We start from the raw sequence: 72,089 nt of genomic DNA, 5'->3' as shown, positions 1-72,089 counted from the left end.
AGAGATGGAACACTGGATGGGGAGGGCTCTGAGTTACTACAGAGAATTTTTTCCCTGGTGTCTGGCTGCTGGGTCTTATCCACATTCTCAGGGTTGAACTGATCCCTATACTTGGATCAGGAAGGAATTTCCCCTTGGGTCAGATTGGCAGAGACCCTGGGGGTTTTTTCGCCTTCCTCTACAGCATGGGGCACAGGTCACCGACAGGTTTAAACTATTGTAAATGGTAGATTCTCTGTAATTGATGCCTTTAAATCATGATTTGATGACTTCAGTAATTCAGCCAGAGGTTATGGGTCTATTACAGGAGTGGCTGGATGAGGTTCTGTGTCCTGCAATGTGCAGGAGGTCATCATGATAGTCCATCATGATCATGATAGTCCATTCTGGCTTTAAAGTCTATGAGTCTAAAGGTTACAGAACAGGTGAGTAACCGGTTTTTTTTATTTACATCACCCTGGCAGTTGATCCCTAAAGTACTTGTTTGGAAAAGGAAGTTTTATATTGTCCGATACAGTTGCAGACATCAGCAAATGACACGATATTCACAACAAAATTCAGTAGAAGCATCTGATCTAGAACACATATGGTATGAAGCTCCTGTGCTCCCCCCCCCCCCATCACATTTGTTTGAGACAAAAAGTAACAGAAAAAGAGATGTGAACCTAGATACAAGAGACTATAGTGAAACACAGGTATATGTGGGAAAGAGTGTGTGGGAAAGAGCTCAAAATGGACTTTGTTGCTTGTGTGCTCTCGGTGGTAATGATAACACCACATACTGAACAGAGAAAGAGAAGCTAATCTCACAGTCACATACCTGCTGCCTACTGAGCTCTGCTGTAGTGCCAACAGATTTATTTTCACTTTGTGCTATTTCTCTCACTATACAGTCTTGCCTCTTTACGCAGTAGGTTATCATAGAATATCAGGGTTGGAAAGGACCTCAGGAGGTCATCTAGTCCAACCCTCTGCTCAAAGCAGGACCAATCCCCATTTTTTGGCCCAGATCCCTAATGGCCACTCAAGGATTTAACTCATAACCCTGGGTTTAACTGGCCAATGCTCAAACCACTGAGCTATCCCTCCACCCCTGTCCTTTTTGGCAGCAGTCTCCATTTATCTCCCTCTTCTTTCTGTCTTGCTCCATCTAGCCACTTAAAGAAAGAGAATATTCTTAACATTTTTGTCATGGGAGTGAGGGTGACACAACCTTGGTCAGCAAGGAGTGGCACTGAGGCAATATCAGCTGCACGGGATGTGCTTTTCGGGATGTTTGTTCCAACTAGGTCAGATTACCAGTAATTTGTTACAGTATGTGGATCCTGGCAGATTTCTTCTCCTGGACTACAAAGAATCACTCTTTTGTCAATATAAATACATCTTAATGCATTCACTTTCCCTGCAGGCTGTATTACACACTTGAGAGTTATTTCACAAAAATCTGCTACTCAGCACTTGAAGCCTCTACCTCTAGCTTTATCCTGTGTACACAAAAAACAGCAGAAAAAAATCTGGCATTGAATTTTCCTTTATTTTTCATATTTTATTTCAGCAACATTCCACCGAGTTTAAGATGTGGATTATGCAGCCTAAATGAATGCAAAAAGCCAATTCAATATCATCTTTATTAACTTTTTTACTTTGCTGGCAGAAATTGTTTCTGTCAATATTTTAATTTCAATGGGACTGAAAAGAGGAAAAAATGATGGTTGTTGACAAACTGATAGCTGCATCTGAGTTAGTCTATAAATATATGCAACTTATTATGCTATGCAATGTAGTTTCTTCTGCATAAAGTCCAAATATGACAGGAAGTGCTATGGCAAATATCTTAGATATAATTAATATTATTTTTCTCTCTCTAAACTAACAGTATGAAGGAACTTTAATGCAATGCACGAAAAACACATATCCATCCCCAGACTGGTTTAGGTATTGCTCCAGGGTTGAACACACTGAGATAGGATACTCTTTCTAGTTGCGGGAAGCCACAAGTTTGTTTCTCTGTTACTTTATTAAATAGTTATTTATTTCAATTTTGAAGATAAGGTTTCTAGCCTTCAAATACTTACATGCATGCTTAATTTTGTACATGTAAGTAGTCCTCTTGACCTCAGTTGTCTACTCATCTACAGAAAGCTAAGCACATGTGTAAGTGTTTGCAAGTTTGGCTCAGTCTCACCTGTGCCTAGTTATCCACCTACCAGATATGGTTGGGGTCAGGTGATCAGGCAAAGTGTTACAGGGGGAAGTGCTTCTTGTAAGAAGGAATCTGTTTACTCCAAGCAGTGAGATATTTGCAGTGGACTCAAAAGTAGAAAGAACAAGAGGAGTAAGTAACCAGAGGAGATACCTACAAGGAAGGTTGGAAGATAATTTCTCCCTGATGAGGGAACTAGGCCTGAGGAAGACAGTTTCTAGAAGGAAGCAGCCTGAGCAGGGTAGAGTGAATGATTGTTGAAGGAAGCTGATGGTTGTACTAGCTTAGGGGTCTAGACTGGTATTTAAGGTGAGAGTGGGAGGAAGTCCTCTTTCTATTGCCTTGTAGTAACATAGCAAACAAACTGCTGTAATGGACTGCTGAGTGCAGGTGAGGGCTAAAGAGGAGCTAAGGCCCGCTAAGGGCACACCCTGAACAGGTGAAGACTAAGCATGAGATTGCTGGACACTTGTTTTGCTTTTATTAGACTTTTTGATGGCTACTAATTGGTCAGAGTTTGGTGCATCCAAGAGTAGAGGAATTGAGGCAGTGGCAGAATCTGTCACCAGATGAGGTGAGAGCCTGTTACAGAGCTTTTATGACTAATCTTTGCTATAACTTAAATATACAAAATATGCTTTGATACTGCAAATGCTTATGAGTTTATCTTTCTTCAGTGGAGTACTCCCACTGGCTTTGTACGTAAACGTCAGTGGCTTCACTGGGACTACTCGCAGGAATAAAGCTAAGCGTATGTGTAAGTATTTGCATACTCATAGCTTAAATTATTAAAATATGGAGTGGGTAGTAGCTGCTCCACAGTTAGAGGCTGAAGCAATCCTCTTGCTGCAAATTCAACCTCACTCATAGCCTCGAAAATGAACAAATCCCCTGAAACTTCATCCTAGCTCTGAATTTTTTCTGGGAACTTTGATGAAAATTAGAGAAGTCTTGAAGTTAGTGTTCAAACATTTTCCCTGTCTTTGACTCTGTGTGTGTGTGTGTGTGACTTGTCATAAATTCAGAAAGGCTCAGCCACCAAATTTCAAATGTCTTGTTTTGTTGGCCTTGCTGAAAAGGAATTCTCTGTGCTTAATGGGAGAGATAAGGAGGATGAGGATAAAAAAAATGGAGCGCCTGTGATCCTAACATAAGGCAGGCAGGGAAAGGAATAATTAGAGGTCCATTAAAAGAGTGATGTAAAGAAGAGGCCCACAAAGAGCTGTGGGAAGGCCCCCAAAGGGGAATGGAAGTGCTCTCACTCCTCCAACTCTGTGAGGGAACTGGCTCATGAAGTTCTCAGTCCCAGAACAGTAAAATATGTTGTCATAAACATACAGCTAAGGGTAGCATAAAATCCCTCCTTTATCTGTAAGGAGTTAAGAAACTCAAATAACCTGGTTGGCACCTGACCAAAACAACCAATAAGGGAAGAAGATCCTTTCAAATCTGTGGGGTGGAGGTTTTGTTTTGTGCTCTCTTTGTTGTTCTCTCCAGGACAGAGAGGGACCAGGGCAGGAAAAAAACATCTCCTAAAACCCTACCTGAAATAAGAATCCAAGATTACAAAAATTGTAAGTAATAGCAAGAAAATGTGTTAGCTTATCTTTTGTTTTAGCTTGTGAATTTTCCCTATGCTAAGAGGGAGGTTTATTCCTGTTTTTGTAACTTTGAAATTTTGCCTAGAGGGGAATCCTCTGTGTTTTTAAATCTTATTATCCTGTAAAATTACCTTACATCCTGATTTTACAGAGGTGCTTCTTTTACATTTTTTTTATAATAAAGTTCTGTTTTTAAGAACCTGATTGGTTTTTAGTGTCCTAAAAACCCAAGGGTCTGATCTGTGCTCACTGTGTTTACCTATTTGGTTGGTATATTATTCTCAAGCCTCCCCAGAAAAGGGGGTGAAGGGGCTTGGGGGGGAACTTTGGGGGAAACGGGAACTTCAAGTGGTCCTTTCCCTAACTCTAATGTCTAACTCACTTGGTGGTGGCAGCAATACCATCCAAGGGTAAGAAAGAAATTGTGCCTTGGGGAAGTTTTTAACCTAAGCTGTCAGAAATAAGCTTAGGGAGTCTTTCAAGTGGGTCCCCATATCTGTACCCCAAAGTTCAGAGTGGGGAGGGAACCCTGACATGGTGGCAGAGTGGTGGGATAATTTTGAATCAGAAGCACAGACCTTAGGATTTTTAAAAGGACACATTTTTTCTTTTGGCTGCTTGAAAGCCAGGGAGGGTTTTTTTTTTTTTTTTTAAAAGGACAATTATTTATTTACTTATTTTCTAAGCTGAGAGCAGCTGGAGGGTTTTTTTTTTCTTTGCCTGGAGGCAGAGTAGTTAAGTTCTGCAAGGGAATTCACAAGCTGTTTCTTTTTTTTCTTTCTAGCTCTCGGGTTAGGCTAGGCTAAGCGCAGGGAGGCTAGCATGGCGGAAAGTGAGGTCCAAAAGAAACTAGAATTCACCAGACTGGAAGCTGAAAATAGACAAAAAGAACATGAAAGACATATGGCTGCCCATAAAAGAACCCTGGAGTTAAAAGACAGAGAAATACAGGCCCAGATTGATGCACAAGTAGCCAGAGACAAATCTACTAGGGAAGAGAGGGAAAGAGAGAGGCAGAATGAACTGGAGGAGAGGAAAAGAGAGAGGAAGCATGACCTAGCTGTTATGGAGTTGAAAAGACAGAACCCTTCAGCAGCTGACTCCACTTCCCCAAAAATCCACAAATTGGAGTGACTGTATCCACAGTATGATGAATCCAGTGATATTGCTGAATATTTCATCACCTTTGAGAGACTGTGCACACTCCATGTAATTCCTGAAGATCAGAAGATGACTGCATTGGTAGCAAAATTGACTGGAAGAGTTCTGGACATATTCAACAAGATGCCTATTGAGGATGCTTCTGACTATGGTAAATTTAAGGATTTGTTTTTGGGGTCACAGCAAAGGTCCTCAGGCCCAGATGCCTCCCAGATAGTTTCCCTTCACTCTGAGGCTGTGAGTGTGGGCGGGAAAAAAGTTATCGTGTGGAGGGACACTGGAGCACAGGTGTCAGCTAGCCACCAATCCTTAGTGACCCAAATTCATCAGCTCAGAGTCCCAAGTGACGATTCAACCCTTCAACTCAAACTCTTTTGATTTGCCTACAGCCAAGTTGCCTGTCCAGTACAAGGGCTAGTCAGGAATGTGGACTTTTGCAGTCTATGATGATTATCCCATTCCCTTGCTGCTGGGGGAAGACTTCGCCAACCATATGAAGCTAGCCAAGAGGGTGGGAATAGTCACCCGAAGCCAGGCTAAGCAAGCCTTCACACCTAGCTCTGTTCCTGAGCCTGCTACAAGAGTCCGGTCTGTGTTACCAGAGACTCAGATTAAGGTGGTGGAGCCAGACCCCAGGCCAATGTCTGCGACAGAAATAGTGGATCCAGTCACAGAGACCCAGCCAGAGCCAATCCAAGAACTGGAACTGGCTGAGCAACCAGCACCAGAACCATTGCCAGCACTGAATCCAGCACTTGCAACCCCGTCTTCAACTCCAACACCAGAGGGCACCACCAAGCCTACACTGGCAGCAGCAGTTAAACCTGCACAAGAGGCTCAGCCGGAGCCTGAAACACAACATAGTGCACCAGCAGAGAGTGGTTCACAGTCAACAGAAACAGCCCCATCACCTGCATCGCTTCCAGTGGGACCAAGCCAAAGTCCACAATCCAGTGAGGAACTGTTGTCCCCAGCATCAAGGGAATAGTTCCAGGCCGAGCAGAAAGCAGATGAAAGCTTCCAGGGAGCTTGGACGGTGGCACGGAGCAACCCACCACCTCTCAGCTCTGCTAACCGATCCAGGATTGTTGTAGAAAGAGAACTTTTATACAAGGAAACTCTTACTGGTGGGCACCAGGAGGACTGGCATCCTCAAAGACAGTTGGTAGTTCCAACTAAGTACCAGGTCAAGCTCTTGAGCTTAGCCCACAATCATCCTAGTGACCATGCTGGGGTAAACGGGACCAAAGACTATTTGGGGAAATCCTTCCACTGGGAGGGAATGGGCAAGGACATTTCTACTTATGTCCGGTCTTGTGAGGTGTGCCAAAGAGTGGAAAAACCCCAAGACCAGGTCAAAGCCCCTCTCCAGCCACTCCCCATCACTGAGGTCCCCTTTCAGCGAGTAGCTGTGGATATTCTGGGTCCTTGTCCGAAAAAGACACCCAGAGAAAAGAAGTACATACTGACTTTAATGGATTTTGCCACCCGATGGCCAGAAGCAGTAGCTCTAAGCAACCCCAGGGCTAAAAGGGTGTGCAAAGCATTAACAGACATTCTTGCCAGGGTAGGTTGGCCTTCCAACATCCTTATGGATTCCGGAACTAATTTCCTGGCAGGGACCATGAAAAGCCTTTAGGAAGCTCATGGAGTGAACCACTTGGTTGCCACCCCTTACCACCATCAAACAAATGACCTGGTGGAGAAGTTTGGGGGCCATGATACGTAAATTCATAAATAAGCACTCCAATGATTGGGACCTAGTGTTCCAGCAGTTGCTTTTTGCCTACAGAGCTGTACCACATCCCAGTTTACGGTTTTCACCATTTGAACTTGTGTATGGCCATGAGGTTAAGGGGCCATTACAGTTGGTGAAGTAGCAATGGGAGAGGTTTACGCCTTTTCCGGAACTAACATTCAGGACTTGGTAAACAACCTACAAAACATCCTCTGAGACTCTTTAGCATAATGGGAAGGGTCATTCACAGTCCAAGAGCGCCTAGGAGCTGTTAACTATCTCATAGCATCCCCCACCTCAAACCTAAAGCCTAAAATGTAGCATGTTAATTCTCTAAAGCCCTTTTATTCCAGAGAATTAAATGTTTGTCCATTTACAGCCCAGGGAGGAGATGACGCTGAGTGGCCTGCAGGTGTCTACTATGAAGGAAAAAGTGACAGTGCTGTGGAAGAGCTGAACCTCTCCATGACCCTTGGACACATGCAGCAACATCAGATCAAGGAGCTGTGCACTAGCTTCTCGCTGATTTTCTCAACCACCCCAGGATGGACCAAACAGGCATACCACTCCATTGACACAGGTAATGCTCGCCCAATTAGAGCCCAACCTTACTGGGTGTCTTCTCAAGCCAAAACTGCTATAGAATGGGAGATCCTCGACATGCTACAGATGGGTGTAATCTGCCCCTCTAACAGTGCCTGGGCATCTCCAGTGGTTCTAGTTCCCAAACCAGATGGGGAAATATGCTTTTGCATGGACTACTGTAAGCTAAATGCTGTGACTACCGTAAGCTAAATGCTCGCCCAGATAACTATCCAATGCCATGCACAGATGAGCTATTGGAGAAACTGGGATGTGCCCAGTTCATCTCTACCTTAGACTTAACCCAGGGGTACTGGCAAGTACCGCTAGATGAATCGGCCAAGGAAAGTTCAGCCTTCATCACGCATGTAGGGCTGTATGAATTTAATGTGCTCCCTTTCGGGCTGCGAAATGCACCCACCACTTTCCAGAAACTTGTAGATAGTCTCCTAGTGGGGCTGAGAGACTCTAAAGTCACCTACCTTGTTGATGTGGCCATCTTTTCTGATAAATGGGCAGAACACCTAGAACATCTGCAAAAAGTCTTTGAGCGCATAAGGGAGGCAGGACTAACTGTTAAGTCTAAGAAGTGTCAAATAGGCCTAAACAGAGTGACTTACCTTGGACACCAGGTGGGTCAAGGAACTATCAATCTCCTACAAGCCAAAGTGGATGCTATCCAAAAGTGGCCTGTCCCAAAGTCAAAGAAACAGGTCCAATCCTTCTTAGGCTTGGCCGAATATTACAGGCGATTTGTACCGCAAGACAGCCAAATCCCTGCCCCACTGACAGACCTGAAGAAAAAGAAAAAGCCAAATGCCATGCAGTGGACTGAAAACTGTCAGAAGGCCTTTAACCCCCAGCTTAAAGCGACACTTATGTCTGACCCTGTGCTAAGGGCCCCAGATTTTGACAAGCCTTTCCTAGTAATCACAGAGGCGTCCGAGCGTGGTGTGGGAGCAGTTTTAATGCAGGAAGGACTGGATTAAGAATTCCATCCTGTCATGTTTCTCAGCAAAAAACTGTCTGAGAGGGAAAGCCACTGGTCAATCACCAAAAAGGAATGTTACACCATTGTGTACGCTCTGAAAAAGCTACGCCCATAGGTTTGGGGACGGCGTTTCCACCTGCAAACGGACCGTGCTGTGCTGAAGTGGCTTCATACTGTCAAGGACAATAACAAAAAACTTCTTTGGTGGAGTTTAGCTCTCCAAGATTTTGATTTCGACATCCAACACATCTCAGGAGCTTCTAACAAAGTGGCTAATGCACTCTACCATGAAATGTCTTGTTTTGTTGGCCTTGCTGAAAAGGACTTCTCAGTGCTTAATGGGAGAGATAAGGAGGATGAGGATAAAAAAAATGGAGCGCCTGTGATCCTAACATAAGGCAGGCAGGGAAAGGAATAATTAGAGGTCCATTAAAAGAGTGATGTAAAGAAGAGGCCCACAAAGAGCTGTGGGAGGGCCCCCAAAGGGGAATGGAAGTGCTCTCACTCCTCCAAGCTCTGTGAGGGAACTGGCTCATGAAGTTCTCAGTCCCAGACCAGTAAAATATGTTGTCATAAACATACAGCTAAGGGTAGCATAAAATCCCTCCTTTACCTGTAAGGGGTTAAGAAGCTCAAATAACCTTGTTGGCATCTGACCAAAACGACCAATAAGGGAAGAAGATCATTTCAAATCCGTGGAGGGAGGTTTTGTTTTGTGCTCTTTGTTGTTCTCTCTGGGACAGAGAGGGTAGAAAAAACCATCTCCTAAAACCCTGCCTGAAATAAACATAGAAGATTCCAAAAACTGTAAGTATTAGTAAGGAAATGCGTTAGCTTATCTTTTGTTTTAGCTTGTGAATTTTCTCTGTGCTAAGAGAGGTTTATTCCTGTTTTTGTAACTTTGAAGTTTTGCCTAGAGGGGAATCCTCTGTTTTTAAATCTTATTACCCTGTAAAATTACCTTACATCCTGATTTTACAGAGGTGCTTCTTTTACATTTTTCATTATAATAAAGTTCTGTTTTTAAGAACCTGATGGGTTTTTAGGACACTAAAAACCCACGGGTCTGATCTGTGCTCACTGTGTTTACCTATTTGGTTGGTATATTATTCTCAAGCCTCCCCAGAAAAGGGGGTGAAGGGGCTTGGGGGGGAAACTTTGGGGGAAACAGGAACTTCAAGTGGTCCTTTCCCTAAATCTATGTCTAACTCACTTGGTGGTGGCAGCAATACCATCCAAGGGTAAGAAAGAAATTGTGCCTTGGGGAAGTTTTTAACCTAAGCTGGTAGAAATAAGCTTATGGGATCTTTCATGTGGGTCCCCATATCTGTACCCCAAAGTTCAGAGTGGGGAGGGAACCCTGTGGAAGTTGAAAACTGATAATATTGGTTATGTGGAACTATCCCTTTTTTTTTTTTTTTTTTTTTGGGGGGGGGGGTAGGTTAAGGAGTGTTTGATTTCTTTTGTCCCTCCCGCACAAGGATGTCCGTTATCATTTGCTTGTCCTTTTGGTGGTATGAGGCTTGGGACTGGGATGGGGTATGTGTATGTATTGGGCGGGAGGTTGGGTGCCGGAGGGGAGAAAAGTCCTGTCTCTCTGTACATTGTACTGAGCATGCCTCATCCTGGCCCAATATCATAGGTTCCTTAAAGTGGCACAATGCAGTCTTTTTCTTATCTTTTTTCCTCTTGTTTGTTGTCCCTTTGTTACCTGCAGTTGTAGTCCAGGTCACACTTGTGCAGAGCTGTTTTTATGTGTACAAAGAGCAATGGGTCAACTTATATTTAAATATAGACTGGTTGATAAGGGCACATGAGACTGTGGGGAAAAGGCAGAATGATGGGAGTCTATCAGCACTTATGAATTGGGAGCATCTGCACTCTTGTACCACTTTATATTCAAGGATCTTGGTGCACTTTACAGTTACCAGTTAATTTATCCTTCCAATACCCTTGAGAGGGATATTATCATTTCCCTCTTATGTATAATGAAACTGAGTGTCAGGGAATGAGTTACTTGCCCAGTGTCACACAGGGGATTTGCAGAAGAGCTGGAAGTAGAACACAGATATACTGATTCCCAATCTTGTGCCTTAATAAGAAGACTCTCTGACTCCAGGTCATTTAATTGCCAAAATAACTATTTGGATGTTTGAAGTCACATGTTTATAAGCAACTTTTTTTTTTTTGTCAAAGGAGTCCTTGACTTTTCTGAATCTTAGTCTCACTGGATGCTTTTGAATTCCCTTTGGATGTGTTAGGGTGCCACTACACCTTTTCTTTTCTCAAGAATTCAAAACGACTTGGATTTCTAATTGACATTCTATTGCTATTCTAGTGATATGAGCTTTGTTGTACTTCATCTATAATTGAATCAAATAATACAGTAGATGCATGTATCTATCTTTCATTAAAGAGACTTATCTTTCAAGTATTCCTTTATAAGTTGTACATTTGTTCTATAATAACTCATAGATACTTAAGCATTGAGCTATATGACCAAAGAGGTTGGAAAACTTCAGAGACCCTAGACAGGGAAATGATTGCACACTTTGGAGAGAGGCTTGACTTGATTTGTTTTAGCATCCTCTGGAGAGCATCATGGCAGGGGCAGAAATCCTTTCACTGCCTGAGTTCAGAGATCTATGCAGTTTTTAATTTTTTCTCATTGTTTTGCGGCATATTTATGTGCAACAAGAACTGCCCTAATCAAAGGAATAACAGGTGGATTGCCTCTTGTAAATTGTCTTCCAGTGTTCTAAATGTGATAATTGTCAAATAGTTATTTTAAAACTGGCCCAGGTTTAAACTTTTAAATGCATGAGACACAAAGAGAAGAACTACTCTGTATAAAATTCCTACACTTAAAGTAGGACAGAAGTGTGTACTGACATGAGAGTAGTTGGGCATGAATCTCTCTCCCCCTGCATTGTGTGTAGTCAGTTAAAATGGTTACAAAATAGATGTAAAATGCTACCAAATCTGAATGGTAGCGTGTTGCATTCACTTTGCATTGGTGTAGCTGGCTACTCAAGGTGCAGGGAATTGGAAATTTGGCCTTTTGTATCTGGTTAGTGTACACTGAAAAACAATTAGGGAAGTTCGATTGCCTGTGTTATGGAAGAGATCTGACTAGATGATCAGAGTGGCCCTTTCCAGCCTTAGAATATATAAATATTTCTTAGAAACAGTAAAGTATGAAACTTAGTTTTCTTGAAGGAGAAAACTGTATTTTCTCTTTAAAAATCTGCACTTACAATAAGCCAAAATAAAAGATACATTGTGTATTGTACACTGAGGGCTTGATGCTGTATAGTTCCACGCCAAAGGCAATGGAAGTGGAAAGTCCTCAATGCCTATTGACAGGTCCACTGACCATCTCACAGGCTCCAGCCCTTAGTGACACAGTAGTGCCCTTAGTGTCCATCACCTGATCACAGGATAGCTTGTGTTAAAGAATGAATACAAAAATGCAAAACTAAAGAGTTCTCTCTATATAAATCTGCACATCCTGATTCTATAATGCTCCTAAAACTCTCTTTTCTCGCCTGTTCAGGAATGAACTTGGCCTGTTTTCCCTTAAGCTTTTGTTACTAAAGCCAGGTCTACCACAATCCCTACCCCCACCAATCCCCATGCTGGAGCACCTCCTTTCTGTGCTGAACTATGGTGCAGCTGTTTTCACCCTGTACCCTGTTTTCACCCTGTACCACTTATGTCAGTGGTCAGGCTGCATTCCTGCATCAGCATGAGAGGCAGTTACTCTCATTGCCCTTCACCTGGATCCAAAACAATGTCACCTTCACATAGAATCCTTCCTTTTACCCATTTACTGGATCAGGTGAAAGCCACTTTTATTCATGTCACATGAAAGGTAAAGGAGAATTAAAAAGGATTTTTCCTCCCACTCCACTACATTATAGATAGTGTTGGTTTCCCTTTTTCTATTCTATCAATTGTAATATTACCCATACAAATCAGGCTATAAAATACACATTCCATTATTAAAAAGAATATAATCCCTTAAATTATAGTCAAAAACAAAGCTCCCCAGGTAGGATAGTAAATCAGCAATGGTCCTTGCTGAAAAGGTCACCACAGGTCCGGAAAATGTCCACCTATGTTCTTTTATGGGATTACTGAAATGGTAGACAAACTTCATTCCTGCCTGGATGCAGTATTTGAAACATCTCCATGATCATCTGGATCAAGGAAAATCCTTGATTTGGATAGATAAACATGACAAACTGTTTAAAAAGACAAAGGACTAGCGTTGGAGGTATTCACACATTGATCCTGATTTGCCATTGCAATTAGTGTGTGATGTGTCCCCATATGAGGTGAGAGCAGTCAGATCCCACATTATGCTTACAAGAGAGGAAAAACCAATTACCTCTGCTTCAAGGACACTAAGCAAAGCAGAAAGCAACTATGCAAAAATTGAAAGGGAGCATAACCATTATCTTCTGAGTGTGCAAGATTCATCAGTATATATATGGATGAAGTTTCACACTTCTGACAGATAATCATCCTCTCACATCATATCTTTGGCCCTCACTTGCTTATTCCATTTCCAGCTGCCAATAGACTGCAAAGGAGGGTTCTGCTGTTATCTGCCAATACCTGATATCAGGCACAGAAATTCTACATTAGATGACTCCACAAGATTACCTTTGCCATTCAAACACCAGAAGCTTTTTCTATTTTGAAGTAGAGAAAACATGTTACAGGTTTGCAAGTGGGGAACAAAAAATTGAACATGATATTACATGAGAAGGAGCAAAGAAATAAGAGTTTGCACCATAAGTGTCCAGATAAATAGTTAAGTTTTCGCTGCATGTTGGCTATAAGGTTAGTTTTAATCTATCATATCCTTTAAAACAATAGGTGCTGAATCAGTCAATTGGCTGTGGAGTGGTGCATGTTACGGAAATATCTGGTCTTGGTATCTTGGTGGTTGCTGATAGTTAATCAAAGTGGCTAGAGATCTGTGTGATTACATGGTCTTTCTGTATGTTGAATGAAATTTTCTGCCATTTTGACCTGCTCGAAGAGGCATGCAAAAAGTGAGAAGAGTCTCAACTGGTATCTCATGAAACAAAAACTTATGAAAATTATTGATGGAAGTTATATAAAATCAGTACTGGCCATCTGGTTACCAATGCTTTAGCAGAAACATTTGTTGTAATGACTAAACAAGCTTCCTTCTAGACAGAAAATTTATCTGTTTATAAACATCTGGTTGCTAATTTTGAATCTGTACACAGCACATACTGTTTCAAAGGAGTCTGTAATTGTGGGATGACTGTATTGGATCTGCAGATTTAATGATCCCATCATTGATGCTATAGCAGGTACAAGAACAACAATTAGATCAATGGGAGACAGAAGTTTTAAAAACACAATAAGCAATCATAGTCGATGGATATGATACAGGGGCTAACTGGAATCATGCTGTAATTATATCAGGACTTACACACTGCATAAACAAAATGGTCTCACAGGGAGGAGATCTGGTGACCAGCTTTTATGGGGAGCTACACCACCATCAGATGAATCAGCTGAATGTTCCAGAGTTTGCTTCAACTGTTTGTTCTAGATCTCACATTTCCAGTCCAGAGTCATCTCCATTATTTTATGTTCGATGAACCTATATATATATATATTTGATTCTGCAATCATGTCTGTTTTTTGCATGCCAAATGCCTTGAGGGGAAGTTTCATTTGCAATATCTCACAACCCAGGCATCACAAATGAAAATTAAGATTTTTCCTTTCTTGATGGCCTCTGGGACCATTCCCTTGCTCATGGAATGGCTGTGGAGGAAGAGAAGAGGATGCCAGAGACAAAGAAAGTGGGAATGGTGGGAATCTGAAGCTTCTTAGTAGTCCCTGTTTTCTCTTATTCCACAGTTATTACCAAGTTCTCTCCTCTTCCCTGTCCCCTTCTGCCCCCCGTCCAAAAAAAAAAAAAAGATGTTCATATTTTCTTCTGCAAGAGCAAGCTTCTCTTCAGTATTTATTAGTATCACCAGCCCCAGGACCTCCATCATTTGAAGCTGGATATAATAATTCCCTCTGCACATGGGTAATTATAGAGAGAATTTAAAAACAAAAATACCAAAACACCAACAACCCAAGATTAGCCTGGTATTCTATTCAAGCTTCCCTAACTTCAGAAGAATAGCTTTTCAACATAAGCATGCTTACCAAGTTTTAAGTACAATCAGAAGTATTTTTATTATGGTGATTCATTCCAAAGTGACATCAGCGCCATCTAATGTAGCATCTACTTGTGATTCCTGCAAACATATGTTTAGAAAAGTAAGAGGATGTGCTTGCAGTGCAAGCTTTTTCAGGTTCCTGAATACAGTAAAGTATCTGTACACAAAGCAAAGATTTACACAATGGATACATGCAGTACTGTACGTTACAGGAAATAAAATTGCAGTTATACCTATAATTACAAAGCTCTTTAGAAAGTAAATACAAGAGCTTAGGCACTTAATGTTTTCTAGGACAAACTCCAACTTTTCCCCTGCAAAAGTTGAAGGAGAAAAGTCTCAGATGTAACATAAAATGCAGCTTAACAAAGGGGGGAAACTTTTCGGTAAACAAAATGTCCACTCAAGATGGAAATTCATGTTTACAGTGGTTGTAATGGATCATTCTATAATGGAAAACATCTACTTATAGCATTGAGGATTGTAATAGTAAGGACATGTCTCCTTTAACTGCAGTGGCACTTTTGTGCCACTAAAATAATGCAGGGATGTGAGTATTACATCCAATAATAGTTTAGCTTTGCTAGATAAGCACAGCTGAGAATCAGAGAATACCTACATGTCTAATAATAGACCTGCAGGACTAAATGAACATTTCATACATGAGATGTCTCCTATAATTTTGCACTGTCAGACGTACTCTTTTTAGTTATATTTGTACACAGAGTAAAACCATCCATTGACTGTTATCCTGAAACCACTCTAACACAATATTATTGAATGGGGATATGGTGGTGCTGATTTTTAGGGAGATTAATAATCATTGCATTTGGAACTGATTTTCTATTCACACCTATATATGGATGTAGATTCTAGGTAGTTTTTTATGTGATTGCTATATTAGAGACTGCATATAGTAACTCATGGCCACTGCCAGTGCAAAATTTAAGGAATACCATATTTGTGAAAAGCTATATGTAATTTCCCTCCTTTTTCTCCCAGGGTTATGTTTTTACATATTTCCAGTATACTGGTGATCATACAGTTGTACATTTAAAGTCTATTATTTTAAGGCGCCTTAGTGCAATCTATCTTTGTAACAATTTCTAAAATACCCATATCACTGTGCCTCAGTAGATCACAACTGAGAATACCAAATTCAGGACAAACTGCTGAGAACTATGGCAGATACCCCCCCCCCCAAAAACTCGTGGTTATTCTTCTATAAGATATACCAAACCAGCAACAAAAGTAAACGTTTGTCTCACCGCACTGGCTAACAAGAGGTCAGAAAAGCAGTCTTCTTAGGTATTCCTGTCCGTGTATCACCACCAAAAACATTAGACTTAATGATGAGTGGTTACTTAAAACCAATTTAATCAACCAAAGGGTTCTTCTGATCCCAAAGGACCAGCCACATACCCAGGTCAATATATAACTCAGATCTTACCCAATTATCATGCTGGTGCCCATCCTTTAGTATCTAATATCTAAAAGTTTACTTATAAGAAAGAAACGTGAAAGTTAAAATTGGTTATAGGAATAAAATACATACAATAATTGCAAAGTTCTTGGATCAGGTTTGAAGCAGTGATGAAATAAATTGCCGGCTTATTAAGTCTCTGGTTGCTTCCAAATGATTGGAAGGTCCCCAGTCCCTTGTTTAGAATGCTCCCATTAGTATAAGTCCAAAGTCCAGAGATCAGAGTAGGAAAGAGGCAAAATTGAGATGTTTCCAAGGTCTTTTATAGGTTCTACCATATAGAGGAAATTTCGTTGTTCCAAGCAAAGCCCTCAGCACAGTTTGTGGAAAAGTACAGGCACAAGATGGAGTTCAGTACCACATGATCTAGTCACATGCCCTTGCATGCTTCGATTACCAATAGTCTAGCTAGAACATCCACAGGAAAGTCCATCAGGTGGGATAAGCTTCTTCCATGGCCCATTGTGTTTGTTGTTGGGCCATTAACCTGAATAGTCCATTCACAATGTGCTGGCTAGACCAGATGTAAAGTACCTTGTTGGTTTTACCCAGGAGCAAACACATTTGAAAAACAGGTACATAGTCAATATTCATAACTTCAGATACAAAAATGATAAATGCCTACACGTAGGATAATAATATTCAGCAAATCATAACCTTTCCATTGACACCTTACATGATGTACTTTGTACAGGATTTGTTGCAATTATATAACAGTGGTAGCAACAATGATCGACATGGTCCTATTTTAATCATATAATGTCACAACCCATCACTGGCATCTTGGCATTGGCGTCTGCATGGTGTATTTTAGTGGATTTGGTCAAATACTGAGGCTTCACACCTTTGCAGTAAATTCACTAACAGAGGTATTATTTATCAACAGTCTCCCACTGTAGTAATGAGAGAGATGCATGCCATGTATATGCGCAACTGATTGAGCAGCATAGCAAACATGGACACTTCCTAAAGTGCACAGGGCTCTGAAGGGAGAACACCACTGGAGCCAGGGGAGATGGTAGTTTAACTTCTATGCTCATTTAGTGATGGGCTTTGTTGGTGAGCCTGCAAAGAAGGTTGACTTATTATGGAAGTATCCTGAGGCACCAATCTTGACAGGGACCCCCAATGTATTAGGAGTTGTATACTATAAATCAAGCTCTGCTCACTGCCCTGAAGAACTTACAATCTAAGATGTGATCCTGTCAAATGTAGGCATGCCTATTTGAAAACTAGGCTGAATGTTTGGCTCCAGAAATGTTATTTTGGAGTCCTGTAGGACAGATCACATCTAAGCCATGACTGTGGAGGAGCTGTAGGGAGCACTCGGGGATTAGTCTATCTTAGCATGTGAGAGAGTGCACTTTCTACTGGAGGAGGTAGGCCTATGCTCATCCTTTCTAGCCCCCGTAGTGGCTGGACTCCCTCATCACAGGCATGTGGGGGCAATGGCACCAATTTAGCCCTTTGGTTTCAAGTATCTAATTGGCATTGAGGCTACTAAATGTGAATTGGTGACTTTTTTATTTTTGTTTTGTTTGGAGCCTGAGTTTAAGTACATAGATGTAACCACTAAATTTTTTGGTGGCAGCTCCCATGGTTTGGAAATTCTTCTATTTGAAATAAGGCTTTGTCCACCAACTATTTACTAGACAGTAATGACTTTTAAACCTTACTGACCTGGGGTTTGAACTATAGTATCTTAAAATGTGATTTCAGTGGCCTGCTCAGAGCTTTCCTCTCACCCCGTTTTTAGAGACACCAATAGAGTAATCTGCAGAATTTATATAGGAATGTTAATATCCCTTCCTTCTGTGAGTCATATTGATTGTGAGTGCTCGAGTCATCTGCTCAGTGAGTCAGCTGTCCTTTTATTTAACCCCCCATAAGTTATTAACATTCAGATAGTTTTTCCTTCCCAGAGGTGCAGTGTAGAAAAAGATTTATAGCAAATATTTTAAAAGCTATGATCTGTAGGAAAAAACTGAACCCCTAACTCTGCCTAATGCAGTCTGAGGGGGGGCACACTGTTTTACTCATTGCTGATTTGACTAATGGGGCAGGTGAGGATTCCCCTTGGCTGCACAGAGCAAGATATGATGGCTCAGTGCACTGCCTTCCGAACAGAATAGCGTGTGTGTGTGTGTGTGTGTGTGGTTACAGTGTGCTGCACTTCAGTGACCCCAGCCACTGTAATGGCCCCAAAAGCCAACAGGTCACTGGAAGTCTACAGAACTTAAAACAAACCTGAAGTTGCTCCAAGGGCCTTACTCCTGCCCCACTGGAGTCAGTGTGAACTTTGCCATCAACTTCAGTGAGCTCAGAATCTGACACTAAATTACACCAGATGCTAAGCTGGCCTAGTTTGAGGCCCAGGGATCAGAGGAACCCAAAAGTTACTTTAAAGCCATCTTTGCCCCACCCTCTCATGTCCTAGCACAGCTCAGGATTTCCTTTGTTATCATATTCAGTTGTTTTACATCGGGGTAATTCTGGCCAAAAAGTTTAACATGAACAGGACATAGTTAGTTCTTGAAAGATGATCACAAATCTAAACACCTTGCTGCTTCTGCCAAGGGACAATAAGGCAAAGTACAGGCAACCTGACACACTGCAGAACCAGATCCATACCAAAAATATAAGATTACTGGACCTTCTGATAGGGTTTGTAACAGAGGACTTGTTTGGATTTTTTGGAAAAGTCTGTCCCACATGTTTTACATCTAGATGTTTCTATGACATGGGAGAGAACTTCAGTGAGAAGTGAAGGATTCCTAACTGTTATTGCAAAGGGACCATCTTTTAACATCTGCCTGCAAAATGAAAGACTTCTTTTATTAAGGGAAAAATTCACAATGTTCTCTCCTTTCTGTGTCACTGATGAAATGACAAAGCCAAGCATCATGCTCTTTTTATATTAAAAAACAAAATGAAAATACCTAAGCAAAAAAAAAACAAAATAACATAAAGCTTAGCCTAATAGTCCTTAACCTTTAGGGTTTAGGCAAAAAGTCCTTTTCTGACAGGTTTTTTAAAAAAGGCTGAAAAGGATATTATTGATTACGAATCAGACTTGTGGAACACATTTATTTTTAACCTCAGATTTAGGAGGCTTTCATCCCTCCCTCTTGATGCTAGTTTCAAAATAAATGTGCTTTGTAGCTCTTTGCAGCAGGAATGTCAGGAGAAGGGAAGCTGCTATTAGCTCTTGCTTCAAGAACAGTGATGGGAACCAAGAGTAGCATCACCCTTCCCTGTCATTTGAACCTAGTTCATCCCTATGGTCTAGATAGCTCTATTCCAACAGCGTCTGAACACACCATTTTCAATACGTTTGTCTGCACTAGTTAACTGGCAGATACAAGGTGTTGGTGAGTTATGAATCTTATGCTTGGAGGAAATTTCTGTTCCTGCATCGATGGACCTAGAAGTTCCACTGCCAGTGATGAAATGCAGTTCTCTGCACCAAGAGGTGAGGATTTTGGTGAGGGGCTGCTTCAGGAGTACACAACTTTTGTGTGGGACAAAGCTCAGCAATGTAGCAGCTCCCCCTCTGCCAAAAGGCAACATCCATTAGGAATGGGAGTACTGGGAAGGCTAGTGGTAGGGTTGTGGATGATCCATGGGATCTTCGATTTTGCAAAGCCTCCTGTTCTTTCCTCATGCAGGACTACAGTAGTATTTGGCTGCAGTGATTCCACACCTTTGAGTAGTGATAGAAAAAGGATTTCTCCACCTGCCCTTCTCCCCATTTGTCCAAACCAGCAATTTAGGCTGAGGGCAGAAGACCAGATTTCCCCCTTATTTCAGAACTAAATCTCTTATATCATAACAAATTAAAATCCTTCCCGTCTACCCAGTGCAGATTCTAAACAGCCACCCAAGTATGATTATTTCAACACATTTTGCAATCAAAAAGTAAATGTCTCAATGCTTTGAGGAGCTGATTAGGAGAATTATAAACTAAACAAGTATTGACTCCTCTTTTGCAGACCTAAAGGTTATATTTTTCCTGTATGCCATTTTCTATAAAAGTCAATGCTGTGTTTGGAAAAGAGAAGATGAAGCAAACTCCTACAGCTTATCATAACAAATTGAGACTTACTTGCATTCTTCTCACTATAATTTTTGGGAGTCCTTCAAGATAAAACTGAAAATGACCTTTACTTTTATGCTTTTTTTTAAGTGCGAGCTTGGATCATCATTTTCTGCACTATTTATAATCCCCTTTTTATGGGAAAGCTGACCTTTATAAAATGTAGATATGGACAGAATGCAAATATATGAGTAGATCTCTTCCACTTATTTGAAAAAAAAAAGTAATAAACAGATAAAAAGGACACCCAAGAAAAGAGGTCAAAACATATAATGTAGATCATGCTACCAGCAGTGATTCTGAGAAACAAACTGCTATTACTTTGTCACTTTTGTTGAATTCAAATATCAGAAGAAAGATAGATAGTACAAATGTAACCCTCATGGGGGCTGGAGGATTTTTAGAGGTCTACTGCATGTGTGAAAGCTCTGTCGTGCAATTGCTAATGTTCTCTTTTACAAAGTCATTAAATAGGAAAACCTCCGAAGTATATAAACATAACTACTTCTATGATCAGAATCAGGTTTTGGGCATGTATTGACATTATTGTGACTCTCCTCATAGCCTCTGAAAGGAATGTTTTCTAACTTTGGTAACTGAAAACACAATGAAGTGTAAGAGTAAATGGTGCCTGTTATACATAACTCTGATGTTGTTGGATTTCTTGTTTTGTTGCTTTTTTTTAATATGAAAAGAAAACATTATTGAATTATTTAAACCCCAGTTTCAGTTCTTTTGGAATTTGATTGAAGAATTACTTTTATTCTGTCTCTAAGTGTTCATTTGACATTACAAAGGGAATTTTTGTTCAGGACATTGGGTGACCAGATGTCCCAATTGTATAGGGGCAGTCTGGATTTTGGGGGCTTTTTCTTATATAGTCACCTACTACCCCCCACGCATGTCCCAGTTTTTTACACTTGCTATCTGGTCACCCTATCAGGACAAAAACATCCATAAAACAGTAAGCAGAATGCCACATTGTCTTTTCATGATCAGAACTCACTGTGCGTGTATTTTTTCCCCTACTGTGCCATATTTGTGCCTGTTTTGAAAAAAAAAAAAAAAAGACTGGTCCCTGTGCTAATTTACTGACAACCTCAGGTCTAACTTTATGCATGTGAATAATCCTATTGGGTATTTGCAAGATTGGGGCCCAAGTCGTACATTGCACAGCAAGGTATGGTAAGGATCAGGTTTACAATATTAAAAGAAAACATATGCTTGCGCTAAGACTACCAAGACTAAGAGGATGGTGGAATATTAACATGGGCGAGGAAAGGGAGGGAAGGATGGATTGGCAAGGCAGATAAAAAAATGTATTTTTTTGCAACCATCACTCAAATGGTGGCCTTACATCCAGAAAGAGATGTCAGAGAAACTGCTGCAGATGGTTTTTCTATTTTCCCAGGCATATGTTTTAATGGATGGGAGTTGTTTGCTCACTGGGAAAAGACTATAGTAGTTTAGATTTCCAGCAGAGCTTCAGGTCTTCCAGTTGGACTCCTGCAGCCATAGAGCAGGGACTTCAGAAAAGTGAGAGTAGGAGATCATAGCAGAGATGACACAGCCCTTCACTATTCCAGTGTAGATACATTAAGTACCCCTGCAGTTTACTGTGTCTGAACTAAAAAAATCCGAAGTTCTTTATTTGGTGTGAACTTTAAAAGTTCTATGGCTATTTTGTTGTTTGCTCAAACAGGAGTTTTCTCTGATATCCTCCAAAAATTTCCCTCCCCCAACCACTTCTGCTGAGCACTAGCTGTTTGTCTGGTGCCCTCCATGCCATGTATAGTTGTATTTCAGTAGTGCTGTATATATCTCTTCTGTAGTTTTTTCAAGTGTTTAGTAATGAAAAGCATAATGCAAATTAAAATGTTATAACACTAATGGACTATGAGAATTAAGATAGTCTTATTGTACTAGAGTCCTTAACTGCTGGGGGAAAAGATGAGTAATATAAACTAAATATTGTATCCAAGGCACTATGAAGCTTTTAATTTTAAAACACATTAAAAGGCAGTTCCTTTATTTGCTCTTCCCATTTTTATATTTTCTGTGCTTTTCAATAATAGCTAGGTCTTATATAGTGCTTTTATTCAGAGAATGTCAGTATCATTTTTCTCATTTTAGAGATGGGGAAATGGAGGCACAGAAAGGTGAGGTAACCTGCCCAAGGTCACATAGCGAGCCAATGGCAGAACTAGGAGTAGAACCAAGGCCTCCGGAATCCCAGTCCAGTTTTCTGGCCACTAGCTAACATTTCCTCTCACTGATGATAATAGCAGTAATGATGACTGAGTGAGTCATTTCCTTTTATTTAGGCCCCAGTCCTGTATTAATCTATATACAGGTAGACCCTTCTGGGTTGGCAGAGACCAGTTACTTCAATTAGACATCTCAGTGCAGGATCAGGGTCTTTAAATAGTAGATAGCTTTTATTGAGTCTTCATCCTTTGAGGCAGTCTTTAATTATCTAGAAATGATCTTCCTATCAGTCATTATTGCCTAGCTGCATTGAAATGCACATACAACTGACTCAAATATGGTTTCATAAACCTTTACCAAGCCCCAATACGGTGGGTGCTTTTTGAAAACTAATACATTTAATTATTTGCAAGGCAGGTTTTATGTTTTGAAAAGAAATCAATCAACTGATAAGCTGTCTGGAGTGGCTCAGGAGTGTGAGTGTCAACCTCAGGCAGACTGTTAAGAAGCAGGGCAAAACTGGTTGTGAATTCTATACTTAGATTTCACTAACCAAGTATTAGGTGTAAACTCCTCAAGCACAATACGACCTTAAAATGCAGTCACAGACAGTCCCCTTTGGGTTCTCCTGTATATCTTGCCACCTCGGCAAGCTTGCCTCTGTGATAGATGGTCCCTTACACCAAAAATCACATCCATATTCAGGTTACTCCCAGTCTGAAAAGACCAGTCGCTTACCCCAGGTCAATTTCACCTCATATCTTACACTAAAGACAATGCTTGTAGCCAATCGTATAATAAATTAAAGATGTATTTGTTAAGAGAAAGAAATAAGTTATTTCCAAGGTTAAAGCAGATAAACATAAAAACACATGAGTTACAGTCTTAGGTTCCATAATGTAATAGATACACAAACTGTGATATGCAAGCTTTCTATGGCTAACCCAGGCTAAGAGACTGGGGATCCCTTGCTTATACTTAGCAATCTTATTCGCTGCAAGTCGAAGCAGCATAAAAGTGTAGTTTCTTCCTTTCAGTTATTTTTTGTAAAGTCTCTTCCCTCAGAGCTCAAGCTGATAGGATGAGTGTTTGTGCATGCCTCTTCTTCATGGGTGTGAGCGGGGGCAACCAACCAAGCCTTTTGTCATGTGATGTCCCACAATGCTTTGTTTGGTGTCTGTGGGACTTCTTTTGCTGGGCAAGAGCTACCCATCTTCTCTTCTGACTGTGGGGTTTCCAGTTTCAGAGCAGACACTTAAATTTTACCTTTTAATATGGGATACAGATATAAGTAAGATTAATGCTTGCAGCAATTTACAACTATTTCATAAAATCTAAACATATTTTTATAAATCATTATCTATTTTACAAATAGTAACACACAAGTGAGCCAGACTGGTTTCCAGCTTTGCTTTTGTCAGAGTTCAGTTGAGGCCTAAAAGCCTTAGCATGAGCTGGCACCTGATCTGCAGCTTCACACTGATCTACAACTTTCAAATATAAATAATAATGAGCTCATTTGGCTCTTGATCCTGCCCCCATTTGAAATCTGTAGCAAAACTCCCAGTGACTTAATTGGTGCAAGAGAGGGCCCTTCATAGTTACTCTATTTACCGATGGCTACTGTACCTTAGCGTCATAAATCTGTGGCTCAGCTGGTGGGCCCATCATCAGGAAATAGTTTTGTAAAATAATCTATTTTAAAATGTGGTTTTAAGTGCTGTATTACTGTAGTGACACATTTAGCATTTATATAACATGTTCATAATGTACAGACATCAACCCAAACAACACCTTCGTGAGGTATATTGTTACATATTATACCCATTTTACAGACGGGAAAATGGAGCAGGAGGTTAAGTGATTACCAAGGCCACACAGTGAATAACTGGCAGAGCCCTTATTGGAATCCCTGGCCTACTAATTCCAAACCCTGCATTCACTCCTTCAAATTTCAGTACCTTTCAAGGACACAGGTCCCTGACTAAACTTTTGAACTTTGTTTTTTCACACTGTCCATAGTAGTTAAAAATCAAAACAATAAAAAAAGCACACATCTGAAACAGTCAGTTGGGCTTTGTAAATCTGTTGAAAGCTCTGATAACTAAGGGATTGTCAATATTGATTCCTTGCAGTATGAACGGTGGTTTCAATGAAATGAAATGGACTTCAATGAAATGCAACCCTTTCCAATCTCCCTGCACCCGTGGTTCCCAAACTAGGGGTGCTCCTTGTTCAGGGAAAGTCCCTGGCAGGCCAGGCCGGTTTGTTTACCTGCCGCATCCTCAGGTTCGGCCCACTGCAGCTCCCACTGGCCGTGGTTCGCCGCTCCAGGCCAATGGGGGCTGCGGGAAGGGCGGCCAGCACTGGGCCCCGTGCCACTTCCCGCAGCCCCCAGTGGCTGAGAACGGTGAAACATGGCCAATGGGACTGCGATCGGCCAAACCTGGGATGTGGCAGGTAAACAAACCGGCCCGGTCTGCCAGGGGCTTTCCCTGAACAAGTGGCGCCCCTATTTTAGGAATCACTGCCCTAGACATATGTATTTTTAAAAAGGAGAGAAAAAAGCATTAAACTAATCATTCTTTGAAGAATCTAATCCAGTTACACTTTTTCAAAAAGTTAATACTATTCCCCTTCCCCTTCCTGCCCAGTAAATGCAGAAGGGCACTGGTTCTCAAACACTGGTGCTCTGTGGATTGCTAGCTGACTGCACAGCCTACAGAACTGAATATTTTGGGGAGCTAAATATTGAGTTTAGGGTGGAGGGAGTGGGTTAACAGAATGAAATAATTTGGTGACCACAGTAGGAGATGTACAAAGATGACTGTAGCAAAATAATTTTTAGCTGGTTTTGTACCTGAAACAGGGCGTACTAGGCAAAATAACCAAATCTTTATAAAAGCTCATTGTATACTTTTGCTATGTACAGAAGTTAAAAAGCCCCCAAATCTAATGTTGCAGTCCAAACAACAATACACCTCTTTTTGACATTTTTAATAGAAAATTGTCCTGCAGAGAGGAAGTGTGGAGGTGTTTTTATTTCATCCTGCCCTAAAAGGCAGCAAAACATACCAATAAAAATCTCACTGGGCGTATAATACTCTTTACAAGTGTGCCCAGACCTGAAGAAGAACTCTTTGTAAGTCAAAAGCTTGTCTCTCTCCTCAACAGAAGTTGGTCCAATAAAATATATTACCTCATCCACCTTGTCTCTCTACAACTGTCAGTCAATAATAATTTAAAATTAATAATTTAAAAGTAAAGGGCGACAGAAAAAGTATTTGCTTGATCCCATCTTCTAGGGGAGACTGTCAGAACAACCTGTGGCCGCGTGTAACTAATTATTGGTGGTGCTTAGGAAACAGAAGGTTACATCAAACGCCTATTGTTTACCCAGGACTATATAGTCAAGTGGATGCTAAAAAACTGTATAAAACACCCTTGGGTCCCAACCCTTTTTATCTCAGATCTGCTTGGGGTTTCATGCAGGGGAAGCCTACGCCACAGGGACTGAGATCCCAGTTCTGACTAGATCGCCCTGAAGATAAACATTGGACTATAACCTATGGACTAAATTATAAAAGAACTCTTTGCAACTACAAAGCTCACCATCTCTGCTATGAATCTGAATCTCAAGATTAACTCATGCCTGTATGTATACTGATCTTTTAACCATACTCTCTCTTTTCTTTTTTAATAAATTTTAGTTTAATTAATAAGAATTGGCTGTAAGAGTGTATTTGGATAAGATCTGGAATATTCATTAACCTAGGAGGTAATGTGTCTAATCCTTTGGGATTGGTAGAACCTTTTCTTTTATATTGTGAATAAGATTTTCATTAATCCTCATCATAACTGATTGGGTAACCAGGTGGAAGCCTGAGGCTGGGTTACTTTAAGGGAACTGTGTTTTGGACTGCTGAGTAACCAGTAAGGTATAACAGAAGCTGTTTAGTGCTGGCTTGGTAAATCTAAATACTGGAATATCCACCCGCTTTCGGGATTGTCTACCCCATTACTTGCAGTTCAGGGAGTGACCACAGCTGGCTCCCCCGGGACCCCGATCACAGGCATATAATGCCAAGGCTGCTGTTAGGTGCTTATTACTAGGGTTCTGAAACTTGTAGGTGGTGGGGCTAGTAGCAAGAACAGCTAGAAATGACTAATGCATAATGTGGTGCTCCCCCACCAGATAGGCTGACAAAGGGAGTGCAACCTGTTACTACTTCCCACTTGTAAGTTCTAAAATGGATAAGTTGAGACCAGGAGTTAGAGACAGCAATCAGAATGGTGTTATCATCTAGTACCCATAACTAGGATTTTTGTGTATATTAAAATATGCTTCTATTCCAGCTTCCTTTTGTAGCTACTTGAATGTATCTATATTTTTGCTGTTTTGTCCAGGTGATTAACTTCTGAAGACACAAAATCTGGAAATTAAGACTTTTTTTCTTTTTTGGCCTTGGCTTGATGACTTGCAAATTTTAAGCTGAAAATTTGCATCTTTCAGTTTTGACTTTGTAGTCACTGTGATCTAGATGCTTGTCTAATAAATCTATGCTGTCCAAACCTAATACAGAAGAACTTTATGTACAGAAAAAAATGTTGGTGTCTTCCACACTAATGCACGTAAACTACTAATGTTAAAAAATATATGAACAAAGTACACGTTTATGATGGAAGTGTTCTGGTTTGATCATCCAAACCCCTTTCAAGTCAATGGGACTCTCTTCAATTGGTTTTAGCTGAAGCTGTAAGTGTCTTCATGGATTCTGTTCAAGATTTCAGGGACCTCGTTGGTTCAGGGACCAACTCTGCTGGTGTAAATAAGTGTAGTTCCATTGAAATGGAGCTGTGAAGCAATGACAATTTACACCAGTTTGGAATCTGTCCTGGGTTTTAAATAGCTCTTATATAATTTTTTTTCCATTTTAAAATATACATATTTTATTTCCTTAAACACTATTTTTAGATAAGATGCGGAAGAAAAAGTAGTATCTAGTACTGCAGATCTGAACGGTGAGCCAAGTGGATTTTTCTCTGGTGCAACTCCACTAAAATCAATGAAGTTGGTTCAGATGTACCTTTGTGTACGTGAGAAGAGAATCTCGCTCATTATGTTTAAACAAAAGCTGTGCAGTCAGATTTTGTACATTATTTGACAAATCTAGTTGCACAGAATAGCTCATCAGTTTTTCTGCTTTGTTGTGAAATATGTCAACACCCTACTTAGGATTAAAGAATTTTCATTACCTCCTTAAACACTGAAGCAAAATCCTTGTCTACTGCATGTTTTATTGTAAACAGGCAAATGGCCTTTCATTATTCTATTGAATGGTAAAATGCATCCAAATCTTGAAATGAAGAGGTGAGGGAGAAATACTGTGACTGCTAACAGTGTCTTAAAACACACTTCAGTGCTACTTTATTTTCAGGCCTCCCTCTAAGACTTAAATATTTATATCTGGACTTTTCTTCATTGGAATTTCTCTAGCAACTCTTTGTTCACTGAGAAGAAAGGCAGTTTGAGAATTAAATAGATTTTGAAAATAGGAAATACAGCCATTGCCTAGCAGCAACCACTATAATTATGTTGGGATAATCTTTTAACCCACTTTCACTTGCTGGTAACGCTCTCAGGAAAAATGTCCAACACTGACACGCTTTTTCTGTGCTTAATATCAGCCCAAAGGGGGTGGGGTAGGTGGATGCGTATGTGTGTGAGAGAGAAAGAGGCTCCCTTAACCCCATTTTGAGTTACTATTTAATGAAGCACCCCACCATCACACACTCTTTTTCAACATTTAAAGGCTTTGAACCCAATCCAGCAAGTTAATTCTGCACAGATGGACCCCTGCACCTAAGTAGCATCAGCTATATGAAGGTGCTGGGGTCCACCTACATGGAATAACTGTCAGAATTGGGGCTTTATTTTTCTCACCAGTAACAAGTCAAATGTCTAAACAAAAAATTCAAAACTTTAGTTTCTACTGCTTCTCTGTCTGCAGATGAATTAGGGAAAAGAGTTGAAATAGCATGTTTCTATGTGACAGAATAGTAAAGGCCCAGTCCTGCACTACTGAAGTCAGTGGGAGTAAGACTGAACTAAAAAATAAATAAATTAGCAAGATATAAATAGGGATTAAATAATTCCACATTGTGGGGAAGGAAGTTTGGCAGGACAGGAAGAGAGAAATGGAACATTAATGGAATGAGTCTGGGAGCCAAAAATTGGAGAAAGAGACATGATATGACAATGCAGGGTGTGGTATCAGTTTGCTGGAGTTGGAGTGATTCAAAAGGGTAGGATACGATTCAGGGTGGTATAAACCCCACTCTGCTCCTCTTTGATAGGCAGGGAGGCCATGGAAAATTCCATGGAAAACCCGTTTATACCTCAAAGATAGATGGCTGTATATTTGAACTTTTACACTCTTGTGTTTCATTCACTCATTCTGTATATTTTTTTTAAAAAAAAAAACCCTCTTTAAGAAATTAACAGTGATTGCCTAATAATTTAGGGGAATATAATGAAAAAAAAATCTGATACGGTACTGATATTTAAACTCTAAGGCTAGATATCGCTGGGAAAGTGATTTCACAGAAACCTAGAACTTAAGCAAACTCTTCTGTTTTCAGATTATTATTTTTAACAAACTCATCATTTAAATTGTCAGTGATAGCAAACAAGCCTTTCAAGTGTATTAACCCCCTGGAATAGAACAGCACACTGAGTAACTGTGATTTACATGAACATAATTCCAGTTACAAGTGAACCTCATATTGTCCATTATGCTACAGCTAATAAAATCTTCCTTGCCTGCCAGCCATGTCACACTCCAAATCTGTTTTTGAAACTAGCGTCTGCTCTTTCAACATCACACTCCAACTCTTCATTTAAAATCCCCTGTACTTTTCCACCTCCAACCATTATCTCCTCTCAATCTTCACCATTCTTTCGCCTAAATAGTGCTGTTAACTACACTGGGTGGGTCCATTTGGGTTGAATATCTCCCACTCTGGCCATTGAGGAGTAAGGGGATACAGCATCCTGCCTTCATGCCAGGGAAACACTTTAATGAATCCTTGGTCCCTTCTTTCATGCTGGAACAGCTCTGCCTCATTATGGAGTAGCCTCTAGGAGACTTCTCCAGGGAAGAGAGAAGGGCAGGATCTGTCCAAGAAGGGTCAGGTTCTGGAAGCTCATTTGCAAAGAGAACCCTCTGCCCTTTTCAGCAGCTTTCCAGTCTATGATTTTTAGCTGCTGTGAAGTCACTACTGAGCTATCCAGACTGTCCTCTTGGTGAATCAAGCTTGTGTGGAGTCCCCCAATATGGGGGGAATTAAGAGGCTTCTGCATTCCTTAATCCCCTATAAAAGTCAGAATTTTACCCATCATTTAATCACTTTTTAGACCCTACTGGTTGATTTGCTCCATTAATGTCTTGTTGCACAGGAACATATGAGCCACAGTATCATTATCTTTTTGGACCTGACAGTTTTGTGATGACTGTATATTCAAGACATCATTTGGAATGTCTGTGGGAAGATTGCAGAGTTAATTGCTTGGGAGCCTTGCTTTCCCTAGAATGGCACAAATTACACCATCTGTAATGTTTTTAGCAAAAGTCTTATTGAACACAATATTAAATTAGAGATGCTGTTCTAAGCAGAATGAGTCACCATAATTGTTTTCCTTTTGCTATACAGCTGCAGTAACAGGCATCTTCTTGTGAGATTTCACTCTGCAGATTCCCACAGAGGTTCTGATAAGTTTTGACAAGCTTCAGGTAAAACATATACAGGACCATTGCACACCTAATCATGATACTGAACCTTTTCTACAGGTTAAAATTTCCTCAGGTAACATGTAGTAAAGTGAAACAATTTAACGATACATATTTTCAGTTCCTGATTACAAGCTGCAATGGATGAGAAGTGCTGCAAGAAAGCATGTTCTTGCCAAATATGCAGCCCGTGTTGTAGAACCAGAATAGTACAGAAAGATTTCTAAACCAAATCTCTAAACCATTTCAGGTTTGCCTAACACTAACACTGTATTGCTAGAAAACAAGACATCCCTTTGCTTTCACACGCCCAGGATATATTGAGTCAACCCAACCTTCAGACTTGCTTCTTCCAAGGTGAGGTGAAGATTCACATATTGGCTTCTGAGATATGTAAAATATTGTTAGCATAGCAGGGTTAGTAAGAAGATCCAAAGCCAAAATATTCTATTGGAGCAGGGTGCGGGAAATAAAGTTCTGTTACAGAAGTTTGTATTAAGATTGTAAAGTCAAGCACTCAAAAGTTAGAAAATGCCAGAATTAATGTGACCTGTGCAAACTTAGTTCAGACCCCCTTGCATGTGTGCATTTAATTACATGATCACATACTATTTCTCCCCCACAGAACCCTTGTCTTATTCAGAGTACTGGATGGACAGTGCTCAGTTAATAAGCAGCTATTCAATATATTTTGGTTTTATCCTCACTTAATGATTGTGTGGCCCCTTGCTGAGATTACTGCATATTTGAGCTGTCTGACAAACTTGAATTCCCATTCCACAAGACATCCCCCTCCCCCTCAAAAAAAAATCCTATGTGGAACAAAAATGACACTCTGAAATTTCATTTTGACCTTTTTTGAAACACTTCTGATGCTCTCTGAATATGTTCAGCTGGAAAATTTCAGAGCAGCTCTATTGCATATAATTTAAGCCTTGCATGGAGAACAGAATTATTAATTTCCTCATGAGCTCTTCTTTGACATCACCACACTATCTGAGTAGTTCAGAAACATTAATTAATTTATCTTTACAATCCCCCTGAGAGGAAGGCTCTGTTATTATCCGTATTTTACAAAAGGAGAACTGAGGCACAAACAGAGTAAGGCCAAAATTTTCAGGCATCCACTGACTTCCACTAGGTGTCCCAACTTGAGAAACGTAGGGGCTGATGTTTTAAAAAGACTACTTAGCATTTTTATAGCACTTTCTATGTTCAAAGTACAGCTCCCATTTAGTGCCCGTATTCAATCTCCATATTTATACTTCCTTTCCTGCCCTACACCACTTCCTGAGCTCCCGATTGTACCTTCCTTCCAGCTATCCCTAGCTCCCTGGCACTCTAGCTCACTCCGCTCCAGCTGCTACTTTGCCCATACAAACTGACCCTTTTCACAGCTGCCCTTCCACTTTTTGATTCCTTCCAAAATGCTAATTTAGCAAATCTTTACGACCCCCCCCATTGTCTCTTCTCATCAGTTCCTCCCTCCCTCCCTCTTGCCTACTAGTGTAACAATTTCAGTACACCGGTTAGACCTGTTCATTCAGTAAGATAACTCTTTTTGTAGGTTGTACGGTCTACTGGGGAGAGCAGGTGTGGAAATCAGAACAAGCCATCTAACCCTAGCCATTCTAATAATAATCTGTACTTAAATTTCCCATTTGTAAAATAAGTAATAATTCTTAACTGCCTTAAAGACATCATTAAAGGTGTTTTAAATCTTAATATTTGTTAAGCATTTGGAGATTCTCAGAAATGGTGTGAGAGTGCAACATACAATATCTCAGTGCTACATTCCCCAACCCTTACTTACACTGGGGAGCTCTTACTCACATTAGTTGTCTCAGTGGGGTTAATTCTATGAGTTATGGCTCCCCAGTTTAAGGACTGGGAAAAGTAGCTCTTAGCTACTGAAATATGCTCACTGAAGTTTCTGCATTTCTTGAAATTACCTATAAAGCTATATTGCTTGGCCCTCTCATTCTGCAGTCCACCAACATGAAGCAATTAAAAACACCAGTTCTCTCTGTTTTCCTTTCTTTAAAAAAACAAACAAACAAACAAACCATGCTGCATAATAGGTACCAGAGCATTTCACGCAGCAGTAAACATTGGCTGTGTAGCTTCTGCGGTTATGAGCCCAGGTGACATTATTACCTCATACATGTTCCACTACTGGGGAGGTTATCGCTTAATTAACCCCAGTAATGTCAAAAGGAAATGCATAAATGTCAAACCATTTCCAACAACTCTTCACTGGTGAGTTTAGAAGACCTAGTAATAGCTCAGATTAAGCTGGTACATCATGTAAAACTGCCTTCTTTCCCCTGCAGAAGACCCCTCCACTGGGAGGTTTCTTACACACATTTAATCTCTGGCTGCAATGAGACAGGAAATCTATCTGAGAGACATAGCTATTGACAAGAAAGACAAGGTTAGGTTAGGTATTATCTTTTCTTGGGCCAACTTCTGTTGGGGAGAGAGAAGCATTTGAGCTTACAGAGAGCTCTTTTACAATCTGGGAAAGGTACTTAGAGGGGCCACTTCCCAGACCTGAAGAAGAGCTCTGTATAAGATTGAAAGCTTGTCTTTCTCCCTAACAGAAGTTGGTCCAAGAAAAGGTAATACCTTGCTTACCTTGTGTCCCCCATGTCCTGGACCAACATGGCTACAACAACAGTGCAAACATTTCTAAAAAAAAAAAGTAGTAAAAATATTAGTTTAGATTTATATTTTGAGACATTAAGGGGAAACTTGGATCTGGATAATCTAAATTATGGGCTAGATAGAGATTCAGCCACTCTTAGTCAGGTTTAGTAGTTCCATAGTGATTCCACTGAGATCAATTGCAGGGTAAGTTAATACTCAACAAGTGCATGGGTGGCAGGATCTGTCCCTCTAACACCAGTGAGAGAAACTTTGTTTTTAAAACATTTGAATGGCAGGACTTTAACACATACTCAGACCTCTTTCAGATTTTATATGTCACAACATCTGTGTTTAATGGCCAGATTGTTATAACCTCATACTGTGTTCTGCCATAATCCCCAAATTTTCCCATGAATTCTTTGGCATAAGGAAGTATATCACAGTTTAGTCTTTAAAGACGGCAATGGACTTTGCCATTCAAATTAAAAAAAAAAAAAAATCATCGGCACCCTGTTCCAAGCTTCCTGAAAATCCTCACTTCTTCATACATGATATGCTGACACCTCATGCAGTGACAGTACACAGTACATTACATATATCATTTCCCAGAATGAGATGTGCTGTGACAAAAGTCAAGGTGTTTTGGCTTCATTGCTTTAGTACACGTAACCATTTCTTTGGGGTATATTTTCACTGTAAATGATCACTTATTAAACCATGTATTTACTTTCTAAAATGCCTGGCCATTTAGAGACTAGACATTCTATGTAAACAAAACGTATGTATTTTCTGACTGCCTACAGCTATGCGCGTTATCTTAATGCTTTTCTTTGTGATGAGAGCAATCAGGAAGTTGATTTGTATTCAGCAGAATTTTCCATACTTTAGTAGTTTGATTTTAAAAAGTTATCAAAATCATCTGACTATGGAAGATACATACAAAGGGATGTTATTTTTTCCCTTAGGTACAGTATGTACATATCAGTGCCAAAGTTAGCCTTTTTCTGCCATAGGCAAACTGAGAAATATCCATGCCACATACAATTAGCAGTCACAAAACATGTTTTTCCCTTAATACTATGCTGGCCTAAGCGACAGTCTGTTGTGTGGGAGAGCTAGCTCTGGTTTTCATGAAGAGATCAATATACTCTGAACTGATATTGTTCAAAAGATTTGTACTGTAAATAAGAGACTGTGTAAGACAATAAGAAACTTGAGATTGTGCTAAAAAAAAAGTGCCTAATGTTAGGCTTGTAAACTTCTTATTTAGGCATTGAAATAGGTGGCCTGATTTTCTAAAGTGCTTAACAACTTTGGTTTCAGTGGGCTTTGATTTCTATCAGCACTTTTGAAAATCAGGCTATTTCAGTGCCAAAAGTTGAATCTGTATGCCTAACTTTAGGCATACATCTTTTGAAAATGTTAACCAATAGACTCTGATTATAATCCTTTGGAAAGATTCAGAATGCATAAAAAGCCCAGTTTATTGACCATTAATGGTTAATTGGTAGAGCTGAACAAATTCAACAAAACATTTCTGCCAATTTTCATTAGAACTTGTTAGGAAATTAGCTTAGAATAGGTTTCTACTGCTTTTGTTTGCGCTTAATAGCTGTAACAAATCCTTATGTGAACAAAGTTTTACTCGCAATTCACCAAAACTGAGTTTTAGGCAAAACCTGCAGAATATTGTGGAAAATGAACTTCAGATTCATACTCATAGGTATCTACTCCCACAATTAGGTGTGTAACTTTTATCCAATCAGGCACAAGAAATGCACCATCAGACATAAGTCTACTATCAGAAAACAAATTAGAATCAAAATTTTGGTTACAGACTCCTGGCAAATAAGCTGCAAGCCAAGCATAATTTGTTTTAAAAAATCAGAAAATTTTGAATGACAAACAAATGAGAAAAATATCATCTGTTTGAATACAGTCTTCAACCACAGAAAGGAGGAAGAAGCAAAATCAATGAAATAAAATGCTATGGATAATTATTAACCCATCATTTAAAAAGTGGTTAAACGTATATCTGTTAGTAAGTGCTGACATGACAGCCAGTTATGACACCCAGTGATATATCTTATACTGTTTTAATGACACCCAGGGATATAGCTTATACTGTTACATTCTCAACAAAATGTTACTTTTTAAAATGAAAAAAGTTCATCAATTTAATATATTCATCTGTTTTAAACAGTTTCTTCTACAAGAAGCTGAAAGTCTAATATGAATGGGTGTCAGTTAAAAAATACAATACATGGAAAATGGCCTTAGTCAATTTTCTTTTACAATATTGGGTCAATAAATTTGAGAATAGTCAACAGAAATGTTAGGGAGGATTTCCAGACATCCTACCCTTTTGCCTTATTCCTGCACTGCAAAATTCACTTCTTGTCTAACTCCCCAAAGTTATCCTGCAAATTTCAAAAGGGACACTTCATTATTTCTTTATTTTTCCTCCCATCCTCCTTTTATCTCCCTCTCTCTCATGCACACACACCACTTATTCTTGAGCCCCAAATTCACCTTGTGCCTGCAATACAGCTTGGAGCAGCAATAAAATCAACTGAAAATTAATCATATGCTCAGCACAGAACACCATTTTGCTGTTTTACAATTGTATCCCTAACAAATAAACTTGACGTTCATAAATTATGACTGTGGCTCCTATGCTCATGTTCAAGTATCAGGATGGCATTTTATGTGCTTGAAAAGTGATATGAACCTCTCTGAAGCTGCCAAGCAATGATACACTTAAAAGTTCAGCCTACATTCTGTCTGGAAAGTATGAAAGACAAAATTTTCAGACTAGCATTAGGCACCTAATTGGTCTGATTTCCACAGCTGTTGAGCACCTGTAATACCCACTGATGTCAAAGGAAATAGCTGGTGCTCAGCACCTCTGAAAAAGAGGCAAAAATTTCATTTTAATTTTGGCTGACGTTATATATTGCCAGTAGACCCTGCTTTGTTGCAGCAACACTGTATTGCGGTTGCACATGGCTCTACATTTCCTGTATGTGACGAAAGAAAACTAATTGATCCATGGGGGGGGAAACATTCTCTTGAGATTCTTTCTAAATTTATGATTAGGTTACTGTCACAATTCAGAGCAGCTGCACCTGTATTCCCACTCTCAGGCTCCAGGCCCCCTATCTGTTGTCTCTCTATGGTGGAAACATGTCTTGGTCCTTTCTGACTGGGATATCTATAGGCTGAGCAGTTCCCTGCCTTCACTGTGTTCTTTCCAGCAACAGACTGACTGCCTAACCAGTTCTGTTTGCTTCCTCTTTAGAGATGAATAACAGCGTAAATACCCACAGTTCAGCTACCTCCCACCTCATTCTATCCAAGCATATTTATTTGTAGGGTATTTATTTGTAGGGTAAAAGCTGGCCTGTGCCAGCTGACTCCGGTACATGGATTTCTGGATATGCATCTGCTTAATTGAGGTGCTGATGTTCAGGCTCCTACTGCAGCCAGCGGTCTAGAACCCTGAGAGGTTGGATGGTCCCAGAGCTTGGGCTCCAGCCCAAGCCTGAATGGGTATGCTGCAATTAAACAGACCCTTAGCCTGAGCCACTTAGCCCAAGTCAGCTGGCATGGGCCAGCCACAGAGTTTTAATTGCAGTGTAGACATATCGAGTGGGATAGACATATCCAGTGAGAAGTTTCAAAGACAGATAAGAAGAGGAAGTACCTTAGCATACCCCCTCCTCAAAGAACCATTACATTCAATATCACAATAACACGTTCACAATTACATTTTTGAACTCCAAAGGTTTTAAACTTAATTCAGTACAGTTTGTGCAGAATATTGCAGGAACTTGCCGTCTGTCACAGTTACATTTTTTTTTTCATTTTTTTTTTCTGCCATGAGATCTAATGGTACTATCTAATGGACTCCAAGTGATTAACCTTAAGAGAAATATTTTGGGTATTGTACTGTGCATTTGACTTCAAATATGCTAAATAATTATTTTGAAATTCAGTTTCTAATGCCAATATGAAGCACTTGCTTTACTTTGCTAGAGATCTTCATAACAAATTATAAAGCAGAGAATTAAGAGCTTGAGCTGTAGCCCTAGAAATTATAGTAACCTTTTAAAATTTTTGTAGAGTCATAAGACAGAGGTCTTGTCACAATAATGAGTAAGCTCTACTGTCTGATTCTGCACAGCGTATGCTGATACTGAAATATTCTGAACATTTTCTTTTTGGCGTTTATCTACTCTGGGGAAAACATTTACCTCATTTTTTGGTTTTAAAAAAAGGCAGAAAATTAGTTGAATCCTGTGTTTTCCAGTTCAAGAGATGTACAAATACATATAAGGTACTTACATTTTAGCATTTTTAAAAGGCTCCCCCAGATTTGTAAGTTGTAACATCAAGGTATGGTGCAGTTTAAAAGACATATATAAAACCCCAATGTTCTATTATTTCATGAGGATGTAAAAGAAGCTAAATCAGACGTTCTAAAGATTTTCAGTTTTAAGTAATGCTTCTAATTGGAAATATATGAACTAGGAAACAAAAGTTGTTAAGACAAATGCATTTTTTTTAATTAGAAATTAGAAACTAAACTATACTTTGGCTTTAGGTTCAAGCTTATTGGCTGGATCTTACAAACCAACTGAATTGTGATTCGGACAAATCTGAAAGTTGGGGGAAGGGAGGCTGGCAAAGATGTTGTTAAAGGTATTTTGAAGTGCACTGTGCACCTTAAAATGTAGGGCCCCATTCTCACACTTTAGTAGCTGAATACCTTTATTGTAAGGGAAAGGAACTCTAGGATTCTAGTAAGGCATGAAATATATAATCTCATTCCCACCCCCCAGTCTCTATGTCCTGATTCTCAGGTGTGGAAGGGAACCATGGCTTGAAGCTCTGTTTACTGTACCCCCAATCCATGGGCCAGCTGGGCTGGTGCATTCAATGGTCTAGATTAGGGAAGCTCAGAAGTCCCATCTGGGCAGCTAGGTATTGTTAGGGCATAGGGGTGCCGTAGATACTTCTCTTTACCCACCAGCCACATGACCTGCTCTGGCAGCTCCAAGGGAGGTGGCATAAGAGCTAAACTGGTGGTTCTGCACCACCCAAGGATTTTCCAACACATGGGGAATTGACGATGGGCCATACTCTTTGGCTTTCCTGCTACAGTGCACTTCCACAGCTGGCCAAAGCAGCAGGATCTGGGCCTTTGTATGTTCCTCTCTGTTCCAGAAATGTTAGCAGCAGAAGGACTTGGTTTAGACCTGCCCTCAGTTACATAGGTGCCACTCCATATTTAAGTTAATGATGTAACTGAGAGCAGAAAAGAGGCCTCTGGATTATAAAACCATATCTCTGGAAGCAGCTTTGTCTGCCTACATTACACATCTTTGATATTTTTGTCAAAGAAATAGAAAGGCAAATGTCCTAACATTTTAGAAGTGCAATTGGCACAAGAGGCTGACAGAGATGTTGCTTGGGTGTTAGATGCTACCATTGTGCCAGACGCTCCTAAAAAAGAATCAGAAGCCAACACCATGGGTTGCCTGATCTGGCCAGCAAACGTTGCTGTTACTATCTATTTGTATAGGAATGACAATGTGCTGAGTACTTTGCAGATGTAAAAAGGCATAAGATATATTTTTCAAAAGCACCTAAGTGATTTAGGTGCTTAGGTCCCATTGACTCACTGCCCAGAGTTGCTTTTAATCCAGATAGTAATTGTACAAATGAAGATGTAGAACGCAACAAAAAACAACATGAATGAGCAGTGACGTATGTCACAGGTTTGCAGTTCCACAAAATGTTTGTTTATTCCATTTTACAATTGTTAGGGCCAGATTTTGCCACTCTCACTCATACTGCGTAGTACTTCACTGGTCCTATCAAGTTCATGCGGGGAAAGTGCCCTTAAAGGACCATTTCTTGGGGAGGGAACTTGAGTTTTTAGGTTTGATTTAAGAAGTGCAGCTTCCAGAGGTTTTTAAAAGGGGAGAGGGTGGAACCTTAGCAGGTTCATTCCAGGCATAAGGGATGGTGTAGAAGAATGAATGGGAACAAAGCCTGATAACTTAAAAACAGTGAAGTTGGTAAGGAAGGGAGTAGAAAGTGAGAAGGGTGAAAAATTAGGCAGGAGCTATGTTACAGCGGCGGTGATGAGGAACTTGGATTTGTTGCAAATAGAAAGGGGAAGGTTATGCAAGAATTTGAGGAAGGGCCAGAGATAGTCAGTGCAGCAGTTAAGGAAGATGAGTTTAGCAGCAGTATTTTTAACAGACTGGAAGAGTGTGAGATTGTGTGCAGAAGGTCAGAGGAGCAGGTTACAATAATCAAGAGAAGAGATACCCACAGTCTGGACTATGTCTTGATTATGGAAATGGAAAAAGAACAGTCAGACTTTGGAGATGGGGAAAGGAGAAAAATAGAATATAGCCATCACTTCAGTTCGGGTGTAGGAATAGGAAGATATGGAAATAATATAAAGGATGAGGAATTGCGGGACTGGGAGACATCATGGACGAGAGAACAGTGACAGAGACGGGAGGGAGGATGGATTAGTCCAGTCTTAAGAGTATGTCTACATTGCAGTTAGAGGTGTCCTTGCAGCATGTGTAGACAGACCTGAGCTAGCTTTAATCTAGCTACCAGGGGTACCTATAGCAATGAAGTTGCAGCAGCATGGACGTGAGCGTGGGCTAACCACCTGACTAAGTATCCAAGGTGGGTTTGCCCCGCCCCGCACGGTGACTTTCCCGTCTTTGTGCGCTTGGCGCGCGGCTCTCACATGTGGGCTCCACCGCGGGGCAGGGAGTCCTACCTAGTGCACGCTTGTGCACTTGTGCAGACTGCTGACGTAAGGTGTGCCTTGTGTATGGCCGTACAGTATGCATCCGATGAAGTGAGCTGTAGCTCACGAAAGCTTATGCTCAAATAAATTGGTTAGTCTCTAAGGTGCCACAAGTACTCCTTTTCTTCATGCTGAAGCCCATGGCTGCTGCAGCTTCACTGGTCTTGGTACCCAAGCTTAAAGCTAGCTTTGGATATGTCTCACATGCTGCAATCACAATTACAGGATAAATATAGTCTGAGCTGCTAAGCACTGACTACAGGTCCAACTTTTCTGAAAGACAAATGAATCTAAGAAACCTTCAATTTAATTATTTAGATACCAGCTTTCAGTTATATTCACATTTAAATGTTTTATTCCAAAATCAGTTTTCCTCGATGAAGTAAGCATCCTTTCATGCTTCTTATTTTTAAACTATGTAGCCTCTCTGCTCCTCACAGTAAAGTGTAATATTTTCCCAAAGATATATTAGAAATGCTTTCAGTTTATCATATGTGATTTAGCAAACAGTTCACATTATTCAACACATTATTCAAATAAACTTCATAACTGGTATTATATCTAATGCCAATCTGTTTTCCAAATCCAGCATATTGGTTGTTAAAAATCCTTCATGGATCAAAGGACATTTATCTCTGGCAATTATAGACCAGGATCATTTCCCAAACTGAAGACATAACTCCAGGTTTGAGAGGAAATGGGGGATTTATAAACCATGCAAGTCCCAAAATATGCTGTCATTCCAGATTTCATTTCTCTGGGGGTGGGGTGTGCGGGGGGGAGATCCACATTGCCCCAAATTTAACAGGAGTTGTATTGAAAACTTACTTTGATGAATAATGCTTAACACTTACCACCCTTACTTTCTAGGTTATGTTTTGAGAAGAGTGAGCCTGTGCCACATTCCTATTTTATGTGCTTATTTTCTTATTGTATGTACATGCTCTGTTTTACATATATGTAAAATGAATGTTTTGCATATGTATTTTATACTGTGCATGTGGTATTATATATGAGATATATGCAGTGTGTGTTTAGAAGAGGAAATGAACAAGACTGTCTTACAAAAAATACTGTACCCTATCCCGTTGAGACTGTGAGAGGAATTTTGGTGGGCAGAATATAATTACCTTGGCTATAATTTGGCCAACATGCTGGCTTCGATGCCCATATTCTGAACAGTATTATGGGATATTTAGGCTGAGATTTTAGTGGGAAATAGGCATCTTTTGTAAATATCAGCCTTAATTACTAGAAGTGATTGGTAACTTAGTTTTAGGCCTTATTTGAAATGTGATATCTCGAGAGGTACATCACCCACTAGCACAGTGCTCAGGCATTCATTCAGTACTAACTCACCTTCTTTTTATATATTATATATTATATATATAGTCCACCTTCTTTTTATCATCAGTACCCCTTTTTCTCTTTTTTCTCTCTCTCTCTGTCTTTCTCCACCCCCTCTCCCTGGGGGCCTGATCAAACTTCCACTGAAGTCAGTGAGAGTGCTTCCATTAACTAGGGGTAGGAGTCGCATCAGGCCCTGGAATAGCATATCTAATTCTCACAAGGATTTTCCAAGGTCTTCCCTCCAAGTGTTAACTGGGCCCTACCTTATTCAGGGGGTGGATGAGATTGCACTGTATGGTCTTGGTTACCTTCAAACTAGAATACTTTAATATTTCTGGGTATATGTATTATCATGTCTGTCTCTTTTCATGGAATGGTCGCCCATGGAGGTTTTTGTTCCTTCTCAGCTACATTAGAAAAAGTTTTGGAATATAAAAACCTACCTTACAATCATGATTAATCTGGTTAACCTTACTTAAGTGTTCTTGTAATTTCTGCTTTAACATTTTTGCTTTAAAATAAATTGCTTTCTTTTTAAAATAGCAAGCAGTTATGGCTGCTGCTTTTGTGATCTGTGTATCTTGTATCACATAATTTCTCAACAAAGTTTTATATTTATCAAAATGTCCTAGAGTTAAATAGAGCAAGACTGTAGTGCAGGTTATATCATATAACTTATTTCAAATAATGGTGTACAGTCATACTGTGGTGAATAAATTAAGGGACTAGCCATAAAGCCATTCACAGAGAGTTGGTTAAAACAAGACCAAAAAAAGGTGAAATTTAAAAAAAAAAAATTGAAGTTGTTTCCATCTTGCAGGATTCAAAACAGACCCATTTTTCATTCTTTGGAAAAAAAAAGTTGTGATTAAAAGTTTTTGAAAGAGTTATTTAAATGTTATTAAGTATCAGAGGAGTAGCTGTGTTAGTCTGTATCCACAAAAACAATGAAGAGTCCAGTGGCACCTTAAAGACTAACAGATTTATTCTGGCATAAGCTTTTGTGGGTAAAAACCCCACTTCTTCAGATGCATGGAGTTAAAGGTTTTTGTTTACCAAGTCATTTGTGGGGAAAAGAAGGGAAAAGTAAAAAAGACGTAAGTCTTGAAATTATTATTAGGATTGTGTATTAGCCCTTTGGGCCCCACTAGGGGATCCTGGCCATATTGTACTTGCCACTGTACAAATACCGAACCAAAAAAAAAAGAAAACCCAGTTGCTGATCTGAAGAATTGATCAGAGTTGGTACAATGGAGAGACACAAAAAGGTTGTGCCAGAGGAGAAGGTGCTTGCACTAACAGTGGCAAGAGTGTGGGAAGGGACAGAACAAAGGGTTACAGTGAATGAACAGGGGAAATGAAAAGAAAGAGGGTAGAGAGAGTCCAGGCCTGTGAGTTAGGCCAGAGGAAGTCCACAAGGTCTTTTTTTTAAAAACAAGGAGGACAATTTCAAATTGAATGTTGTAATAAATGGGGAGCCACTGGAAATACTTGAGGAGGAAGATGGTGATGTCATCTTTCTTGGTGCATGTGAGAAGGAAGGCAGCAACTTTTGCACATGCTGGAGCATGAAGAGGTAGCATTTGAAGTGAAAGCATTATATTAATCCAAGCAATAAGAGACAAAGTCATAGATGACGTTTTAGAGGATGTGGAATCAAGGCAGTGGTATATATGGGCAATGTTATTGTGGTGGTGATAGGCAAATTTATGGACATTTGGGAAGAACAGAGTCCCGGATCAAGGATGATTCCAAAGGTTACAGAAGGTAAGAAGGAAATACGCGTCTGGTTGAAGATGTGCCTGTGACAGATATGGCAATTTTCTGCAGGCCCACCAACAGAAATTCTGGGCTGCAGGGCCAGGGCTGTCCCTACGGGGGCGTGGGGACCCGGGTGGAAGTGACGAATCTGTCACTTCCAGGATAGACCACGCTGGCCAATCGTGCTGGCCTGCGAGGCCCTCCAAAGCTCAGGGCCAAGAGCAGTTGTGTGCATGCCTAGGAGCCCTGTGGCCCACCCAGGTGATTTAAAAGGGCCTGGGGCCCCCAGGTCCTTTTAAATTGCCCAGGCCCCTGTTAATTTGCCCCCACTTCCCCCCCCGCCCCGCCCATTGGCAGGCCTGATTTCTGCAATATCTTTGGGAGATCTTACTGTATTAAGTTTATGTATTGTTGTGGGCCAAGGATTATATGTAATTCTCTGGGGGAGGGTAACCACAGCTTCACCAGGAACTACAAGCTGTAGGGAGTGATTTAGGCAAATTCACTCAGGTAATAACACATCCAGAGAGGTACCACCTCCTGGGAACCTTACACATACTAGTTCAAACTGGATTCTCCAGAGGCTAACAAACAAAGGACTCTTGGATAAATAGCCTGAGTTTAAACTGACTCAGGAGCTTCTTTCTCATCCAGCAAATGGACAGGACCTTCTGTCCCAGGGGAGGTTCCCAATCCTTAGAGAATGGTTGGAATGACTGATGAAGACCAGATCCCTTGTGGAGATGGGAAAGGGAGTCTGAGGAAAGGCTAATCTCTGGTAAAATTATTAGCATACATTCGGTTCTTTTTTTTTTAAATGTTTTCTCTGTAATGCTTTCACCTTAAGAATAAATGGGTCTGCTTGAAGAGCAGTTTGATAACTGATACCTGTAGGCAATTATGGTGTTTATAGCTTCCGAAGAGAGAGCAAAACAGGGAGGCTGTCCTACACAGGCAGTCTGTCTGTCTGTAATCAGGGAGTGTGCAGCCTGGAAATACCTTGTTAAGGAAAGAGAGAGGCTGTGACTGTGCCCAAGAGAGGTGACAGCAAGGAAGCCTAAGAGTGGATGCCTTTGCCCTGAATTGTCATGTTCCCTGTTACCCAGAAGGACTGCAATCTTGAGACATTGTATCTGAATCATCCTGAGATGAAGCCACAGAAAGTTGCTGTTTTTTTTCTGCAAAAACTGTAAAATAATTCCAGCTGAATAGAAGAGTTTTATGCTGGCTGCAGAATAATGACATTGGAGCTTGCATTATATAACAATCTAAGTAATCTCTTTACAGTAATATTTTATTGCTTTTGCCTAAAAAAAGCAGCTGTGGTTTATTTTCATACAATATTCACAGATGGTTTCATTCATGATACCACAGGTAACAAACTGAGATTCCTTTCTCCCCTGACACTGTTTTTCAGCTGTTTTAATGAGACAGAGGAGGGATTTGTCAGAGATACTGTGTTAACATAACCAACTGTCACCAATCTGTAATCAGTTTCTCCTAGGTTTAGGATTTTCTGAGAGCACATGCTTACCTTTCGTTTATGCAAGCAAATATCCACAAGATATTCCTCACCTTAAATCTCAGTGCCAATGATTGGTAAAAGAGTTCAGGACAAATGAGTATTGATTTTGGGTGTGTCCTTTTTTTTAACCCAACCTGAGGCAGAGTCTGATTTTCAGAATGTGCGAAGCACCTGCCCTCTGAACATTGTGCCTCTTCAGGTGTTTGAAAATGGGCACCCAAAAACTGAAGCAATGAAAATACCTAGTTTTAGGTATAGGGTTCCAAAATCACAATTATTTACTTGGATATAGAGTAGGTTGTGTGCAGGTACCATGCACTCACCCAGCAGTTCATATTCAATCCCAGCACTACCAGAGTCTGAATCTCAGGAAAAAAATTGACATTTAATTTCCTGCAGCATCTGAATCAGGAGAAAACATAGACCCTATATTTCCAGTTTCTGTCTTCCTAATTGTTTCCTCAGTTTACTTTACAGTCTTAGTACCTTGCTTTCATTTTAATTCTCACTGGTTTTACACTCAGTGGCGTTACTTCTGACTCTCATCACTGTGAGTGAAATCAGAATCCGGTTCCCTGTCTGAATCTAGAATCCTCATAGTCCCTAAATTTAGCAGCTCCCCTCATGCTCAGGGTCTAACTGATCACTATATTTGGGATCGGGAAGGAATTTCCCCATGGGTCAGATTGTCAAAGACCCTGGGTTTTTTGTTTTTGTTTTTGCCTTCCTCTGCATCATGGGGTTCAGATCACTTACTCATGTAAACTAATATAAATGGTGGATTCTCTGTAACTTGAAGTCTTTAAACCATAATTTGAGGACTTCAGTAACTCAGGTTAGGGGTTTATTACAGGAGTGGATGTGTGAAGTTCTGTGATCTGCAATGTGCAGGAGGTCAGACTAGATGCTCATGATGGTCCCTTCTGACCTTAAAGTCTATTATTCTAATTCCAAAACTGAATATTTTGTATTGTTTGGGATGAACTGTGCTTTCAGCCCTAATTCAGCAAAGCACTTTAAGAAGTAAAGCACCCTAGTTTGCAAAGCACGGACTCATGGACTTAAAGTTAAGCACATGCTTAGGTCCATCCCTATTCAGACAGGTACATAAATATAAGCTTAACTTTAAGCTTATGAGTAGTCTTATTGAAGTCAGTGGGAATTCAAGAAGCAAACCCCAAACCACATTTGGTGGATATAACCAGGTAAAATATTATATCATAATTATAATAATCTTAATCCATTGCAGGAGGTTTTATTTCCACTAATTCAAAGCAAATGTATTCCACAAGGATATTGAGAGATACGCATTTGAACCAAGTTTCTACACCTTTCACAGGACTTTGTTTACACTACTAAAGGCTTATTTTATTTAGTGACAAGTAAAATATACCTTGTAACCATGAGCTCTTTCCAAATACTGGTAGGTAGGCAATCTCTTTTTAAAAATGGACAATTCCACAACTAATTAATAGAATATAACAGTCTGGAGGGATCTAAATATTAAACAAGTTTAATTAAAAGAATTAAGAATGAAGAAGTCCCCATGTTTGTTTTTGTTTTTTACTTTTCCAGGAGGCTGTATAGGATTCTGGAGCATGCTTCCAATGAGTATGCATAGTCTGTCTGGTATGCAGTTCAGGTAGAGACTACATGAGGAGTTGCTGAGTGAACTTCAAATATTCCAGCTAAAATCCTGGCCCCACTGAAGTTGAGAGATTTTACATTGACTTCAATGGAGCCAGGATTTCACTCTGTCTCCACACCTAACCCATCTGCCTTGTTATTCAGGCTGAGGGCTGTGTACAGACAGTATTTGTCCCTTGTTGGATAGTTTTACTAGCTTAATTTTGAAAGCCTTTAATTGATATGTTCTTCATTCCACAGGGTTTGCATAGTGTGCTTTAATTGTGATAAAAGAGGAATGGTTTTAATTCAGGTGAAAAATACACAGAAACAAAGCCATGAAAGGAAATAATTGAAGGTGGGTTTTATAAGGCTATTCTTGATTTTCCCTTTTTGATTGTAATGGTAGGCTTTTTGTGCTCTCAGATGGAGAACTCTTTTACATCTCCCTGGGACTTCATAAAGAATTAGAGACGTGTTTGTTTATTTTTGTTCGTACATTTCTTCAAAGCAAATCATAATAGTATCAGATAAATAAAATATAATCTATGTCAGATTAGCAGTGGGTTTTTTATTATCCCTGTACACAATTTTGTTTGTTAGACATACTAAATTGTTCTATGTTTTTTTGTTGTTGTTTGGTTGGGTTTTGTTTTGTTTTGTTTTGTTTTGTTTTTTTAGACTGATAGACTGGCTAGATTCAAGCAATACTTTATTTCCCCTAGAGCTATTTAGCTTTCACTAAGAGCTCTCTTTTCTCACTTTAAATATTTTATGTGCAAACTCTTTAATGAATACAATTTAAGTAATGTGTTGGGTTTCATGCTGAATCAATGAATGTAGTCAGAAAAACGTTCTATCATGCTTATCTACTGGAAAATTGGGTTTAAGGTATATCCATTTCTGAATCTGCAAAGTGCATCCTAACAATGTTTCCTTTAAAGCAGGAGAGTCCTTTGGGTAACTTACCCTCTGAATTTTAGTATAGTGCTGGTTAAATCTGGATTTACACAAAATCCTCTGCTGCTGGTTAATTAAACAAATAATTGCTTCCCCCTCCCAATAAATCTAGGTGATCAAGATCATGGATGGCCTGTTTGAATCAAATGTCTGATGTTAGACTGACTACAAATCACCAACACTGCATGCTGTTTAGATGAAATAGTGAAAGTCAAAGTCTGTATGCAATAATTTCACTCTAACATTGGACAGGAATTTACAGTTTTGCCCACAGAAATGTTCATGTGTGATTTTAAATACAAAAGTCTATGGGTGAAAAACACCCAACTGTAAAGGGCCCACAAAAAGCTCTCAACACAGATTAAGCTGCTTCATAGGGATGACTGGGAGAAGCACCCATGTGGGGAGAAGGGGAGCTTCTGCTCTCATGCACACCATAGACGGTGTCTCCACTATCCCTTTATAAACTGGTGTTGACTTTCATGTGGGGTGGTCTTGAGTTGGGTGGAGGAAGTGACTGCGAACTGTGATTATGCTGACTCAGTGGCTTTAACAGCCTATGGAAGGGGTGATGTGGGGCTGTGCTGTAATTTTGCACTGTAGCATTTGATTATGGGTTGCAGTGGATTTAGATTTCTGTGCACATGGACTGCAGCGGATTTCACTCTTGAGGGTGCTGTAGAAGGCTTTGTACAGACTCTCAGCATGGAGGTGAAATTTGTGGGTAATACTTATCCCAGTTCAGAGGTCTTGGGGAAGGCTCTTTGCAGCATGTAAGTCCTTAATGAAACTTTTACCCTCAATGTTTCACTACTTTACAGGAGATGGAAAATACCTTAAACCATCCAAATTACTCTAGAAATAAATGTCTTTAATCCTGGAGCATTTGCCATAATGCAGGATAAAGCTGGTACTAAACAAAATGAATAATTGCATTTATTTTTTTAAACTGAGATTTTCAAGTAGGAAGAAAACCTTGCCCTCAAATCTCCTTTTGCCAGCACACTCGATTATGAAACTTGGGCTCAAATCTTTAAATGCTAATGTCAGTGGCACCAGTTGTGTGAGTAAAGTTACTCATTTATGTACGTGTTTGCACAATTGGGTCTTGTGTCAGAAACTGGCACAATATTGAGCACATTATTATTAATTTGAGCAAATAATGAGCTGTTCACCCCCCCTCCCCCCCGCAACAAACAGATTATTTATCCTATAACTGTGAAAATCTATAAATTTATCAGGCGGTCATGAAGAGTGACCTACCTTTTATATGATTAAGGTGTGCTCTGTGTGTAGATATGCCATTCCATAGCATTAAATACAAGACCAGATTCAGCCCTTCTTTGCACCTGTGCAGCCTGAGGGTGGAATTTGACCTAAAATCTGGAAATCTATCTTTTTGTACAAGCAGAATATGAAATGTTTAGTAAGCGTCCCCGATGCAGATTGGTCAGGAGAGGTGGCACAATACTTTATTAACTGCATAAGCAGTCAGCTCAGGCTGACTGTGCTCAAGATTCTGGAAACATTTATTTCACACTAGGCATGCTCAGAGGCTTAAAGCAAGTGTTAGTATAGTCAGTCCAATACTAATATTACCTCTCCTTAGTTCAATCCATCCCACACTAATACTATACCAATCCTGGCAGAACATGCATTTGTAAAAACACATAAGTTCCAAAACATTCCAGAAGCTAGTGTGGATCTAAAATACTGTCTAAAAATAGCTTAATTCTGCATTACATCTAGATGTTCAAAACTAATAGTGTAACTTGACTGGCATTTTAGCAGTGCCTTAGATCATGGGTGAAGTAATCGTGACTACATGGCCATAATTAACAATACAGCAGCGGCAGTAACTCCATTTATAACTGGTTTGTAATATTTTACAAGTTCATGTTGTTTCATTATGCAGTAGAATAATTGCATTTAGGGATGTAATCAGTTCATTAAAAAAATCAGGTGTTGAACCAGGATATTTAATAGTGCCACAGCCCAAGTCTCAAGGATTTTGAATGTGGAACTGCCACTTAAAACACAGTAACCTCTTTTACCATTTAACTAACACCCACTTTCTACGAATGTGTGCTATTATCAGTATAATATATGAGTAGCACACCCGGCAACTAGTAATATGTAATTGTTACTTTAAGTGTGCGTAGTTCTTTCCTAAATGCGTTTTAGTGTCTATTTAAATCTGTTATGATATGTGTATGCAATACTACACTGAGTTGCTGATTTTTTTTTTTTCCCAGAGCCTTGTCAGGCACACTTAAATCAGCCTAATTGCTCAGTGAACATTATTTTTACCCTCACTGATTTTAATGCACTTTTAATAAAGACAGATATTTTATTAAAAACAACCCAGTGGAATATATTATGTGACAGCCTATATTAAATTTGCAATATGAATGCATTTGTTTAAATTGCTTTAACATTGTGGGTTTAGATGTTAACTTTATTACGAAAATAGTTTAGAAAACAAGAGACTGTTGATTGGCAGCATTCCAGTGTGACCAGTATTGGTATTTGATTATAAATATAACAAAGGTTAAATGGCTTTAGTTATATCACTTGTCAGATCAATGCACCCAGGAAAGGTCAGCAAATATAGTATGGAAATATCTTTAATTGTTTCCCACTTTTAAAAAACAAACAAACATATTCAGGACTTGATTCTGCCATCTTTATTCACAGTGAGTATTTTAGTTCAGTAGCATTTTTAACTCAATAAGCCTATTTGTGTAAGGACTATTCAATGTAAATGAGGGATACAAAACTGGGCCATTAATAAATTGCGAGGAATATTAGATACAATATTATATTAACTTAGTAGGAGAAATAAAGTATGTGGAGGCAGAAAGGAGAAGAACTGTGAATCATTTAAGGGATTAGTTTTAAGACCTTAATTTTCTCAATTGGAAATAGAAGGATAAAAACATTTATTTTTCAGACATAATATTATCAGTTAACCAGTCTGTCTGATACTTTCCTTCTAAGGTATCTTCATGACTACAAAATTATCAAAGCATTTGTGACCAAATATATACATCGAGTGGATTTAAAATGAAACTGGCATGTCAGATTTCCAGTACTACATCTGAGTATCAAAGACCGTATTCTGTTCTGCCTCCTACTTTGTTCAGTCATTTATACATGTGAAAACTAAATGCAAAATGCTGCTATTCTGATTTGGTAGTGTTTTACACCTACTTTGCCTTAACTGTGTATGAATATAAATGACTATACAAGGTTCAAGGCATCAGAAAATCAGACTGCCAAGCCTGATAAATTGCCTTGAATAGCACTTCAGAGAAAAACTACCCCTCCCAACCTACAGCTACCAATAATGTACCTAGAAAATTGTACCAATGTTGGATATGAGTGCAGGGGAGGGGGTGGAGAGGGGAATTGGAATGTCCCTTGTCCCCTATCAGTGTCTACCCTGAGACATGAGATTTGATTGTCTATATTTTAGCTTGCAGAACTATAAATAATGGTAATACAATTATAAAAACCCTTATAAAAATTCAGCCACAGTATTAGACCTTTGGATGTACAAAAAGGCCTTTCATGTTGATGTGATCATTGAAAGTACGAGAAAATCTTAATTACCCAAATTAAATCTGCCCTGTCTGAGATAAATTGAGGGGATTTTAAAGAGGTATAAAGATGCCAGGGATGGTGGTTATTTAATGTGTATTGATCATTCCTACCAATATCATGGGGGGTGAGGGGGAAGGAATCCTAATACTACCATCCAGACATGGGCAATTGTCACAATGAAAGGTCAAGAAAAAAAGATGCCTGGATTACAGAGAGGAAACAAAGGAATTTCCCAGGGTTCAGAAAACAGTGATGCAATTGGAAGAATGGCCTATATGCTGAAAGCACACATAAAGCTTGAATAATGTACAGCAGCTGGCATAATTGCAAATGTCATTCCTGTTCATATACTGCAAAGTGAATGGAGGAAACCCACATCTCCCCCAAATTCAGTGCCGGAAAGTAGGGCTACAGCACCGCCTGCCCATTGCTGCTGCTCCAGCCTGTGGGTTAGAATAGTGTGCAAAACTCTCCTACTTCTCTCTCTCACAATATATAAACCACTGCTGCTAAATAAGCATTGATCCCATAGCCCCTCCCCTACCACTTTCCACACAGGCCTCGCTGAGGCCAATGCGGGGACCTTCTCTTTTGTGCAGGGGTTATGGATGTTACTTTTCATCACAGAACTGTGTGTTAAGGCCAAAAGTGTCATGGAGGGTCTTGTGTGAGCCATTTGCACTGCAGTGAAATTCAGGCCCTGGTACAGAGAAATCGCAACCAGTCCTTAATACCACATCAGCCGCGTGATGAGGACAGCCATCAGCTGTAAAATGGCCAGGTGTTACTCAACAGATCTGTTGTCTGTATATTCAGGAACACAACTGCTGACCGCATGGACAATTTTTTTTAACTGTTTTTTCTTCCTGCTAGCACTGCTGAGCCACCACAGTGGAGAGAGTGAGCAGGATTCTATGCCTCTGTACATCATCAACAGAACTGGTTACTAAGTTTCAATCAGCTACAGCGCTGCAAATCCATTGGCTGTCACAGGTGGCAATGAGGGTACAACTTGAAAACAGTGAGCCTAATTTGGTCTGCAGAGTCTTTATTGATGATGAAGATAAATGAGAAAGAAAGACTCCAATCTTGACTCTCAAATGCAGAGGAATTTCTAGAACTTATATGACTGCTTTGTAGAGAGGCAGAGAGAGAGATCTTACTTCTCTTTCAGAGAAGCAGCACCAGTAGTGAGTCTGTGCTAGCCCTATTTTCTGGTGTTGAATTTGGTGAAGACATGGGTTCCCCACACTCACTTTGCAGTATATGAACAGCAGTCATGCTCAACAGAAATTTCCAAACAATAAATTGCTTAATAAACTCAGACTGCATCTACTAAGGCTTGGACATACCTCCCGTCACTTCTTTCCCCAAAGAGAAGATCACCAACATACAGGATGGCTTTATGAACTACCCCCCACCACCAAAAAAAATCAAGCTGAGCCCTAGACTATAAGCACAACATCTTCCTTCCAAGAATTCAGACAGGAAACAATGGAAATAATAAGAACTGCCAGAGCCTCTTCAACTCTGTCCCAGCTTTTCCTGGATGATAAATGAATAGAGAACACCTACTAATGAAGATTCATAGATTCCAAGGCCTGAAAGGACCATTGTGATCATCTTGTCTAATTTCCCCTATAACGCAGGCCATAGAACTCTCCAAAAGTAATTTCTTTTGAACTAGAGCATATCTTAAAAAAAAAAAAAAATCCAACCTTTGATTTAAAAATTGCCAGTGACGGAGACTGACAATATTTTCTCTGACAGGGGGAATCTACCACCCACTCTGAAACATGAATTGGTCTGAACAGTACTTACAGAAGCTATCATTCAATGTGAAAAACTTCTGAGAAGCTAGCAAAAAGCAGTCTCCAGTGACAGCTAACAGTATCCTGGTGCCCTCTGACTTAGGCTTTAGGCCAGGTCAGAGGGATCAGCTAAGATCAGAGCCCTGGGGCAATTCACTCGTGGGTGAACTTCAAAGAAATGTTCAAAAGTGTTGTTGGATATTTAGACAATTCATTGTTACAATTGATTAAAAGGAAATGTTAAATTGCTATGATATGTTTGTATCCATCTACATCCTGTTTAATGTATACTAGTGTAACTAAATTGATCAGTTGTTGCTATAGCTTTTTTCATGTCATGTAACTCTCTAATTGCTTTTACATTATTTATGCAACTCTAGTTAATTAGCATTAGGTCAAAAGGTCTGTATTTAGTGTGTAGATGTGAGTTTATTTGATATGTAAAACTAGTTATATATATATTATTACTGTAACTGAATTACTTGTGTACGCATAGGAAGTAAAATGTTGACTTCAAAGAGTGTGGGTCATTGTATGTTCAACAATGGGAAGGCTAAAGGCGCATGCTGTGCTAGGAATGTTTGCCAAACTGTTTTCAGCTATAAAGATGTACCCTAGGAACAATCCTGCATCTCTTAACTTCTTGGATTCTGACAGGGGGAACATTAGGCAACTGGACAGAGGACCCCAAAAGCTAGCAGACATTACATCTCTGCATCATTTTGACTACAAACTCTAATTCAGCTGTAATGTATTTTATCTGCTTTAACTTCACAATAACCCTCATTTCCTTTTCTTAGCTAATAAATATTTAACTAGTTTACTAAAGGAATTGGCTGTCAGCATTGTCTTTGTGAGATCTGGAGTATATCTTGACCTGGGGAACGTGACTGGCCCTTTGGGGCTGGAAGAACCTAATGTGTGGTGAATATTGGTTTTAATATTTTTCTAATATTTTTTCATCATTACGTCCAGTTTGTCTGGAGTGTTTAAGGGGACTGGCTGTGGCTCCATGCTAAATTAGAATACTGATCTGGGAGCACACATTGGTTGCTGGTTTGGTTAAATCTAATTATAGAATATTCCACTAGTTTGGGATGTCTTCCCCGTTTTCTGACAGTCTGACCTGAGATAGGCCTCTCAGTTGTGAGCCACATGTCAGGCACCATGACACCAGGTCATGGCACAGAGGCAGCACCTGTTACCACCTATTGTATATAGGCAAGGGAAGAATACCCATACTCCTTCTGATACCATTGATCACCAAATATTTTGTCCTGGCTCCAAGAGTGAGCAAAAATGCCTTGAAATGGCCAGGCCTCTCCTCAGATTGAACCCAGAGTATCATTATAGGCTTTTCCTCTATCTACAGGCCTCACCTGTATATTACACACACACACACACACACACACACCATGACTCAATCTTTATACCTGGCTTTACATCACCTTTGTATCAAACATAAACAGCCCTGTAATCTAGCTTTCTCAGTGCCTAGCTGAAATCAGCACCTGGATGAAGAGCAATTGGCTACAACTAAACACAGGGATGACTGAAGTGAAGTTGGTAAGAAGAAGAAATCACTTTGAAGAACTTGCTGTCTCTTTCAACATCCTCTACCAACTTTATAAAGTACAAAAGCCTGTTTCTTTATCCTACTTCACAGCCTTTTGCAAGAGGATGAGTTCCCCCCTACACACACACAATCCTCAGACGTGTCTTTCCACAGTGACTTAAAGAGGGTGTGTCTACCAAGTTTCCTTTTCTTGGTTATCCATGGGATGCTTTCTGGAACCTTTGCAGCAAGCCCCATCTGTTTTGGGTGAGGGTTCTCTGTTTTGTTTTATTACCTTCATTGATGACAAAGTTCTGTCAGCTTGCTATTCTCTGGAGATGACCGAACAATAATGCTTACAGCATGCCAGTGATACACTGGCTTATTAACAGCCAATAATGTACGCAGTATACAAAAGTACATCACACACACTAATCAGTTTTTATTCAAATCAATAACAAATACATGAGAGGCCTGGATTAATAAGTGAGATACAGAAGGACAGGCACCAGTGCTGAGTGGACTCTTGTCCACCACTCCCACACCCTTAGTATAAGAGATAGGAGGAGGTGGAATGGGACATAGTGGGGAGGAGTTTAGCAGAGCAAAGCTTCACCATGCTGAGACTTTCACTGGTTAAGGTCTCTAAGGGAACTTATGCCAGTGGTGTAAATTAAGAGCTGCACATTAGCATTGCAGGATCAGGAAGCAGCAACCTGACATCCTGTCCCCCATCCCTGCATTAGAGCTCCCTGGGGTATGGTGGAAAATGTGGCCCAGAATATTAAGTCCATCTGTAAGCATCTAAATTCTTTAACATTATATATATATATAACTTATGTAACTTTTATATATATATATATATATATATATAAATAAGATTTCAGTCCTTGACTTGATTACCCACTGTGATGGGGTGTCCATTCCACACAAGGCCGGAGCAGATAAAATAGGCCAATTAACTTTAGAGGCTGCACCTGGAAGAGAGCTAGGGACTGATCAGCCCCAATGGCTGATGAAACCAAGTTGGGCAGGCTTATAAAGAGAAGAAGTTGGGGATAAGGGAAGGGGCTGCAGGGAGAAGCTTTGCAGTCACTCCCCAGAGAGGAAGAGAGTTGGCAAGGACATGGAGGTGCTTGGGGCGGGGACAGTAAGCCCTGAGGTGCTGCCTGGGACTACAGACTATGGTAAGAAACCAAGAGTGGGGAAGTGGCCACAGGCAGTGGGGGAAGTTCTGGTGGTAATCTCGGGGTGTGGGAAAATATAGAGAAGAGAATGTAGCCAAAAGCCCAGTGAAACAGCAACAGGGTCAATGCTTGAGCAGACTGTGATTGTTGGGCAGAGGGTCCCTGGTCTGGAATGGTGAGTAGGGAGGCAGGGCAGGGTTCCCTTACTGGCTGCTGGGAATGTGGCACAGATTTGGTTGCAGTTCTGATGACTGCCTGAGGTTGCAGATAGACAGTTTGTCCAGGGGAACATTGAGACCCTGGAGGGGAAGGACTACAGTGACCTAGCCAGAGGGCTGAGTCATGAAGCAGGAGTATCCTGAGTCAAGAGAGAAAGATCATGGGGTGACCAACTGAAGGAGGGGGTGCCAGACTGGAAGAGTGCTAATCCATAGACGAAGCCATAAGGAGCACCACAGCAGTGAGTGTGAACCCTATTATACCCACCTGACAATTTTTGCCATAATGAATGGGAGGTAGTGAATGAGAGAGGCCCATTTTGTGTTGCAACCAACCCTCAGTCCTACAAAAGTGTGTGTCAGGGATATATGCCATAATCATGCTTTTGTATGAGGGCATTGTCTTCAATATTGCTCCCATAATACAGTAAGACCTACAGAAATCTCCTGGGCTTTGAGGCATGATCCTTATAAAATAGTAACAAACTAAAGGTTAAAAATATTGGAGGGGGTGAGCTGTGAATGTAAATCGCGTGCATTTACACTGACCACTTTTTCCAAGTATATCTTGCACTTGAAATACTGGAAAATGAAACAATCAAGCCAATGGGTAACTCATAATTGAAAAATGGGACATCTGAAAATATGACTTACACCTCTAACAGTGTTCAACTGCATATTGCAGAAGTTTCCATAAATAACCTGATTAAAAGCTTTTGGCAACACACCAGATAATTCTCAATAGAGGGACACAGATTATTTAAGGACATAAGTCATAAGTTCCTTTGGCTCAATTGAGTTACCCCCTCATAAGCTTACCAAGCACATCTCACAGCTCTCTGACAGTCTTGATGGAGTCAGTTAATTCACAAAGTGACAAGAAGAAACAAAACAAACTGAAGTGTTGCAAGTAACAAAATCAAGTTAGTCATGGCAAATCATATCTAATGCTTTATGTACAGCATGCAAACCATATATCTCCTGGTTTAAAATAGCCTATGTTTTATCTACCTGTTATACTATACCTAAACTCTGAAGGTGAAGATCCTTGTACCCATACAGGTCAACTTACTTGTTACCTGGTATATTTCTTTTGTTCTTTCCTTCCTTATAATTCCTTTAAAAGTAGGGTACAATTATTTTTTATCCAAAAGCAACTTATACACTTTAAGCATTCACTATTCTGTCTTCTAACCTCACAGTCCCTATGTGATTTCCAGACTGAAAGTATGGGTTTCTGGTGCCTCTTTAATGAGGTACAATATAGGGCTATAGTCATTAGAACAGCAACAAAGGGAGAGATGGGCAAAGACCTTCTGCATGGGCTATGGCACTGCTTATAGAACAGAGAAATATGTGCTGCTTTGTGCTGGCTCTATAGAATCAGCTTTGAGTGGCTGGGTGTGTACATGGAGGGAGTGAAGTCTTGAAATGTGAGGACTGGCAAGGAAAGTGAAGTACTTCAGGTAGCCAGGCTACTGCAATGACACTGGAGCTTCTCTTCACACCACCTGCTGGCTTCTTCCTCCCATAAAAATATCTGTTTTTAAAGGGCTCCAGCCTCCCCTCTTCACCTTTTGTTTTGTTTATGGAAATCAATATGAATATACAGTCACAATGGCCTCTCCAAAATAAGTAAACATACTGTTTAAACATAGAGATTTAACAATGTGCTTCAAGTTAGGCATATACTTAGGTGCTGTCTTGAACAGAAATGCTTTTCTGAATCAGGACCTTAGTCTAGTGCTAAAGACCTGGTCCAACTTCCTTTGAGATTCCATCAAAACTTGCACTGACTTTTATGGTAGCTGAATCAGGCTCCTAAATGAACATCTGAGAATTATTACAATATGCTCAACTATATAAATCAGGATGTCACATTATTTAAATTCAAAAAGCTATATAGTGCTAACAGACTGTTTCTTGAAGCATAACATCTGATTTGAAAAACAGCTCATGTAGTAATATTTTTGGCTTCATTAGAGGTGCAGATGTTCATGCATGTATTGTTTTCTTATAAAAAGATTGTCTGAAGATTATTTTGAACTGCCATTACATTGTAGACTCTTATTTTAAAACAGAAATGTCAAGTCTTGTTCATAGGACAACTTTCATATTTTGCAATTAATATTCATTAAAAACAAACTAAAAACAAACGTCAAAGAGCCATTAACATATTGAGGTTATTTGTGTTTTTAAAGACTATTGTCATTAATTTACAACAAACTGTTAAAATTGCCATTTTTACTTTGACTAACCCATGAAATCAGTTGTCTGTCTGATTTACTGGGAACTTGGCTTACTTTTATAAATGGGTTTAAGGAATAGATGGATTATGAGAAACATTTCCTCTTTGCACATATATCTCATAACAAATAAATTCTGTTTCACAAAATTACAAGAGCAAGGCATACTGTGGTTTGAAGGATTTTTTCTGAATGTTTGTAGACTGAATTTTTTGCTTTCATTACAGTTCTGCCTGACTAGAAAAGGTCATCTTTATTTATTGATGTATTTGGTCACATGGGAGAAAAATGGTTACTGTCGACCTTCCAAGAAAGTACGGCATGGACTTTAAGAACATTAAATAACTATGCCAGGTGCATCACGGCTATATATGGAGTGCTTTCCATTCTATCAACAGGGAAAAATTAGAGAATATAAGAACTCTAGCCTAGGAAGAAAAATAAATAGAATTTAAAACTGATTGTGCCTTTTCCTAAAGACTACAAGCAAATGAATAACAATAAAAAAGAAAAAATCAGTACTGTTTATGAATAAACAGACTTCCAAGGCTTACTCATTCCTTAATGTTTGTGGATAATGCAATGAAGATTCTCTGCTTTATGCAAAGGATAAACCTTTTTGATGGAAAACAATAGCATTAATGTCAAAGAGAACGTAGTTCTCAATTGCATTAGAAAAAAATCATTTAAAAACATATGTCAAGGGTATTTGAAATAGCTGTGAGCAAACAATGCAGATGTACAGGTTGCTTTCAATAGTAAGGGTAATCTAAGAATATAAAATATTTGATAGAAATTAGACTTTCTACTAATTTAAAATGTGATAGAAAATTGTATAAATTCTGAATTACATTTTAAAATGTAACAGCTAAATAAGAGAAAAACCTTACTTTTGTCATTATGGCAATAATGGGATGGGTTTTGATTTAGCTTTAAGCACGTGCTTAATTCTCACTGAGGTCCAGGTACTTATGCACATGCTTAAAGTTAAGCATGTTCTTAAATGCTTTGTGCTTCATGACCAGAATACTCAGTGCTTGCAAGATTGGGGCCTAACCAAGAATTGCCTAAGGCCTTTCCCTCTGGTCTTTTGTTAATTCAGTCTGCGAATTCTCCCAGTGAAGGGAATTCACCCTTTATCCAACTGGGGTCCAGGTATATAAACTCCATCACAGGTCCTCCTGAATCCTTCAGAGGCTCACTCCTATTTTCCCACTGATGTCCATGATTCAGAATCAGGCCTTAAATAAGGATTTTCTCCGTCATCATTCTGGAGGCCACTTGTACCTCCAAAACTGACATCAAGGCCACTTGCATAATCAGGAGCGATCATACTGCAGAGTGCTAGAACACAACCCTGTGCTGTGAAATAAATACAAAACTCCCTTTGGCTTTTCTGGAAGCAAGGTTGTACTCTACCTACACTCTACACACCAGCTCTTGTTGCAAGGTGTCCAATACCAAATTACCATGCTGGGCTCTGAGAATGCACGCTACTTTCCAATTAAGTTAGAAAGAAAACAAATTAATATTACCTAGTCCTTGTACACACATTAAAACTGCCTAGCTCTCTCATTACAAAGAAGGCAAATAGATATCTCCATTTTTACAAATGGGAAAACTGAGGCACAAAAGTAAAGGGACTGGGAAGTAAAGTCATCCAGTGGACCAGTGGCATAGAACCCACATCTCCTGAGTCCCACTCTCTAACTCTATCTGCTAGCCACACTGCCTCTCAATTATAGACTTGTAAAATGTAGGCATGTCAATAGAATGACAATCATAGGCCCTAAATCTGAACTTTAGGGAGGGTCACCTTTCTCCCAGCATTTGAAATAGCAGTTCTCCTAACCATAAGGTGCTGACCCCCCACTAAACTCCTGCTGATTTTTTAATGGGGTTAAGGGTGCTCTTCAATTTGCAGAGTTTGGTCCATAAACTGTCTTCCCTTGTAGAGCAAAAGATAGTTCTTTTTAGTTTTTCCAATACTATTTTTAGCCTTTTCTTAGAGTATATTGCTTTTCTTTTTTGAGAAGGGTGTTCTTGTCATTCAGGCATTAGGAAAATTTAACAGTTGATCTACCTGTGATAATAGATAATCCCACATTTTGTCATTCTACCAGTATAGCATATTGTCACAATCTCCTCTTCATCTATCAATTTAATTAATCTATAATATTTGGTTGACAGTAGTATACAGAGATAAAAAGCTCTCATATCATCAATTGAATTCTGAGTCTGTCCAGGGCCAAGGCACATAATCATCAGTATGGGAGCCATATTTGCCCCGTGTACTCCAACGAACTGAATGTCATTGCATTATTGCAATCATACTGTATACAAACTGAAAATAGTTTATAAGTGTTAAAGTATGTATGGAGAACCATAACTGGAGGTCAACATTTAAAAAGTCAACATGGTTATTACACAGTGATATCTAAGATGTTGCAGTTTTCCAGTATACTTCAAATAGGAAGTGAGTGACTATGGATAAATGTGGACTTTAATAATGGGAGCCACTAGTGGAATCCTGGCTGATGTGCTTTTCTATGGGATGACAAAACAAGATATGAATGCTTGGGAAAGGAGAAGGGGGGAGAATTTGCTGGGAGAGACGCAATGCTTTACAGAATAATATGCAGCATAGGAAGGAGGGTTTCCAATAGAGAAGGCTAGACATGTGACAAGACATTTTGTGATTAGTTCATCTTTTTAAATGTATTATGTTCTCTTAACTACATGTAAACTACACAGAGACAAGGTGGGTGAGGTAATATCTTTTATTGGACCAACTTCTGTTGGTGAGAGAGACAAGCTTTTGAGATTATACAGAACTCTTCTTCAGGCCTCACTCATTCAAACTGCATACGTGTAAACTACACAAACACAATATATTTAACCAAAACTGATAAAGCATATTAGTTGGAGAGTAGATAATGCAAGTGAGAGTCTCACTTTGAATTGTGTATCTATGCAACAATCACATAAATCAGCAAAATATTAAATACAGTTTAGACTAACAGTTGTCCTACCGCTACTCACAAATAGTCCAGCTAGTATTGTTCTGTCCTACAAGTAGAGAATAGTTATCATCATTTCCATTTCTCTGTGCTGATCCCAGCCCCTTTTAGTTGGTAGATACTTTTAAATCAGTCCATGTTGCTGTATTGCTGCAGTCTGAAGCGCTTATACTGCATACAGTTATGCATGTGAGAAGTGCTATTTCAAGTTGAGGGTCTCTAGGAATACAGAAAAGGAGTACTTGTGGCACCTTAGAGACTACCCAATTTATTTGAGCATAAGCTTTCGTGAGCTACAGCTCACTTCATCGGATCCATACAGTTAGTCATGTGCATCTTTTGCCAAACTGATTACTTCCTGTTTAAATAAGCTGTCGCTAACTTCCTGCATAACACATTGAACAACCAGAAAATGAGGAAGAGGGTCCCTATTTCTGCATGACCACTCCACTCTGCTGATGGTATGATTGCTTTGGTTTTCTTACCAGAGCTGCTCAGGGTTTTGATTCTATTTATTTATTTTTGAAGTGCTCATGGATGTTGACAAGGCTGACTACTTGATGGAAATGAATTTTTCTGACATGAAAAAGTACAATCCGCACATTTCCTGCAATTCTGAAGTTTGTGAACAGCAGTTTCTTGGAATCTTCTATCATTTGCCAGTTAGCTGTGGAACAATGAAACCACTCCTCTGTGATCCACATTTTCAAAGAAACAAAACAAATTTTAAAAAAGACTGCAGAAATCGTGCAAAGTATGATAGGTTCCTTCCAGTCAAAGAACAATAGAATGTTTGGTGGCTGGAAAACTGTGTTTTCAAGTTATATTGCAGAGTGACAGTGAGATAAAACTGAGCAGAATTAGGTCTCAAGCACATTGCTTCAAAACAATTAATACTTGGTCAGTTTTCCCCCTGTTGTGCAAGAACAGTGAGAAGAGGATATGGGGAAGGAAAACTCTGCAAGGTACCACTTTGTGGAGTTTTCAGCAGATTGTTGTGTTGGGAAGGTGGGAGTGACTTTACCCACCTCATGGAATGGATAAGGCATTCTTTCCCCAGAGTCTAAAGATTTGTTGTTGTTTTTGAGATCTATCCGGAATCTTGGGCATCTGCTTGAAGGCAATGACTGGCCTGGTGGAGACCTGCACACTGGGCTCTTGCGTACTCTCCCAGTCTGGCTCTCTGGCAGTGTCTCCAACAGAAATCTCTTTCAAGTGGGATGGGTGCACTCAAATGGATTTCAAAGGGATGTGAGATCTGCCTGTCTGTTAAGGCATTTATACCATTCCCCTCAGAGTGATACCTGCATGCCTACACTGCGGCACACACAGCCGCAAAAGCACAAATTCAACAATTGCCTGCCAGCTTCATATATGATGGTAGAAATGCTAAACCAGTGTTGGTTAGTGTATGAAGACAAATATGCACATAATGTTTCAAGGAGCAGATTTTTAATATTGAATGTCAGCACTGAGGGCTTTAAAAAAATCTCTCTCCCTTCTAGTCAGTCAATGTAAAGAAAATGTGGGGACATAATGAGAAAATAAATTGAATGACTGCTAAGGGAGTCAAGAAGATGACCAATTACTCAAGCTGAAAGCACAACAAAACCAAAATCAACAATCAGTTGCTTCCTAACTTATACCTGGTACACATGCCACCAAGCTGTCATCCTTCATAGCTGCTGGACAATCAGGTAGACATAGTTTTATCAAATAAAGTACAGATGTTTGTCAAATGAATTACAGTGGTAAAGTCAACCCATATATGATAAATAAGCTTATAACTGCTAGATGTGAAATTGCACTGAAATAAATTCACTTGCTGTTTTCCTAGCCTTCAGTTGCTTATTGGAACGCCAGCACATTCATTTTATTTTGTGTTCTTATTTAAAATATCAGTGACACCGATACAGCAATATCCTGGACAAACCTTACTGAATTAAGTTTAAGTATCTTAGGAATTCATTGTATTAAAAATACAAATGTATTATTGTGGGATTGTGTGTAAAGCCTTGAGGCGGGGCGGGAAACAGGGGGAGAGTGAATCAGACTAATGCAAATCCTAGGAAGTGTTGTCAGCTATTTGAAACCATGTGAAATTTAAAGTTAAGTGGGTTTCCATTAAATCTCTAGGGGAAAGTGTGAGCAAATGTAACTCTTCCAGTTACAATCTTTTGACACTAGAGAAACCCATTGTCTATGAATTACCTATTTCCACATCAAGAAAAGGAGTACTAGTGGCACCTTAGAGACTAACCAATTTATTTGAGCATGGATGAAGTGAGCTGTAGCTCACGAAAGCTTATGAAGTGAGCTGTAGTTCACGAAAGCTTATGCTCAAATAAATTGGTTAGTCTCTAAAGTGCCACTAGTACTCCTTTTCTTTTTGCGAATACAAACTAACACGGCTGCTACTCTGAAACCTATTTCCACATCAGAGATCTAGGCTGTATGAAGGAACAACTGAACTTCTCATGAGAGTGTGTTCTGAGCCAAGTTGATTATGAATTTGCAACCTCAGAAAAGTCCTATGGTGGCATTTGAAGGACTGTTCACCTGCCAGATCCTCTGTTGGAGGTGGAATGGACTCGGGTAATCTTATTAGCATCCATGTCAGTTTTTAATGTTTTCTCTGTAATGCTTTCTCCTTGAGAATAAATGTGCTTTTTTAGAGCTGTGTGGTAACTTGTGACTATGGACATTTACACTGTTCAATAGACTCTGAAGAAGGAAGGGAAAGCAGGCCTGTTGAGACAGTCTGACTGTCCAGCCTGGAAATACCCCAGTCACAAGGGAGAGAGGTGGGTCTCTGCCCAAGGGAGGTGAGGGCTGGGGAGCCAAAAGCCTAAAAGGGGGTGCTTCTGCTGGACCATGGAGCAGGAATACAGGTTCAGTTGCCCTGAAATGTGACAAGACCCAATTCTTTTCTCTCCGTCATTGGTAAAAGATCATATTGACTTCAGTTGGAACAGGATAAGGCCCTCAGATAATGAACATACTGTTTTAATTGCTCTTGCTTAAATTCATTTCCTTCTAAAACTTCAGCCTTAGAATTTGAATGAAAAAACATCTCAGTCCATAAATGATGTACAGTGGAACATTGCAAATTCACCATAATCAAAGGTAAGCACATTGTAACATACAGTACCAGTTTTTGAAACTGATTTAAGGCCTAAATCGTCACAAGTGAGTATACACTTTGGAAAGGCTGTACTCACGTATACGCTGGGAATATGTCTACACGTGGAGCTAGAGGTATATTTCCTAGCTCACTAGACATACCCATGATAGCTCTCATCAAGCTAGTGTGTTAGCCACCCTATGTACAAACTCACTGATCCTTGTGGGTATGTATTTGTGGTGGCTAGCCTGTGCCAACAGTTGCTGCTGCCCATGCTACATGACTATTTTTAGCATGCTAGCTCAATAAGAGCTAGTGCAAGTGTGTTTACATGAACTAGGAATCACAGCATTGCACCAAGTGTTCTTGTTGTCTGTGCTCATATATGTGCACCCATAAACCCATGAGTGAATGATTACATGTTCTTCAAGGCAATGAAAAATCATGTCCAGTGTCTATTCAGTACCTTCTATCGTGCATTTTCTACATATGGTGAACTTTAATTCTATTTCCCATTGTACTTATTACTAGATGTCTTAACTGCTCAGAATTTTATTATGTGAAATCTAATACATTTTGTATTATTATTATTATTATTATTTTTTGCATTTTCTGAGTCCCTGTGATGATAAATTTCAGTAGTTCGTGGCTACTATTACCAAGCTACCCTGTTACTTAAGCTCTCGATTTGTTAAGAATGAATTAGCTTTTGGACATCTTCTACTTCTGGTTCTAAGAACATAAAGCTCTCTTCATAATATTGCCTTACCATTGTTGTGCTTGTCATAAGGGTATTTAAGAATCAGAAGGCAAGTTATAAAGATATGTGGGTCTAGTTTAGTATGAATTGAGAGTTATTCCATCAAGTCAGTGGAGTTATATTTGGAATAAAGCTGTTGTAAATGAGAGGAGAATCAGTCCCAACTGAGTTTTAAGAAGAGTTTAAGTGAGCTGCATATGGGGCAAAAAGTTCCTTGATTATCCATAGAGTTCTTCCTCCAGTGGGATATCTACTGAGAACACACTGAAAAAATAATTTAGAAGTTATGTAAAAACTAAATTTATTGGCTAATCAACATTGAAAACATAATAGTGATAGCCTTGGAAAACTGCATTTTCTAAATTAACCCTTTCCTCTATCATTATAAACTGCAATAATATTTCAATATGTATTAGGGGGGGCCAAGACTAAACCTTTAATCCAAAACCTCCTTTACAAGGTTCCTGAAGTTTTGATAAAATAGTAACTTTTTAAAGATTTTAATCTAAATCTGGGTTAAGTCCTGCCATTTTAAAAATCCAATGAAAGTTTCTTAAGCAGGTACGTCTCATTCTGTGGAAACCCATACCTGAAAATAGTGGATCAAGGAACACGTTTGCTAGACCAGAGAAGAGAAAGGAGCAGTCCTTTAATGTTGTTGCCCCTTTTCCCTCCCGTCGGCCTCCCACTGGGGGAGGCAAAAGAAGTGCTCTGGGGCCGCGATTTTAAAGGGCCCAGGGCTCTGGCCACATGTCCAGAGCCCCAGGCCCTTCAAATAGCTGCAGGAGCCCCAGGCGGCGCAGGCCAGGCATCACAGATGGGCTGGCTGGGGGATGCTTCCGCCAGAGCCAACCCCATACCAGTAAGAGTTCAATTTTTACTTTCACCCCTGGGGAGAGAGGTGTGTTGCTTAAAGGTCATAATATGTAGCGAAGAGGATGGGATTTTCAAAGTCATCTAGCACAGTGGTTCTCCAAGCCGGTTTGCCACTTGTTCAGGGAAAGCCCCTGGGGGGCTGGACCCATTTGTTTACCTGCTGCGTCGGCAGTTTCGGCTGATGGCAGCTCCCACTGGCCGCAGTTCACCACTCCAGGCCAATGGGGGCTGCGGGAAGCGGCGCGGGCTAAGGGACGTGCTGGCTGCCGTTCCCGCAGCCCTCATTGGCCAGGAGTGGTGAACCGTGGCCAGTGGGAGCCGAGATCGGCCAAACCTGTGGACGCAGCAAGTAAACAAACTGGTACGGCCTGCCAGGGGCTTTCCCCGAGCAAGCAGCGGACCGGCTTTGAGAACCACTGATCTAGCAGATTTCAATGCCTAATGCTTCCCCAACACCTACTCCACATGCCATCAGGAGAGAGAATTTGGCCTGGTGAGTTCAACTTCCGCTTTCAGTTACATCAGTATAAAGTTGATGTAACTCCACTCACTTCAATAAAGTTACTCCAGCTTTATGCAGATGTAACTCAGAGCAGAGTTTGGCCAACTTTTTCTTATTATATGTATGTACCAGCTAATAACTCTTCTCACTGGATTTAAACTGATTTTACCTCACAATATTTTGTTTACAAGGTAATCTTTCCATTATTAAATGGAAATTTTTTTTGTCATCATGGGAAATTGAAGAGACAGCTAGGATAACCACCATTAAGACCTGTTGCATTCCTTAAATTGTTTTAATGTACTGGTATGGACAGGACTTCTACAGTGAGCCTGGCTATGTTCACCTTATGGCCTCATCTTCTGCACAGGATCAGCTAATATGGAGCCTGTGCTTGTATGGAATTCTACTGGTGTTCACACTAGCAGATTTCATTGCAAGTTTGACAGATATGGCTGAAATCATGTTAGCAAAAAATCACTCAAGCCTGGTGAATGTTGGTAAAGTTTCTCTGACAACTATGGCTTTTCCCCCCTAATCTATACAAGGAAGAAAGGAAAGCAGCAGAATACGGACCCTGGATTTCAGAAAAGCAAACTTTGACTCCCTCAGGGAACTGATGGGCAAGATCCCCTGGGACAATAACATGAGGGAGAAAGGAGTCCAGGAGAGCTGGATTTTAAAGAATCCTTATTGAGGTTACAGGGACAAACCATCCCAATGTGTAGAAAGAATAGTAAATATGGCAGGCGACCAGCTTGGCTTAACAGTGAAATCCTTGCTGATCTTAAATACAAAAAAGAAGCTTAGAAGAAGTGGAAGATTGGACAAATGACCAGGGATGAGTATAAAAATATTGCTCGGGCATGCAGGAGTGATATCAGGAAGGCCAAATCACACCTGGAGTTGCAGCTAGTAAGAGATGTTAAGAGTAACAAGAAGGGTTTCTTCAGGTATGTTAGCAATAAGAAGAAAGTCAAGGAAAGTGTGGGCCCCTTACTGAATGAGGGAGGCAACCTAGTGACAGAGGATGTGGAAAAAGCTAATGTACTCAATGCTTTTTTTGCCTCTGTCTTCACGAACAAGGTCAGCTCCCAGACTGCTGCACTGGGCAGCATAGCATGGGGAGGAGGTGACCAGCCCTCTGTGGAGAAAGAAGTGCTTCGGGACTATTTAGAAAAGCTGGACATGCACAAGTCCATGGGGCCGGATGCATTGCATCCGAGAGTGCTAGAGGAGTTGGCGGCTGTGATTGCAGAGCCATTGGCCATTATCTTTGAAAACTCATGGCGATCGGGGGAAGTCCTGGACGACTGGAAAAAGGTTAATGTAGTGCCCGTCTTTAAAAAAGGGAAGAAGGAGGATCCTGGGAACTACAGGCCAGTCAGCCTCACCTCAGTCCCTGGAAAAATCATGGAGCAGGTCCTCAAGGAATCAATTCTGAAGCACTTAGAGGAGAGGAAAGCGATCAGGAACAGTCAGCATGGATTCACCAAGGGCAAGTCATGCCTGACTAATCTAATTGCCTTCTATGATGAGATAACTGGCTCTGTGGATGAAGGGAAAGCAGTGGACATGTTCCTTGACTTTAGCAAAGCTTTTGACACTGTCTCCCACAGTATTCTTGCCAGCAAGTTAAAGAAGTATGGGCTGGATGAATGGACTCTAAGGTGGATAGAAAGCTGGCTAGATTGTCGGGCTCAACGGGTAGTGATCAATGGCTCCATGTCTAGTTGGCAGCCGGTATCAAGTGGAGTGCCCCAGGGGTCGGTCCTGGGGCCGGTTTTGTTCAATATCTTCATAAATGATCTGGAGGATGGTGTGGATTGCACCCTCAGCAAGTTTGCAGATGACACTAAACTGGGAGGAGTGGTAGATATGCTGGAAGGTAGGGATAGGATACAGAGGGACCTAGACAAACTGGAGGATTGGGCCAAAAGAAATCTGCGGTTCAACAAGGACAAGTGCAGAGTCCTGCACTTAGGACGGAAGAATCCCATGCACCGCTACAGATTAGGGACAGAATGGCTCGGCAGCAGTTCTGCAGAAAAGGACCTAGGGGTTACAGTGGACGAGAAGCTGGATTTGAGTCAACAGTGTGCCCTTGTTGCCAAGAAGGCCAATGGCATTTTGGGATGTATAAGTAGGGGCATTGCCAGCAGATCGAGGGACATGATCATTCCCCTCTATTCGACATTGGTGAGGCCTCATCTGGAGTACTGTGTCCAGTTTTGGGCCCCACACTACAAGAAGGATGTGGAAAAATTGGAGAGAGTCCAGCGGAGGGCAACAAAAATGATTAGGGGACTAGAACACATGAGTTATGAGGAGAGGCTGAGGGAACTGGGGATGTTTAGTCTATGGAAGAGAAGAATGAGGGGGGATTTGATAGCTGCTTTCAACTACCTGAAAGGGGGTTCCAAAGAGGATGGCTCTAGACTGTTCTCAGTGGTAGCAGATGACAGAACAAGGAGTAATGGTCTCAAGTTGCAGTGGGGGAGATTTAGGTTGGATATTAGGAAAAACTTTTTCACTAGGAGGATGGTGAAACACTGGAATGCGTTACCTACGGAGGTGATGGAATCTCCTTCCTTAGAAGTTTTTAAGGTCAGGCTTGACAAAGCCCTGACTGGGATGATTTAGTTGGGGATCGGTCCTGCTTTGAGCAGGCGGTTGGACTAGATGACCTCCTGAGGTCCCTTCCAACCCTGATATTCTATGATTCTATAGAGTATTTAGAAAGATTCTTATAGCGCATATTTGTTAATATGACTAACAGTCCCTGCCATAATTGCCACAGAGGCATTACTACCAGCAAACCGGTTTACATAAGCTTGTTGCTAGGCTGATTTCAGCCATGGGTGAATAGAACCACCGAGCCCACATGGAAATGCAGTAAGGGTATTGCATTCTGCTTCCTTACATTACACAGGGAGACCCTTAGCTGTGACTTTGCTAGACTAACTTTTGTCTGCATAGACCATTTTTAAAGAGACTGAGTCTATTTCTTCTGTTACACTGAATCTAAATCCCTCCTTCACCATTAGAAGTCACTTATGGCATGAATGTTGTTCTGCCAGCCCTGTGTATCATGGGCTGCTCTTTTCATGACCTATGTTAAATCCCATAAACTCTCCCTCTCGAGGTAGTGTTTGAGGGAGGGAATCTTTTTGGTCAGCCCCTTTTACATGTTCTTCCAGCTGCTATGGCTTCATTCTTAACATACACCCCAGATATTTCCATCTTTTGATTGACTTTAGCAATAAGAAGTTGTTAAACTCTTGATTTTTAAAAATATATTTGTTCCATTTAATACCTGCTATTTTCCTGAGGTGGCAGATTTCAAAGCCATTTAGACATCTGTCTAACTTTGGTGGATTTCCAGTTTTCACATCCATATGTTAAGGTGGAAAAAACATTTGAGTTGAAGATTCATAGTTTTGGCTTTCAAATTGTAGATGTTTTGATGACAATCTTGTTTAAGCTGGTGAATAAAGCTGCTGCCTGCCAATTTCCTTCTGGACATACCTTGGCAATAACATGCAAGCCAATGGGTATGTAAATGACTCAACCCCTATGTTACTTTGCATTCTTGGAGGGTTCTCTTTAGCTTTTTTTTTTTTAAGCAGATGCAATTCTGGACAGTCTTTTGGACTTTCATGTTGCTCGAAATGCCACTTAAAAGAGCAATGTCAGTAAAACTAATTCTTCTAGTGCAGTGTTGCTGAGCCATTCAATGCCTGTGTTGTATCCAACTATACGCTCTCATAATGAAGTTAAAGGCAATGCCAAATAGGAGATATCAGAGAATGCCTCCTTGTCTTACACCAGTACTCGTATTGAACCATTCACTCAACTCTGTGTTTATTTTAACTGCATCTTGATACAAAGCCTTATGTTCATTACATGTCAAGATGTTTCAGACTAAATTGTGATGGAGGCTATCAATTGTCTGTTACACTGACAAAACATATTTGAAGCCCAAATGAACAATTTTACCCAAACCTGAGGACCTGGAGATCAAAAAGTTACTGATCTGTTGAAAGATCTACTCTACAGACAGGAGTCTGCTGTAGGCTGACAAAGCCATCTGCAATAAACAGGCTGTAACTTGGTCCTCAAGCACACAGTAGTTACCAAGGCTGTCATGCCAACCTTAGGACTGGAGGGGAATGCCAGGGGTACATAAGACAGTATGTGTATAGGTCTCTGGTTGTTTTTAAATCCATTTCTTGGAGCATTGTGCACCTTTTGGACACCCTATTTTGTGTTGAAGCTGCTTCTGACTCACTGCAAACTGTTATTGTCCACAGGCTCTTTAGGGAAACTGATTTGTTGGAGGGGGAATGTGGTGGACATAATATGCCTCAATTTCAGCAAGGCTTTTGACACAGTCCCCAGTGACATTCTGTTAAGTAAGCTGCAGAAATATGGGCTTGACCGAACTACCATTAGGTGGATACATAATTGGGTAAACAACTGCAAAGAAAGAGTAATGATTAAAGAAATTATGTCATCTTGGCAGGAGGTCTCAAGTGCAGTTCCACAGGAATCTGTTCTGGGTCTGGTGTTTAACATCCTTATTAATGACCTGGATGTAGGTATAGAGAGCATACTGATCAAGTATGCAGATAACACAAAGCTATGGGGGCTACCAATACGTTGGAGGATAGAGCTAAAATTCAGAGGGATCTTGATAAATTGGAGAACTGGGCTATAAGCAACAACATGAAATTCAACGAAGACAAAACTAAGGTGCTACCCTTACGGAAGAAAAACGAAATGCACAAATACAGAATGGGGAAAAACTGGCTTGGCTGCAGCACTGCTGAGAAGGATCTGGGAGTTGTGGTAGATCACAACTTCAACGTGAGTCAACAATGCAATGCTGTTGCAAAAAAGGCGATGCAACCCAAAATTCTATTTAACAGAGGCATAGCCTGCAAGTCACAGGACATGACAGTATCACTCTACTCGGTGCCAGTAAGGCCACAGCTGGAGTACTGTGCTTCTCATAAGCATCCAATTTTGGTCTCCGGTGTGTAGAAAGGATGTAGAGAAAGTGGAAAGGATCCAGAGGTGAACAACAAAGATGATCAAAGGGATGAAACGCAAGCCATGTGAGCAAAGGCTGAAGAAACTGGGTATGTTTAGTTTGGAAAAGAAGAGATAATGGTCTTCAGGTACTTGAAAGGCTGCCATGAGAAAGATGGAGATAAGTTCTCTTGCCACAGAAGGCAAAACAAGAGCCAATGAGTTCAAACTACAGCATAGCAGATTTAGATTAAATCTCAGGAAAACTTTCTTACTGTAAGACCTGTAGGAAAATGGAACAGACTGTCTAGGGAGGTTATAGAAGCAGCGAACCGCGGCAGTGGGAGCCGCGATCGGCCAAACCTGTGGACGCGGCAGGTAAACAAACCGGTCCGGCCCGCCAAGGGCTTTCCCTGAACAAGCGGCGGACCAGCTTTGAGAACCACTGATTTAGATAACAAATCCTGCATCTTGTCAAGGGGTTAAAGCAGATGATCCTTGCGGTCCCTTATAATTCTGTTGTTCTAGGCACTTGTTGAGCCTGCTATATATCATGGCTGTCGCTCAGGGGTTGTAACTCAGAGAAACAATGTAACTCAGAGAAACAACACAGAGTGGTTGTGTTGCAGGGTCCTAGCCTAAAGAGAAGTGGATGCATGGGCCTGTCACTTCAAAGGGGTGCACTCAGGAGACAGGAAATGATCTCAGAAGGGGCAGCCTGCACTGGGACCATAACACAGTGTATTGAAAAACATATACAGTCTGCAAAAACAAGGGACAATTCCCCCAAACGTCTACACTGTCCCTTTGAATCACCTTATATTTTAGTTAAAAGGTTGGAAGGAACTCATTTATACTTTCTAATCACTACAAAGCAAAATATAATCCTTGTTTAATCAGCTGCAAGTCAGTCTTGACTAAAACGATTCATTTAGACTAGTTGGATAGAACAATATTTACTACATGTTAATATCAGCTTCCCCCTTCGATGTTTGGCCTGTGAGTAGTGTTCCTCTCACTTAACAAATAGGATTAAATAGAGAGAATTATGAGTCCCTGCTAGTGTTGCAAATATTTGGCCTAGCATGAAAAATATGCTGTCTTTGTCTCGTGGATAACTCTGCCAACCATATCTGCTTAAGATCAATGGCTAGTTAAATTTCACATGCAAGCAGAGAGAATGTAATCCACACACCCAGAAAGTGCTTTGAGTAAAGACAGTAATCTTGTTTCAGCTCTTTATTTGCTGAGAGAACTACTACTGAATGGAACCCCACATCTCAAATTAGCTTCCTCTTAGTTTATGCTGACAGGAATTTACTTGAACAAGAACAAGCAATTTTAAGGAAGAAGAAAAT

Source organism: Chelonia mydas, chromosome 2, assembly GCF_015237465.2.
Source record: "Chelonia mydas isolate rCheMyd1 chromosome 2, rCheMyd1.pri.v2, whole genome shotgun sequence".
Lineage (NCBI taxonomy): Eukaryota > Metazoa > Chordata > Testudines > Cheloniidae > Chelonia > Chelonia mydas.
The sequence above is the reverse complement of the archived record's forward strand: the minus strand, read 5'-3'. Positions refer to the sequence as shown.